At 42.8% G+C, this 60,948-nt stretch overlaps 3 protein-coding genes across 3 annotated transcripts; 2 read left to right on the forward strand and 1 right to left on the reverse strand.

Annotated features, from left to right (window-relative positions):
- Nucleotides 1-4,170: 4,170 nt before the first annotated feature.
- patl1 (PAT1 homolog 1, processing body mRNA decay factor) lies at nucleotides 4,171-21,117 on the reverse strand. Its single transcript, XM_079999268.1, has 20 exons — nucleotides 20,941-21,117; nucleotides 19,672-19,777; nucleotides 18,336-18,578; nucleotides 17,867-18,148; nucleotides 17,150-17,226; nucleotides 16,441-16,521; nucleotides 15,340-15,540; nucleotides 15,150-15,251; nucleotides 14,969-15,055; nucleotides 14,621-14,802; nucleotides 11,928-12,072; nucleotides 10,827-10,944; nucleotides 10,649-10,746; nucleotides 10,368-10,427; nucleotides 10,091-10,236; nucleotides 9,409-9,568; nucleotides 5,573-5,698; nucleotides 5,335-5,426; nucleotides 5,112-5,261; nucleotides 4,171-4,505 (listed from the first exon to the last, which is right to left on the reverse strand). The coding sequence occupies exons 1-20, from the start codon at nucleotides 20,953-20,955 to the stop codon at nucleotides 4,484-4,486; spliced, it is 2,493 nt and encodes an 830-aa protein (XP_079855394.1). The 5' UTR covers nucleotides 20,956-21,117; the 3' UTR covers nucleotides 4,171-4,483.
- A 5,404-nt stretch (nucleotides 21,118-26,521) lies between these two features.
- On the forward strand, nucleotides 26,522-36,091 carry LOC307229382 (equilibrative nucleoside transporter 2-like). The gene is made up of 12 exons (XM_079999376.1): nucleotides 26,522-26,570; nucleotides 26,714-26,795; nucleotides 27,026-27,174; nucleotides 28,180-28,319; nucleotides 28,996-29,130; nucleotides 29,346-29,443; nucleotides 31,244-31,319; nucleotides 31,523-31,638; nucleotides 31,870-31,978; nucleotides 32,261-32,346; nucleotides 34,452-34,648; nucleotides 35,384-36,091. The coding sequence occupies exons 1-12, from the start codon at nucleotides 26,539-26,541 to the stop codon at nucleotides 35,493-35,495; spliced, it is 1,332 nt and encodes a 443-aa protein (XP_079855502.1). The 5' UTR covers nucleotides 26,522-26,538; the 3' UTR covers nucleotides 35,496-36,091.
- A 3,875-nt stretch (nucleotides 36,092-39,966) lies between these two features.
- On the forward strand, nucleotides 39,967-45,548 carry LOC307229162 (galectin-related protein-like). The gene is made up of 5 exons (XM_079999078.1): nucleotides 39,967-40,158; nucleotides 42,754-42,852; nucleotides 42,978-43,066; nucleotides 43,527-43,710; nucleotides 44,624-45,548. The coding sequence occupies exons 1-5, from the start codon at nucleotides 40,126-40,128 to the stop codon at nucleotides 44,765-44,767; spliced, it is 549 nt and encodes a 182-aa protein (XP_079855204.1). The 5' UTR covers nucleotides 39,967-40,125; the 3' UTR covers nucleotides 44,768-45,548.
- The last annotated feature ends 15,400 nt before the right edge of the window (nucleotides 45,549-60,948 follow it).

Here is a 60,948-nt window from a genome sequence, read left to right on the forward strand (position 1 = left end):
CAACATATCTAAATCTATGTAATCACATTAATATAAGGTCTGCCTTCTTCCTCATGCTGTGAGGTTTGCTTTGTCTTCCTGTTGTAAAGTTTGCCTTATCTTGAGCACCTACCATTTGTCAGGTCAAACTGACCATATATTCTGACTCCCTGAAAATAAACGATTTGACTCAGAGCTGCTAGAGAGCACATCTCTGACCCGACCCTTGTACAAGTAAAACCAGCATCTGTCTGCCACCGACTGACAACCTGCAGATTAAAGCGACCCTTTAATTTCTGTACCAGCGGCTAGCTTCTCCGCCCTGCAGCCATCGTTGGGACCGTCCAGCAGCCAGGCTACCCCTCCAAGCAGCCCCCGCAGCAGCCAAGTCCGGCCATGGCGTTGCCAGCACAGCAGCCCGAGGCCCCACGCTGCGGAAGGGAGAAGTGGGCAGTCAATCAGCGACATGGTGGAAGGAGGCCGGTTGATCATGCTGCTCCGGGGAACGCAGATCCGCTGTAAGGGGACCTGTTAATCTTTTTTCTTTTGGACATTTGTTTGTATAAGGTATGGGAACCGTGTTTCAGAGTCCAGTGTGTTTTTATGATTTTAGCTATAGGAACCCTGTGTCAGTCTATTTCAAACTTTTTTTTCCCCCCATTTTTGTTCTCTGCTTGGTGGGTGGGGGAAGTAGGCTTCGGCCAGGAATTCTGATAGGAAGTTTGGTGTTGGGGGGTATGTGGTGGATGGCTTGAGCAGCCACCCTGACGCTCGTTGGTTGGGCTAAGGAGCGGCAGGTTTAAAACCCCATCCCCACACTGACTGAGGATAGAAGCCCTGTGTCATGACATGTTCAATCTACTCCTGGCTAATTCCACCTAGCCTCATCTCTACAATGAACTGGTGTTTGCAACCAAACTGGTGTTTGTCGTCTGATTGATTAAAACCTTTTTTCCTGATGTTGGATGTTAAAGAGCCTTGGAAAGGCAAAAATGGCAGTGTCTTGCTGTCCAGAATCGGATCACATAAAATGTACTATTGGCCGGACAACTCAAAATCAGGAATGTGAGAGCGAGGTGAGCTAAAGTACTCCCCCCCCCCGCCCCCTTTAGTTAACTCATTAACCCGGAAATACCATAAATGTAATATACATCTATGCATTCATACAGTGACAGACATATGCAAGGAAGATGACAAGACTAAGGGTAGGCAGGTCTTTTTGTTCTAATGTATGTTCAAGAAATTAGATTGTGCTTTGATTCGCTGTAAATTGGAGTTGTCGTCTTTACTGTAAGCCCACATTGTATGCAGTCAGTCTAGGTGCCGTCAATGAGCCAAATACTTTCTTTCCGTCAGAACGGAGGAGCCTTCTGCTTGTTTCAGCAGGCCACACCTCCAGAGTTAAGAAATGTATGTTCGATATGTTCGATATGTTCAATTATCAAGGCTGAAGTAAATCTTCTGTTAGTGTATTGCATAATCATTTGTAACTTTCTGTCTGCTTTTCAGGTCATTAATTAGAGTGCAGTGAAAGGTCTCTTATTGAAGCATTAAGATGTTAATGCTTCAATAAGAGACCATTGTCCATTGAAGTCAATGGACAATTGACACCCCATTTTGTGTGAAATAAATCATTAGGTATAATTAATAGCAAATGTTGACCAGATGACCTCAGTTAGCTGTGCCAGTATTGTGAAGAGGTGGAAGAAAAGACAATGCAGAAGCCTCAGAGAGAGCTGCCTAAATTCACATGGAATATATTTGGGTATAAATGTTCAACAGCAGCTGTACACGAGATGCGCCGTAGGATTCCTATGTAACCAGTCCTACAGTGATGCCATACACACATAAACCTCCCAGTGTCGTCGCATAACATGTAAAAATAGAAAGGTCAGGGTTTATATTAAGTAGATGAACAATGTATTAAATGGACAAGTCTCATAAACTATGTCCTATAAATACCATTGTTCTCTTTGTGCCAACCTGTCTGGTATTGGAGAATACAATATTTCACATAGATATGTACACAGAACTTTGTCCCATTCAACATTACCTTAGTTTAAGATCCAGTGTGACCACTGTGAAAGGTGGTACCACACAATGTGTTGGGAGACCAGACAGAGAGAAGCTCTGACTGTCCTGCATGCATACTTTCTTACGAGGGGCAGCCTTACTGCTAGGCAGTATTTATTGGCGTTCTTCTGTTTTCCTTGGCTCTTTTTGATGTTTGCCATTTGTTTGCTTTTCTTTGAGTTTTTGAAGATATCTTAAAATGAGAAACATTAAAATATATTAGTTGTTTTTTTTTTTTACCATTTAAGTTTTGTTTTCTGTCTCATATACAGTACTGTCACACACAGCATGTAACCCACCACTTGCAGACCCGGGGCATTTCAGGACAGCCTACTTTTGGCTAAACATGAAAAACATCGCAAAATTTACTTTTTCGTTCCAAAATGATATTAAACTGATTTTGATTTCTAAAATACAGCTACTTCTCACTTCACGACCTGCCTGTTTAACGACCCTTCGGACTTCAGAGTAGCTCTCCGACCGGTCAGTATCATACGCTGCGTACAATACCGCGGCGTGCGCGTAGCGTGCGCGGAGCCTCAGGGTCAAGCGTCCTATCGCGCATCACCCTTTCTATACTATATACACTACATACACTGTATACATCTCATCTCTGTTGTCAGTCTCAGTCTGTCAGTATTCACTACACTAGCGTTTGCAATGGCCACGCCCCCTTACCGTGAAATAACACGGGTCCTCGCTTATCCACCAAGTCGCTTAACGACCTGGTTGTAGGAATGGAACTCGGTCGTTAAGCGAGGAGTACAAGGATAGCTGCTCCACCAGCATTATACAAGGGAAAAGTCATTCACCAACTCACTGAACTCGCAAAACAGTTGCAAACGGCGATCTTACGGTTCCCTTTGTTGCAAACATGCAGATCAAGGGCCCGTAACGAGAAGAAATACCCACCCCTGTTATTGTTTCTTTGCCCGATAGAAGCAATAACAATCAGTGTTTAAATACATTGGATAGTGAGCGATGGCGAATTAGCGATACAATGTCAAAGTCAAAGTGTTTTATTTGTCAAATGCACAGTAAACTAGAGTCATTCTGAGCATTGAAAATCTTGAAACATGGCGAGTAACAACTATGTAGTAGGCATAAAAAAAAAAAAAGTAGAATGATTTAAAAACAAACAAAAAAACAAACAAAAAAAAAAAACACAAATGAGAATTGCAAAAATATACATTACAGTAAAACACTAGCAGCAGTTTCAGACACTGTAAAGATGGGGAAAATGAACAATAAGACAATAATAGACTATTATAAAATGACAAATAAAATATGAGATATATTTATCTCATATTATATTTAATAGTATTTATTATAACTTGTAGTTTGAGACTAATGATGGGGAATATGGTCAATAAGAACAGTATTATAAAATTATAAATATTAGATATAGTATGAGAATAGCAAAAATATACATAAAATACTCGCAGCAGTTGTTGCAATGTTTTAGTTGTTTACTAAGTCTACATTTTAAGCTTGTGCATGTTTCCACAAGTGAACGACTACATGCTTGTTCTCCACAACACACCTGCAGAAAATGTGCAATAGCAACTTCTGCGGTCACATTTCAATGGTCACAGATTACGGTGTAACAGTCGCCAGAGGGCCCATGCGGACCCCTGTCCACCGCTGAACACACCTACAATGGGCACATGAGCATCAGAACTGGACCATGGAGCAATGGAAGGTGTCCTGGTCCGATATATCATGTTTTCTTTCACATCATGTGGATGGCCAGGTGTGTGTGCGCGTCCTTTACCTGGGGAAGGGTTGGCACCAGGATGCACTGTGGGAAGATGGCAAGCCGGCGGAGGCAGTAGGATGCAGTGTGAAAACCTTGAGTCCTGGCATTCATGTGGATGTTACTTTGACACGTACCACCTACTTAAACATTGTTGTAGACCAAGTACACCCCTTTGTGGCAACCGTATTCCCCGATGGCAGTTTTGGCCCCTTTTGTACTATCGCTTTTGGTCACACACCTTATTTTCACAGAAATCTGATTTGAAATGTACATTATAAATTATATCAATCGTCGTATTGACGGTGTGAAGTAAGCAAATTAGCCTCGTGGAAACAAATGACAGCAACAACAAATTTATATACAATAGAAATACTTTTAATTTCTGGGTTTATCACAGGCATCAGAGTTTAACAAGATATTTAAAAACGCATTTCCTCAGATGCAAGCACTCTCCCAACACACCTCTCAGTCTAAACAAAGAAAAAAAAAAAAGACTAGAGATTCAGTTGGATTAAAATCATTATCCACTTTGCGTGCACGCGCACACACACACACACACACACACACACACACACACACACACACACACACACACACACACACACACACACACACACACACACACACACACACACACACACACACACTTTGTCTGGCTGTCTGGAGTAACTTCTACCTGGATACCGCAGAGATCCTAAAAGCAGCAGAGGAAGACAAAGTATTACTTGCTTACATTAATGTTTGCAGGAAGTAGGAAACAACATTTCAATATGCTTTGACGACAAGTGTTGCATTTATCTGGTGTGGAAGGGAATGTTCAACAACATTTTAAGGGCAATATTGAAGCTTGATAGTTACGCTTCAGCAGATGAATTATGTTAATCCTTTCTTTGAGGGGAATGAAAGGGTATTTTAAGTCAGAACTTAATGGAGTATTTTTCCCCACATGGTTTTTGTTTCACATGTCTATTTATTTTGCTATTTCTGTTCTGTATTCGGGGCTATTTAAGTATATCTGGCAATACATTTTTAATGTTTTTTATAATTATTTGCTTTTCAGACTGTTGAGCTTTTTTAACAGCAATTCTCTCACCAATCCACACCATGTATGAACCACTGTACAAGAAAATGTCATAAAAAAAGAAAATGTAAAAATGTAATAACATAATAAATTGATTTTCTGATTCTGAATGTATTTTTTTTGGTTTGCACCAAATGATCGAACGTTGAAAATATTCAGCCAAAAATGAACTTTTCACTTGATACTTTACATGAAATGTTGTTAGTGTGAGTATCGTACTGTAGCTTGTCCTGTAGCTGCTCCAGCCGCTGTCTGTCCACGTAGCGAGAGAACAGAGAGAAGAGGTTTGGGGGGGTGAAGAGAGGAGGAGAGAGGGAAGACGGAGGGACACTCAGCAGCTCTCTGGTCACTGAGAACACCAACTCAGTCCTGGAGGAGGGTGGCGCAGAGTTAGTGTCATGACGATAATAATAATAAATAGATTAATAACACACAGACTCACCATCTGTTGTCGTCCATGAGTGGACAGTTTGGGTCGGAGCTCTGCATCCTCTCTCCTTCGCTCAGAACCAGATAGAGCAGAGTCACGCCAAACTACACACACACACACACACACAGCATTTAGGATCTAGTTTTGCTGGTCATCATTTAAGTTTGCTCATCTGAGTGTGAAATGACGCACGTACGCACACGCACGCACGCGCATTTTTATATGCGTGTGTTGAGTATAGTACACGTACCTTGTTGTGTAATACAGCGGCCAGTTGCCCCTCGCTACCTTGGAGCTCCTGGAGTAAGTCTGTCAGGTCGGCGCTCGACAAGGACTGGATCACCACGGCAATGGGCTCCACCAACCAGCACAGCACCTGCATGGGGAAACAGGAAAGGCTGGGTTAAGCTTGCTTTATAGTCGCTGAAGCAGAGTGTTTGGTGCATGCGCCATAAATGACATCATTGCATGGTGATTTTTGGAACTGCTCGCCATGTGCTTAAGGGAATTCCAAGATGGAAGACTGTACGATCCATCCATGGATAACCCCAAAAATAACCAGATGCCATTGAATTCATGGAAGGAGAGGTCGCTGTCTCTGTCCAAAGATTTGCGCTTATATAATACCTTGGGACTTCTTCGTAATGTTTACAAATACAATTAGCATAAAATCATGACTATACATAAAAAACCCTGCACTGACTACAATAAATATATAAACATTTATCACTTTATTTGAATTTTACTGCTCTTTTCTAGTTAAGATTACGGATGCTAATTTAGAATTTTTTTTTTTCCCCTAACCGATAGCTGCCCCTTAACCAATCATTAAAAGTTATCCGACAATAGTAAAACATTAGGGTACTGTCCCCCGACGGTTAGAGTTGGTATTAGTCTTTTTCTTTGGACTTATGATTCCCCTTATTTATAAGTATAATTTCATATATATATATTTTTTTATACTCTAACACAGCTCTCGTGGAGCCGTTCCTCCAAATGAAACAACTAAAAGAATGTTTTTAGTTGTTTTATTTGGAGCACCCGTCTACCCCACTGCCCCATCGAATATCCATATTGAACTCCCGAATCTGATTCCACTAGCAAAAATCAAGCCAGGTACAGCCCTAGAAATAACTAATAATCGGACACAAAATAAAACAAAAACTCCCATATGTTTAATGGACTGTCCCTTCCTATTTGTCTTACCATTTAAACTTTATTACTTTTATTTTTTATAATCTTTAACGGTTTAACTGATAGTATTAGTCAGTCAAAATTATTATTATTAATTATTATTATTATTATTATTGGTAAACAGTAAAATGGGTCATTATTAACATCCCTAATTCTGATCCCTAATTCGGATCCTTCCTTCACAACTTCATAATGTTACAGCAGTTCTTTCAGTTTCTCCTGGTGGTTTGTACACAGCGCCCCCTGTCTTTTAGGAGAATATTGCCACAGCATCTACACGGTGACGTGCAACAATATACTGTATGTTAGTGATGTACAAGTTTGAACAAATCATTGAAACAAAGTCCACATCTCCACTAACTCGTTCACTGACTCGCCCTTCCTATCTGCTACTAACTAGGCAACGTGTCACTCCCACGACTGTGCAACTCTTATATAAACTGTATTTATGGAAATGTATGAAGTGAATTACTGCACTAACCTAGCCCTGTGAGAAAATAAACCACTTTGGCGCTTGTTTCAACTCCGTATTCGCTCCAGTCGCTCTCACAGCCCAGAGCCCGCCCCCTGCACTGAGCTGATTGACGTGGGCTGCACTAATCACTCACTCACTCACTCTCCCAGCCCGGCGCTGAAGTCAAGGACTCAAGAGTCTGAGTGAGTGAGTGAGTGAGTGAGTGAGTGAGTGATTCCCAACCTGAGTCCGTAGCCTCGTGTCAGCTCAGGGTCCAGCCCTGAGCTAAAGTTCTGACTCGGTCTGCCGCCGCATGGCGTTTCATAACCCACAACTTCCTTGCTACAGTGACCGTTCATGACTTTTAATTTGTCCCTTTTTAGTAGTTTACTACTACTACTCAGTTCTGATTCATAACATTTTATATGATTTAAATTAAAACAAATTAAAAAATAAACATTTTGATAACTATGATATGGATCATTTACCGGAAGCAAATGGGTGGTCTGATTGTGTGAATCAGTGGGGACAGGGAGTGTGCGGAACTCGTTGGTTCAGCAGATGCAACTGAGTGACTGGATGACTTGATACTCGACTGTCATCTCCAGTTGAGCAGCTCGTGAGTCAGGATTCAGTGAGAGCAGCAGATAGAGTGCTTCTTCTGAGCAAGCCCCCAGGAACAGTGCCAGGCTTTGAAGCCAATTTGATGAAGTAAAAAGCATTTTTCCTTGCACACAATCATGGGAAAAGGAGCGGCTGTAAAACATTGGTTTCTTTTTTGTGTCACACCCCCCACAAAATGACTCTTTTCACTATTAGAATTTGATCCATTCGGTCCAATAACATTTGGTAAGTCTAGAAGAGCGGTAGGATTAAATTATTTCAAATTATTTCAAATCCAAGCTCTGGATGACTGACTTGAGCTCCTTTCCCATATGCACTCTGGACAATGTCCAGACCTGACTATCCGGACATTGTCCAGAGTTACCCTTTCACACGTAGCAAAAAACATGTCAGACACGTTTACACCACCTGGGAATAATCTGTTTGGTTTAGACCAGTGGTGAAGTCTGGGTAGAGCAGGCAGGAGGCAGGACGTGACGCAATAACGCTGCAGAATTTTATAGGACAAGATAGCGGATGAGGCTACTGACTTATCAGTAGTTGGGCTTTTTTTTGCGTTGATACTCCATGTATTTTGACGTATGCATAATATAAATAAGTGGAAAGGAATAATAAAGAACGCAGAAAGAAGTACACAGGAGCTACACACCGTTCACCAACTTCTGCACAAAGGTAAATAATTGGCGCATAATAGAGAAGTCATCAACACTCAACCTGCCCACTAGCTCGCTGTAAATTCTCCGGACAATTACCTGCTCTGTTCATACATACCGCTCAATCGGACATTACACAGACTTTATACTAGGATGCTGGCTGGGTAACATCCGGGTCAAATGATTCGGACATTTAGGTTTACACACACACACACACACACACAGCGCAGTCGGGTAATGCCCGGATAATTTCAGGTTTACAGTGCATGTGTGAAAGCAGCTAAAGTGACTCTCTTTAGTGAGTGACTACAAACTAGAGTCAGTGCTCTCTGGTAGTGGCTGCGCCATGAGCCACCCGGCTCGCTTGCAGTGACAGGGACGTCCATCAAATAATGTGCTAGCGTACCATTTAGTACAGATAATTAGCGTTTAGTGTCAAGTGTCAAAGCATGTGGTCAAATAGCATGTGAAAAGTACCAGGGTGACATGCTACAATCGGTGAAATACTGTAGTATGCAAACACTGCACACTGGGCTGGCTAGCGTATTCCACAATGCATTGCGAGGGCAGGCGCCAGTACGAGCTTCTATGCAGGAACAGGCTAGGGCAGTGGATTTTAGTGAGTGACCCCCTTTCAGTATGAGGGGCAGAGCAGCGACTTACTGACCTATAGCGTTACATTGCATTCAAGGTCTCACTAGAGGGAGCGCTAGTCTATCATAACCTGATCCAATGATGGCAAGTCGGAATTTAGTTGGTTAAATTAAATCCTTAGACTCCATCATAGACCACGTATCCTGACATATTTGATGTTGAATCCTTATTAAGTCTTAGTTCACAATTGCCAAACACAATGTATAGTTCATAATGATACGATAGCCAGCCTTACTCAGAAGGATCAAGACCTTCATGAGTGGGTTTCCTCTGAGCCCTGACCCTTTTCGAGCACTCCTTGCATCTGTTTGGCTTAATTAAATATAAAATGTATTCAATTAAATCAATTTAACTTAATTAAAAACAACATTTTCTATCTGTGTGAGTTGCTTACTATAACTACTAATTTATGGATTAATTTCTCAGTAGTGTACGTCACAGTGGATAAATATGTAAGTTACAAAATGCTGCAACATCAATTTGTATTGTATGTGTTGTGCCAGTGACCTGGTCCTGCTTGTCCTTCTTGGCCAGCGCAGGGATGTTGCGGGCAATTGCCATGACGACAGCGGCGGCCTGGGCAGCAGGTAGGAAGGGGAGAAGCCGCGAGACGAGACGTTTGCCCTTCCTGACCGACATGATCATCACACACTGCTCATCACTCACTCTGAGAGAAAGAGAGAGAGAGAGAGAGAGAGAGAGAGGCTCAGGAGAAGTTCAGTGAACAGCTTTTTTTAACGGAGTGACTCGTCAAGAAGGGATTCTGAAAAGAGAGCTGAACCTTTCAATCACTACTTTTTCAGGTTCAACGGTCTGATTTTATCCATTTTTGAATTCAATTGTATCAAAAAAATTGATACACAAAATCCTTTTTACATGAAATAAAACATGACAGGTCATGAACGAATAATCGATTAATCGAATATTCAGATTCAGCCCTCATAGAGACACCTGGCCTATTATGCTTTTCTTTATCAGCCATGGCCAAAGTATCAAATAATGAGGTAAACTAATGACAAAGTAATGTTTTTAGAAACCAATAAAAAAAGTGGGTTTTTATTGTAGATTGTTATTTTCCAACTTTTACATGAAACGAAATTTTTTGGGGCAGTTGTTTGATCTTATTGTCAAAAGAAAAGTAGACAACACCAATCATTCAGCTGAGAAAGGTTCCCTTCCCCCCATCTACCTGTCTTCCCAGTCTTTATGCCGCAGGGCATTGCAGAGCTGCAGCGTGTTGTTGTTGTGCTGCTGCAGCAGCGTCGCCCGCTCCTCTTCTGCAGCGAGAACAAAGCGCTTCTCAAAGTCCTGGACCTCCAACAGCAAGGTGTACATCTGCAGCGGACAAGAGAGGGAAAAATGAGTCAGAGAGAAAGAATGAGCGATCGCGAGAACGAACGGGAGACGGGGAAGTTACTGAAACCGAGCGGGGGGGGGGGGGGGGGGGGGCCTCTCTTCCTCCTCACCTTCTCCACGGTGTAGAGGATCTGCCTCCTCTTGTTCCACACCTGCTTCTCTCGCTTCTCCTGAAGACAGACAGACACAGACACAGACACGTTATGATCTGAAAACCTGGTGAACGTACCGATTTCCTAGTCAAGGCTTTGCTCAAACAGGCAGATCAAAATCAGGTTTTCCTTTTACACATTTTGTGGTTTAAAATGAATAAATAAATACAAACACACAAAATACTGAATAATCCACAGTTTTGGAAGATTGGGAACAAAGGAGGGACACCGCGACAGACCTCGTCGTCCGAGCGGGTCGTCACCACGGCGTCGATCATCTTGCGAGGGTTGTTGACGCTAGAGACTGTCAGCTTTCCCAAAGAGCCTGCAAACTGAACTGTGGGGACACACACACATACACACCTCAACATGTGTGTGTTTTGTGCTGTGCGTGTTGCATTTAGGCGTGCCACCTACCTGGCCTGTAGGTGTGCTCCACCTTGGCCACCTGTGGCGTGATGAGTTTGGTGGTGTGCTCCTTCTTGCTGCTGTCTCTCTCCCGTTCCTGGCGCTTCTCCAGCTTCTCGTAGTAGTTCTACACACACGCACACACTAAAGTTATCTCCACCTAAACACTAAGTTGGTATTGGTATGTGCATTGGATTTATGAATATATATGACCTATAACTACTAATATGACATATATGACCCTGATTAAGAACTAGTGTTGAGTTAAAGAATATAAAAAAAAAAAAAAAACCCGCTGAAAGTGCCAAACTGGACACAGGACTCTGTTCAGCAGAACATTTAAACATGGAAGTTCCTCCAATGTAAATGTTTATACACAGTTTATTACAATGAAGCGATTTGGCACAGTTTCGGTGTCTTCAGCAGACACGCCCCCAGCATCTCAGAACAGAGGGAACTGGCTATCCCCCACCACAATTTTGAAACCAAATTTGATGTAGTTGGTGATTTTTATTTATTTTTAAATCATTCAAATATGGCTGGGTGGTTAATAATCCATTTTTCTGTGTTGTGAAACTCAAGACAATTTCATTTTCACAAGGTACTTTAATAGTTATGTTATAATTCAACCATCTTGTCTATATTAACAATGTTTTATTTTTTTTGTTAATTCTTGTTTACTATATTTTCCATGCATCTCAGCAGGTTCTGACGCGGCATTTTCCAGGGACAAAGTGGGCGTTGCTAGCCGTCAAAATAAATGGACCAGTCCACTCCTTCTCCAACGAAAAAACAGTTCACTACTGTATCTCTCAATTACAGTAGTGTTATATTTACTTAATGCCATCAATGCGGGGGGGGGTGTCTTTTTACCTTCAAAAGTCGGTCACACTTGCAAAAAGTTTAAGAACTGCTGAACTACTCAAATGTACGTTAAAGTTAATGTTCGTTAAAGTTACATTTTGGATATTTCCATATCCATCATACAAGCTGGGTTACGAAAAGAAAAGCTACAACGAAGTCACTAAAATATAAACAACCCTGGCCAACTAGACACCTACATTTTCACCATTTCTTTCACGTACGAGCGACGGTAGTAGTAGTACTGACCTGGTAGTAGTAATCGTCCAGGTAAGGGTCAGTACTCTGTAGCTGCATCATTTGTATCTTGGCGACCCACTCCTTCTCTCTCTGAGTCATCAGGTTACTGTAGGGATCCCTGCTACGCCTGTCCCCGCCTATCCTGCCGCCATCACTGAAAAAGAGACAAGGGTCAAAGAGCAGAATGTCAATTCTAAATTGTTTTACAAGGCCACTGGGGACCAATTCCTCCACAGCTGTTTATCAATTCCAACTGGACTTAAAAAGTGCACTCTTTGTTAAGATACAGTTTGTTTATCCTTAAAGTGTCTAATCGTATAAATCAGTGGCTCTCAAATGGTCTCCCCTCAGGATCCCTCAGCTCCTTAAGTCATGACCCACCCAAACATCATTTGAGATTTGAGCTTTTATCTTAGAACAGTGCTTAGAAATAAAAGCAGAGCGCAGGAAATTTGGTGCACTTCAAAATACATATTTGGATTTTTGTAGAGCCAGGACTGGATTTCAGTTATCCGGTAACGACCGGTTTTCGACCTGGGAAATCTGTTCAAGTCTGACATATTTAAATCTCTCTGGTCATAATGTCCGGTGAAAATAATTCCCTCTGAGCACAATTTCAATTATTGCTAGGCGATAAAACAAGGATAATTAACCTCAATATTTTTTCCCCCCTTGATGTCAAAATAAAACAGGCTTGATCATTTCGATGTTTTGCACAGATTTGTTCATTTATGGAATGGTCAGGTAAGTGGCAACCTCAACACCTCTAACCAATTGGGTTTGTTTGATATAAAAATAATTGCCCATTGACTATTAAATGTCTTTTATATTGTCGTCTCATCATTTTGTCCTTTATATGAGTGATGAATTCTTATTTTCTTATCATTTGGTCTCACTGGGTATATTTGCTGTACGTTGATGATAAATACATTGCGTCATCTGATCACACTCGTGATTGGATACAGACTACCACTGCAATTTTCAGTTACCACAATAGTGAGACTGTTGATTTTGACACGGTTTATTATTCACAATGGAACAATAATAAAACTGTCCCTGAGTTCCAATAAAATAGAGTCACAAAGTTTCAGTATAATTCAACCTTTAACTGTCACTGAGCTTTCATAGGACACAACATATAACTAACATGGAAATGTCCAGTTCAAACTTTAAATGAAGTTCTCACACTTCAAGTGCAAATTTACATTTCTATTATATTTATATGGTACTTGCCATTCCAAAATAAATTGCAATCATTGCAAAAAAAAAAAAAAGTAATAATAAATGAGTCGTTTTACTGAGTGGCTCGCCAAGAACCAAGTCTCAAAAAGGAGTTGAACCTTTCATCACGATTGGCGCTCGTGCACGCCAAGCCAGAGCAAACGCTCCGCGGTAATGACGGCGATAAGATATGCAGTCTGTACAATTTTGGAAATTTGTCAGGCAATAGATAAATAATTGATCTAATCTTGTTAGTTTACCTTACAGTAACTCCAAACACCCAAACATTTTTTTCTTTTGTGGGCAACATTACATTGGTATCGGGTTTGAGTATCGGACTGTTTTTACGAATACATGAGCGCAGTATCGGGAATGTGAATTAGACCGGCACAGAACAGGATATATCTAACACTGATCTGTTGGTCAAGCTGAAAAGCGGCTGATTCCAGGCACTGGCTGATCGATTGGTGCATTTATAGCTTAACACATGAGTCTATTGGCGGGACTTATTTTTTTGGAATATAATGTATAAGAAAAAGTAGCCTACTTTTCAGTAAAAAATATTATAAATCTACATGTCTTGATGATGTCATTCTTTATATAGACTGCCTATCAATTGCTTTACAGCTCAATAAACAGATTTGACCAGAATCTCTCCCACTTGTCTGGGACATTGGGGGGGGGTAAGAGAGTAACGGAGAAAGTGTTCCCATAACGGTTGCTCACACTGCTTTTTTGGTTGCTTGGAAAAACGGTGAACCTTCAAGCCAGATCACAGACCGCTTTATGCCACGCATGGGCGTGCCGAAAGGAAGACACACACAACCCCACACCCCCCCACCCCCCGTGTGAAATGGCTGATGCTGAGTCTCACCGTCAAAGCGTGAGACTTGGCAGCTCTGTATAACAATGATTAAAAAACATTTTTTAGAATATAATTGTAGTAAGGCAAGTAATGACCTGGAACTGCAACTTAATCACGAACCATTCGCTCCACCACGTACAAATCCTCCATTGGCTCCCTCGCTGTTTCGCACAAACATCCTCTTTATGTGCGCAAGGGAATGAGCTTTGTCAGTGAGGTCTGCTGCTCCTTCTGTCAGTCCCCATGGACGGACAGGAACGATATTTCGATATTGTGAAAATATCGCATATTGTGGAAAATATTGGCCCAAGCCTAGTTCTAATTCAGTCTGAAGGAATATTTCCCAAAGTGCCGCATTGGGTAGCAGTTTGTTTTGCATCGGCACACTTTCCATTCAAGAGCACAGAGGCAATAAATAAATAAATAAATAAAGAGATCAGACGGGCAGATCAAGAGCCCCCAAGTGTCTGGACAAAAGAATACCAGCAACGGACTCGTTAGGGTCAGGTTAGGAAGACTAAGGCTCCCTCTAGTGGCTGAAAATTAAACATTGCCTGTACTCTTGGAGGCCTTTAAGTGAGACTGTGGACAGACAAATACACAAAGCCTGCCTCACCCTCTACTCTGCATCCTCTGTGTGAGCAAGCGTCGATGCTGAGGGTGGAGGTGGGTGGTTTGGTGTCTGATAGGGGGGCCCATCCTGTGGCCGTGGGGAGGGGGAGGGCCCCCAAAGAACGGCCTGAAACCACCCCCGCTGGGCAACAAGGGAGGACCACCTCCACGTGGAAAACCGGCAACCTAGAGGGAAGAGGGGGACAGAAAAGGTTAATTGCAACAAATCACTGTAGACATTCATGTTCATGGTTCAAAAAAGCCAAACTGTAGAAGGCAGACAAACCTACACCATATTAAAATGTTTAGTATCTACCTGCGTGTACATTTCCACATCTCGTGAGGAACCGACCTGAGAGTTTAGCAGCTGAGCGCGCTGGATCTGGGACAGAACTGGAGCGACGCCTGGAGGAAACGGACTGCAACACAGCGGATTGTTCTAAACACACACGTGTAGAGGAGAGGGGTTTAGGAAGTGACCGGAACAAAATAACAATATGCGAACTCTTTAAAAAGGAGGAGAGGAGACTCACAGCTATATTAAGCAGAGTGTTAGGTGACAGACGTTCGGGGAAGGGAGGAGGGAATCTCTGCTGCAGAGAAGCTCTGACATGAACTGCTGTGGGGTGCTGCATCTAACACACACACACACACACAAATTTGGGATATACGCAAAAATCTCCAAAACAGTATAGATTCTCATAATAACATATCCCATATCACCTGGTGATTGAGGCTGTGGCTCATCGGCTGCTTGGGTGGAGTCCCGATAGGCACCGCCCTGACGGGAGGAGAGCCGATCACGGGTGAGGAAGAGCGAGGCGGTGGAACGCGCTCCGACAAATCCCGCCCCTCCTCGGCCCTCATTGGAGGAGGCTGCTTGGGAAGGCCTACCTCCTTGATGATGGACATCAAGGGGCTGTCCTGGGGAGAGGGAAGCGCGCAAGAGGAACAGACTAAGAAACAAACAAACAGAGGATAGGTTTGCTATTTGTTTTTTAACCCAGGCCTTACTCAAATGTTGGTTCCCATCATTCCCATAACTGCTGATAGCATAACTGTTAACATCCATTTGGAAACTTACTGCAGTAGATTGCCAGTAGAAAGCAGCACAACTTCCTGTTTCTAGTCTCTTACTTAGTAAATATCACAATCAGTTTATTGCGCAAGGTACATTTACATATACCAGGAATTTCTTCTGTTTAGGTTTGGTGCGTCACACTACAGAGAATTACTTTAATTAGAAATTACTTCAGTTTGGCTTCAGTTTAATGCTTTTTGGGGAATAGGCAAAATAATTGTTAACAAAGAGGAAAGCAAGGTTTCTTTGATTCATTTCTTGCACGCAACTATAACTTTAATGCATTCAACGTATTCTATTTTTTTACATTACGCATTCTATGTCCTTTTATAATGTGTTTCTTTGCACTTTGTCTTTATGCTTTTAAGGTTTTATGTAAAGCACTTTGAATTGCCTTGTTGAAATGTGCTATACAAATTCACTTGCCTTTGGATGCAGTCAAAGAAATCTAAGTTATGGAATTCCAAAAGTTGTTAATTGTTCTCCTGTTTGTTAAAAAGGAGATTTAAAGGCTTTTATTTTTGGACTTAAAGCCCAGTGAGTGGTACGTTTCTCAATAGTCAGGCTTTCCGCGAGATTGTGCTATGAGCATTTATAAAGGATTGGAAACAACATTTTAATAAGGCCTGGGTAAAAAAATAAAAAAAATAAAAAATAAAAAAAAGTAAAAGAAAATGGAGGACATATCATTTAATTTCTTAAGACATTGATGTTACCACTGGAGGAGAGCCAGAGTTCCTCACCTCCATGTGGGAAACTAGTCCAGGGGACACACTGACCGGTCCAAATCCCATACTATTCTCCCAGATACTGTGCGAGTTCATCTGAGAGAGAGAAAGAAAGAACAAGAGAGTGAAAGAGACATTAATGCTGATAAATAGTAGTAACTCATAAGTTACTCCTATATAGCAACGGAAAAAAATGTTTTTGCTCAGACTAAACACAGGATATTGGGTGTCATTAATTAACCCATTTGTATGTTTTATATATGCATGTGGAAAAATACTCACAGGGTGCATTTTCTGTGAGCGTTAATAAACTTGCAATGCCAATACACTTCTCAGTCTGCCAGTGTGAAATTCCAACCATTTATTTAACTTCCTGATTTCAACCCTCAACTTGTCTCCAAATGGAAAACCGACATCATTGAAAGTCAGATAGCAGCACGAAATATACTTGGGTTAAGGTTCGAGACTGAGAATGTTTCAAGTTCAACATGCTTGCAGAGAGTACAAACAGTTTAGTTTCAGAGTGAGTATGGGTGCCAGATGATAGTTTTTTAAAAAGAGCTTGACATTTTGGACCTTAATAGTAATAGTTATCATATAAAAGAAAAAAGAAATCAGTATGGCAATTACCATGGAATTGGTGTACAGCAAGACTAGCAAGGTTAAAATAGTATAGTAGGAAAAAAAAAAAATCAATTACAAACACAAAAAAAACAAAACCAACCTGGCCCATGGGAGCGGTCCCTCTGCGTAGTAAATTCTGCTGCTGCTGGTAACTCAACATGGACGGCAGGTGGAGGCCTAACAGGTTCAACCCAGCACAGTAAACACAGTAAGTAATAATGGACACTCAGATGTTTGTTTTGAGTTACACAGATAGCCAACTATTTAAATTTAGCGTGAAACAGAAATGAGAGGTATTGGCAACAAGAATGTTTGCAGAAATCACCATCACCCAAAGCTATTTCACGATATAAGAAAAATAAAATAAATTGTCCCATTTGAAGACTAAGTGCAAGGTGAATTCCGTACACCAGTTTGTCTCATAGCCTACCGCTTAAGAGCTAAGTGTGCTGAAATGAAGTTAAACACACCTTAACCATCAACATTTAGACTCCCAGTGATAGTATTTTCAGCTACCGCAACCGCATTGTGTAAAACAAGCAACAAATATCTATTTGGGTCAAAGCTTCCCAAGTGCCAACACCACAACAACACCAAACTACTAACGTGATGGTAATATGGGGACATCTGCTGGTGGTGCTCTCACACTTTACCAACAAATTGAGGAATAGTCATTGGTGGATATGACGCCCCAAGCTGCTAGCGCAGTCCCCGTTCATTTCAATCCAATGCTCCGATGTCAAAACATATCAGAGTTTTCCTTTATGACCATGATAAGACAATGTTTAAGCCACAATAACCAAAATATATTCCATACCGGAGGAAGAGGGGAGGGGCCCAGCGGGCAGCTGGTGCGGAGGGGGATGATGCGGAGGCTGATGGTGGTGATGATGAGGGTGGTGGGGAATCGACGAAGGAGGGGGCAGACCCCTGGGCCGCTCCAGACCCGGCAGGGTGGACACAGTGAGGGACCCGGGACCTCCTGGTGGCGGGACTGGGGTCTCGGCGGTGCCGAACCCAGCAATTGCCGGGTCAGCCCCAAGGATTAGCCTGGCAAGGGACTCGGCCAGGTCTCCCCCACCTCCACTCTCCTCTAGCCCTGTGAGACACAAACGCATTGGACAAAATTCAAGCACTTCACTCCTTAAGGACCTGGAAAGAACCCTGCTAAATAAAATTTCAGCAGGGGGCTAAAGTTGATGCATCTGAAATTAGCTGAAAAATAATAATCAAACAAAATAAAAATCAAACCATGCCACCGACTGATTACAGGATCTAGAACTCACCGGGCGGGGGCAGACCAGAGGAGGCACGCGGGGGGAGGAGGTGGAGAGGAGGCAGGGAGGACGGGAGGGGGAGCTGAGTGGCAGGCGGAGGGAGGTGAATGGAGGAGCATTCGCCTGCCCCTCCGCCCCCAACCCCTGCTACTCCTACCGCTCCTCCTCCCCCGCCGGCTCCCAGCTCCGGGCCCACGTGGTCACGGTTGTCAAGCCCCGCCAGGCGCTTGTGCTCCTCCTGCCAGTCATCATCTGGAGAAAGGAGAAAGAATATTCACACACACACACACACACACACACACACACACACACACACACACACACACACACACACACACACACACACACACACACACACACACACTTTAGCGTATATTGTCATTTTTATTGTGTACAGTCAACCGTTTATTTATTTATTTATTTATTTATTTATTTATTTATATATATATATCTATATATATATATCTATATATATATATATATATATATATATATATATATATATATATATATATCCACATTTTCCGTAAATTGCAATTTCCTTTTATTCCACTGCTTTATTATTATTGCTTATTTTGACACTGCAATTTCACTTTGGGGATGAATAAAGCATCAACAGTATTCGGGGAAAAAACAACTATGATTTTCCATTTTTCTGTTGCGTTTCTTTTCTGCCTTTCTTTATAAAATATAGAATCGCAGCAAAGAAACCAAAAAGGAAGCCACTCCCAAAGATCGAGAGGCCAGGCTCTGGCTACATACTATGCAAATTAGTCAAAGAGCAGTGGTACATCCGTTTTCCCCTTCTTCCTCACTCCTGGTCATCAACTCTTCCTCAATGGTTTAGTTATTTATTGAGGTCTTATCTGGGATTTTTTAGGGTCTATTCTACATATTTACGAATGAGATGAATGAAAATGAATACAAATATCCCATTCAAACTCAACCTAGAGGTTTTACTTTTAGAGGTTGTCTTTAAAGCAAATTGGTCAATATCATGTTGAAGCAAAAGTCACATATGTGATGGGCTTTCTTGAAGACAATGGAGAATTGGGTACAAAGGAGTCAATTTTAAGGTTTGCATATGGAAATTTGGAGGTTAGAGATTGATATTTTGATTCAGGTGATGTATGTATTCCCTCTTAAGTTGCGGGTGACAAGGACATCGATCAACTGATAATCAAATCTCCTTCTGTGAGAGACATCTAACAGGCTCCTATTAATCAAAGAACGCAGACAGCATGGAGCGCATTGTTTTTGTGTTAATAAAATACTACATTTGTCTATAGTTAGGATACAAGACATGTGAGAGGACCACATATACAGTAAAATGTGCACGGCTTACCGTTGGCTCCCGCTCCGAAGGTGTCATCGTTGAATTGATCAATGTCATCCTCCTCTTCTACCAGTCCCTCCTCTTCCTCCTCCAGTGTACAGTCTTCATCCAGGGACTGAGAGAAGAAAGAAAAGATAAAGGACAAAGCATCTCCAAAAGAGTGGAGCAAGTATCAGCCCAGTTGACCTAATGGTGCAAATCACTGTATTCCCACAGTTAAAAAATAAAATAAAATCCTGCTACCAGGTACTGTGTGGGCTTGCAGCCTTCACTGACATTACTTACATGTTTCGTCAATAATTCCCTTGTGCATATATTTGGCAGATGCAGTCATAAAATGATAGTAAAGTGAAATCTTCAAGCGCAAACTCTGAATACCAAGCAAATCAAAGTAAAAAAAAAATATATATATATATATATGTTTATAAATAAACATAATCTTAAATGAAAACATTTGAACATATTGACACCAAGAAAAGCAAAATAATATATAACAACAAAATGTATAGCCGATAAATAGCTAGATAAATCAATTGTATTTACACACACACAGACACACACACACACACACAGACAAAACATACAGTATATGTATGTATTACAGAGTATTAGTGTTAATCAGATGACAATATAAATATTATTCCAACAACAATGGGGAAAATATAGAGATAATCAATATAAATAGTTATTAATAATAATAAACACATTAAATGTAAAGGTAATATTACAATAAAACGGATAATATAATTATTAGAATTCTTATTATCTGGGTTGTTTGCAGCATTCTTACAATAATTGGACAAACGGTTATGGTTCTGTAAATGCCAATTAATGTTAAGCGCGGAGATTTCTTATTTGACCGCAAAACAACTAACTTAGCGTCAACTTTCACGCTACCGCTTCACGCTACAGCTTCACCAGCCTGCTAGCCAGCTAGCCACGATGCTAGCTAATGCTGACGTTACATCACACCGGGTCCACGTCGATAGCAAGGCTGTGTGTCGTTCAAGTAATAGAGGGTACAATACAGGTGAAACACGTTTAAGGTTTGGGTCCCGGTACCACAGAATCAGACGGGAAGACTAGCCCGGCCGCCGCCTGGAGTCGGTGCTCATTCCGCTGCCATGGGACTAGGAAAGCCCGGTGCTTGACAGGCCGCGAGGTGGAAGGATTTTGGGCAAAATCGCACATAAGATCACACGGAGCGTCCCGATTGATACCTTTATATCATCTTAAGCTCGGGAAATATCTCCGAAAGAATGGCTGAGTCGCTCTTACCTGAAATCGGAACATCTATCTTTGGGCTTTCGGGAAAGAGAGACTCCCCGACTGCGAAGGGAGCGAGGACGCGCGCAAATTACGCAGCAGCAGCAGGGAACGCGCAAAACGTGTGGAGCGCCAGAGGCGGCCCTAGGTTTTCGTGGGACCTTAGGTTTTTACGTGGGCCCCAGCAGATCGGAGTACCAATTGGAATTGCTCGACAATCCTGAGTCCTTCTTCTTCTTCTTTTGGGTTTAACGGCAGCTTGTATCCTTGGTGTTACATTACTGCCATCTTCTGGAGTTAGTTAACTCCTACAGTGTCCTTTTTGCTTGATTTTTGTTAACAATCCTGTTCTCTTAAGAAAGCTGACCACACACGTCCTGCCTTGTCCACCTCCACCACACTCCAGTATGCTCTTTGACCCTACTCCTGTTAGTCCCAATCTTCCCATTCCCACCACCATTTCCTTTCATTCTGAAGTATATTTCCTGCAATTCACAATCACATGTTCTACTGTTTTGGGTGCCTGACAAAGTTCACAGAGTCCAGTTGGATGCTTCCCCATAATGTGGAGAGTCCCGTTCAGGTTACTGTGTCCTATTCTTTGTCTGGTCATCACTACCTCCTATTTTCTATTAATTTGGCTTCTGTTTATATTACTCTGTTCCCATTCTAAAAAGGGTGTATCACTTTGACCATCACCCAAACAGAAATAGCCAGCTTTGGAAGATAATGTCAACCAAAACAATAGTTTGGGTTTTTTCCATGTGCTTTATCAAATCGAATCGATTTTATTCAAAAACAAGCTAACCAAAATACTTGACAGTGAGCAAGATTTAAAAAATCTTTGGCCTTCCTCTTTTCCTCTTGCCTGGCAGCCTCATCCTCAACGTCCTTCTCCCAATGTAACTCTCATCTCTCCTACACACCTGTCCAAACATCTCAATCTGGTCTCTCTCACTTTTCCACCAAACTGTCCAACCTGAGCTGTCCCTCTAATGTACTCATTCTTAATCCTGTCCATTCTTCTCACTCCCAATGAAAATCTTGATATCCTCAACTCTGCCACCTCCAGTTCAGCCACCTGTCTTTATGTCAGTGCTACCGCCTCTAAACCGTACAACATAGCGGGTCTCACTACCATCCTGTAGGCCTAACCCTTCTGTCACAGATCACTCTAGACACTCTCCTCCACCCACTCCACCCTGCCTTTACTCTCTTCTTCACCTCTCTCCCACACTCTCCGCTGCTTTGGATGGTCGACCCCAAGTACTTGAACTCATCCGCCTTCTCCACCTCCACTCTTGCATTCTCAGCTTTTCGCCACCCTCCCTCCCATTCAGGCACATGTATTCTGTCTTACTCCTGCTGTCTTTCATTCCTCTTCTCTCTAATGCGTGTCTCCACTTCTCCAGGCTCTGCTCAACCTGCTCCCTACTCTCTCTACACATCACAATGTCATCCACAAACATCATAGTCCACGGAGACTCCTGCCTGATTTCATCTTTTAACTTGTCCATTACCATTGCAAACAAGAAAGGGCTCAGAGCTGATCCTTGATGCAATCCCACCTCCACTTGGAATGCCTTCGTCACGCCTACTGCACACCTTACTACTGTCTGACTGCCCTCATACATATCCTGTACCACTCTTACGTACTTCTCTGCCACCCCCGACTTGCAATACCACACTTCCCCCCTCGGCACCCTGTCATATGCTTTCTCTAAATCCACAAAGACGCAGTGCAACTCCCTCTGGCCTTCCCTGTACTTTTCCATCAACATTCTTAAAGCAAACATTGCATCTGTAGTACTCTTTCCTGGCATGAAACCACACTGCTGCTCACTGATGCCCACCTCTCCTCTTAACCTAGCCTCCACTACCCTTTCCCACAGCTTCATGCTGTGGCTGATCAACTTTATACCCCTGTAGTTACTACAGCTCTGTACATCTCCCTTATTTTGAAGATGGGTACCAGTACACTTCTTCACTCCTCCAGCATCCTCTCCCTTTCCAGGATGGTGTTAAACAGTCTCGTTAGAAATGCCACTGACATCTCACCTAAACATTTCAATGCTTCCCCAGGTATGTCGTCTGGGCCAACTGCCTTTCCAATCTTCATCTTCTTTAATGCTGTTCTCACCTCATCCTCAGCTAATTTGTCGCTCTTGATCCGCTATCGCCACATCATCCACTCTTCTCTCCCTCTCATTTCCTTCATTGATCAACTCCTCAAAGTACTCCTTCCACCTTCTCAACACACTCTCCTCACTAGTCAGCACATTCCCATCATTATCCTTCATCACTCTAACCTCCTGTACATCCTTCCCAGCTTGGTCCCTTTGTCTTGCCAAGTCCTTTTCTCCTTTCTTACTATCCAACCTCTCATACAACTCGTCGTATGCCTTTTCCTTTGCCTTTGCCACTTCTCTCTTCACCTTGCGACGCATCAGCTTGTACCCCTGTCTACTTTCTTCATGTCTCTGACTATCACATTTCTTCCTCGCCAACCACTTCTGCTCTAAGGTCTCCTGTACTTCCTCATTCCCCCACAAAGAGTCCTTGTCTTCCTTCCTCTTACCACATGATACACCGAGTACCTTCTTGGCTGTCTCCCTCACCATTTCTGCAGTTGTTTTCCAGTCATCTGGTAACCGTTCATCCCCACCTATTGCCTGCCTTACCTCTTCCCTAAATTGCATGTAACACTCCTCCTTTTTCAACTTCCACCATTTTATCTTGGGCTCTTCTTTCACTCTCTTCCTCTTCTTGGCCTCCAGAGTCATCCTACAGACCACCATCCGATGCTGCCTAGCAACACACTGCCCGACTACCACTTTGCAGTCACTAATCTCTTTCAGATTGCACCTCCTGCATAAGATGTAGTCCACCTGTGTGCACCTTCCTCCACTCTTGTATGTCACCCTGTGTTCCTCCCTCTTCTTGAAATACGTATTCCCAACAGCCAATTCCATCCTTTTGGCGAAACCCACCACCACCTGTCCTTCCACATTCCTCTCCTTGACACCAAATGCCCATTACCTTCTTGTCACCTATGTCTCTGATCCCTTCCCATTGAGATCTGCTCCAATAACCGCTCTCTCTCCCTTGGGGATGCGCTCCACCACTACATCCAACTCACTAAAGAATTCTTCTTTCTCTTCCATCTCACACCCAACTTGGGGAGCATATGCACTGACCACATTCATTATCACCCCATCAATTTCCAGCTTCATGCTCATCACTCTGTCCGACACTCTTGTCACCTCCAAAACACTCTTGACATATTCTTCCTTCAAGACTATCCCTAGCCCATTTCTCCTGCCATCCACTCCATGGTAGAACAGTTTGTACCCGGCGCTGATACTCCTGGCCTTCCTCCCCTTCCACCTGGTCTCTCGTACACATTGTACATCTACCTTCCTTCTCTCCATCATGTCAGCCAGCTCGCACTCTTTACCCTTCATAGTGCCAACGTTCAAAGTTCTTCGTCTCAACTCTACTCTCCTAATCTTCTTCCTCTCCTGCTGTCTCCGGACACGTCTTCCCCGCCTTCTTCTTCTTCGGCCGACAGTAGCACAATTTCCACTGGCACCCTGTTGGCTAACAGCACCAGTGGCGGTCGTTGTTAATCCGGGCCTCAATCGGTCCGGTATGGAAATCAAATTCGTTGTCCGCATGGTTGATTTGGCCTGGCCCTTCCTGACGCAACCCTCTCTCTTCATCCGGGCTTCGGACTGGCACTGATGATACACTGGCTTGTGCACCCCCAGTGGCTAGATTGCAAAATGTAAGGCTATACAGTATATTATTTAATTGTTGTTCTATCTATCTATCTATCTATCTATCTATCTATCTATCTATCTGTCTGTCTGTCTGTCTGTCCGTCTGTCTATCTATCTATCTATCTATCTATCTATCTATCTATCTATCTATCTAGCTGTCTGTCTGTCTGTCTGTCTGTCTGTCTCTGTATCTATCGATCTATCAATCTATCTATCTATCTATCTGTCTGTCTGTCTGTCTGTGTATCTATCGATCTATCAATCTATCTATCTGTCTGTCTGTCTGTCTAAATTATAATAGAACGACATCTTATTGAAGTCTATTTTAAAAGCAGAGATGCTGATTTGCAAGAAAATAAATAAATACAAAATAAATTATATATATATATATATGTATATGTATATATATATATATATATATATATATTCTGAAAGGTTCAGCTTAGTACCGTTGCGTTAAGTATCATGCAAATATGAAAGTTTGAAAGTTTGACTCGTTAGTCCCTCCTTCTGATCATAAGCCCGTCCTCTTCCTGTAAGTCTAAAGAGGCGCCAGGATCAAACTGCAAAGCCGCACAGTTCCGTTCTCAGCGCGGGAATACATCAGAGGTGAGATTTTATTTATCTACCTTGTTGGGAATACTAGCCTTTACAAATTAAAATGTATTCATTTCATTTTCGAATCACACACACACACACACACACACACACACATATATATATATATATATATATATATATATATATATATATATATATATATATATATAATTCGAGATATATATATAAAGATGAAATTCTATTGATTGTGGGTTTTTGTCATCTCAGAATCCGGCCTAATTCAGACGTTTATAGGGGATTTTGTTCCTCTTTATTAAAGTGGTGTTAGTTAAATCGGGAAATTTAGCCTTATAGAACTCGCTTATAGTCATTTACGTTTTTAACAGCACAGGTTTAGAGTTCTCCGAAATGTGGTGTGTGGGCGCGTCTACTAATAATTCAGAAGTCTTGAGTCAGTATTAAGTATTTTTGAGAGAAGAGAGAGGCGAAATAAAAACATTTCCAGGCGTCCACAGTATGCATTCTTCTGCCTAAATAAATATATTTAATCATTGAGAGGTAAATGATTCGTGTGAGAAGTCTATTCACGACTTCGAGCCGACTGACTCTTCTGACTTGTTCAAGTGCTCCCTGGCTCGCCGTTAAAGTAGCTGAATCAAGTGAACCAACTCTTTTCATCGAGTGACTCTTCAAGAACCGAATCAAAAAAAAAAAGTTGACATTTCCTGTAAGACACAGCAGGTCCGGTCCTAGGTCTTTGGGGACCTTGAGCAAAAATGTCTTAGGAGCCCCCTTTGTTAAAGTTAAACCTAAATGAGCGTATCAAACATTTAAAATATTTAATTTAATTTAATTTTATTTTATTTAAGAACATGCACTGGGTAGTTTTGCTAAAGGGTCAGACACAGCAAGATGTAATTTTTTAACAGAATTGTGATATTGCTGATTCTATCTTCATATATTCTCCACAAGATTTACACATTGAGGCTTGAAAGGTGCCAGATTGGCGCCTTTTCAACAGTTAAGGGATTCCATAAGCGAAACAGCCGGCTGCTGTATCACTAATTCAATTTTCACATAGATACTTTCACTGACTAAAACCTCAACACATAAAGACCACGTCACAAGGCTATCATTGATCCAGAAATTGCTTGGGGCTTTGTTCAGAAGAAAACACTGTGAATGGGTTATAAATCACAAACATTAGTGGAATATTTTACCTGAGCGCTTCACTCAACATGTGCAGGAACTGGATAACTGTGGCGAGATGCTGAAGCAGAAGAATCCACCTGTCGATCGGTGAGTTTAAAGTTCTCGCTGTGTGTTTTTGTATAGGAGCTCCTCCCCTATTTCATTTACCTTTCATGATCTACACAGTATATGGACAACAGGGACTCATTGAAGCAGTGACCTATGACACGTTCTTCTCTCGTGTTTACCAGGGCCTACACCACGGCCGTAATCATCTTCATCTTGGGTCTGGGAACTCTGCTGCCGTGGAACTTCTTTGTGACGGCCTCACAGGTATACGCAGAATTCCCTTTTCTGTCTTTTCACTCATGTTAGAGCTTATGTGATTCAATTAAGTGGTTTTAAGTTTTACTCTTTTAAAAAAAACTCTACAAGGACTTACTAGAAGTTGATTAACAGTCAAGCCCTTGCAGGTCATTCTGGTCAACTAAACTATTGGCAATAGCACGCGGAGCTGTAATTAATTCCTGTAACCCGTCCCCTTCCTCTTTTTGCTCCTGAAGTATTTCAATGAGCGCCTGGCGGCGAACGACGCTACCAACAACACGCAGGTGGAAAAGGCCAAACACTACAACTTCGACAGCTGGATGACCTTTCTGTCCCAGCTGCCTCTGCTGCTCTTCACCCTTCTCAACTCCTTTCTGTACCAGTGGTATGTGTATATACATCTACAGTATATTCCTAGTTAACATTTTAAACAGCAGCCATTGTGGTTGTGTAATCCACGTATTGCAGACAGTTAGCATAAACAGTCTAAAAATCAAAGAAAAATAAACAAAAATATACAGAATATACAAAATGTAACTCTATGCACAGAATCAATGAAGTTAAACTGAAAGACTAGTGCAGGGCCAAAGTGTAAGTGGCATTATGGTTGCTAGTGGTGGTCAACTGATATTTAGAGAGCAGGGCAGCTGATGCCCTGTATATAATGTCCATATCATGTTGTTTTTTTTGCATCTGATTAAATTAAATAATTTAATAATAATTTCAAATGAGGCACAAAATTACTGAACTTAAATTAACATTTATTTCACACTAATGTTATTGTCTGCATTGTCTTTGCAGTCCACTTATTTTAAATAAGAAAAATGTGTAAACTAAATAGATGTCCACAGGTAAGTCTGGTTGGGAAATAGAGTCTCCCTGTTACAGAAGCGCAGGATTTATTATTTACAAATAAAGTATTTACATTAGAAAGATCCAGTTTTTACTGAATGAAGTCCCATAGCAACGGAAAGCAACAGGGATACGTGTGTGACATGGCACGGGACAGAAGGGACACAGGGTTTCTGATTTTAACGGGGCGGAACAGGACAGTCCCTTCACTCAGTTGTGTTTAAAAATGTTGTTTAATACAAGTAGGAAACACACAAACATTAATAGATCTAAAAGAAAAACACAGGATATAGGATATATATGTACATATTATATGCTGTCCATCAATTTATTATGTATTTATTTGTTAGTTTTATTTATTTTTATTTTGTTTGTTTGTTTATATTTTTTTATTTATTTATCTACTGATCTATTGATATATTTTACGTTTTATGTTTTTTGAGGTTATAAACAAGGCTATTGGCATTACAGTGTTAATATGTGTAATATCCACGTGAAAATACATTTTTGGCGCTCCACATGCTCAACAATCCCCCAGGGTAAGAGAGTGGCTTCGGGTGGCGTTCAGCATGGTCTCCATCCTGCTCCTCTTCTCCCTCACCGCCATGCTGGTCCAGGTTCCGCTGGAGCCCCAGACGTTCTTCTCTGTCACCATGGCAACCATCTGGTTCATCAGTAGTGAGTTCGCTTTTGTTTCACGTTCATATTTCCATCGTGTTTCATTAAACTTTTCAGTGTTTATGTAGTGTTTGTGTAGTATAGTCCCCTGTGGAAAGCTAATTCTTTGCATTACCTTTAGCCCAAAAGCATACCATGGCTATCCAATGTTTCCTGTTTGGATATTTCACCATTGAAACATTGAACCATAAAGTAGTATTTAGGCATTATTAGGGCATATATTTGATATGCCCTAATAATTGCATTCCCCTGCAGCAGTAACCTAACTTTAACAAAGAAATACAGACAATCATCATTGGACTGCCAGTACCTACATTTTATTGAGGCAATACTGAAATGAGTGGAAGCCAGTGGCTGCCTTGAAATTAAGGAAAATAAATGGTTTGCTTTCAATACTTAGTAAAAAAGTAACTGGGATAAAACATGGTTATAACACCTGTATAGTCCTTCAACGGCCCAAACTCTTTGTTCCTTCCTTGGTTGTTGTCGTGAAAAAGATCCCTTCAAATCATCATATTATTACTGATCCCTAATAAGGGATCATCCACAGAAATATGTGACAGCTCAAGTGTTGAAGCGGTAAATGCTACTGCTCCTACTGATGATGATGATAACTCGAGTGACATGTACTTAAATGTGTGTATTAATGGATGGCGTGGACTGTGTCTGTGTGCAGCCTTCAGTGCTGTGCTCCAAGGCAGCATGTTTGGCGTGGTCGGGAGGCTTCCCCCTGGATACAGCTCCGTGTTTATGAGCGGCCAGGCCCTGGCTGGGATCTTTGCTGCCCTGGCGATGCTGTTTTCTGTCCTGAGTGAGTATTCAGTAGGGATGGGAAGTGGGAGAAAGATTTGTAAAAATATACTTGGCAGTGGTTATTGTATTTTGAACCTTCCCGTTTACAGAAAAAATACATCTATTGAAAAAATAAATAAATATGATCCCTGGTGGAAAATGGGCATCTTCACTTTTCACCCTTAAACACATGAACACGTATTGACTGACTGATCTCTCACTCTCGTCTTGCAGGCAATACAAATGGCAGCACTGCCGCTCTGGGGTACTTCATTACACCGTGCGTGGCCACGGTGGGCACTCTGCTCTGCTACCTACTGCTGCCCCACCTGGTGAGAAGACGGGTTCTTTCTTATTTTTTTTTCTCATTTATTATTATTATTTTTTTAACCTGTGCTGTCAGCATGCTGGGCATACAACACAAAGTACAATACAAAGAGTAGTTGTATGCCATTGCATCTAAGACAGAGTTCATCTGCAAGTGGAGTTCAAGTTTTCAACCTGCAATGCAACTCTTTATTAATTCTTAAATCATCAAGAACTGCTGCAATAACTCTGTCCTGTGGAAGACCTGTAGATGACAGAGCACAGTTTTTTGTTCTTTGGAGAATTATTTATCATGTTTGGGTCTATAAACAACTGATCACTACTTCAAGAGGGGGAGAATCACACAAAAACATAAACATTGGATGACAACATGTATTGAAAAACAGTTAATTTGGTCCAGGAAAACTGGAACTACAACTGTTCACGTGGCCTCCTCCTGTCAAAGTTATGGCAGTAAATGAAGGGTACTGCGGTGCACTCGAACCGTGTGTGTGTGTTCGTGCGTGCGTGCGTGCCTGCCTGCCTGCGTGCGTGCCTGCGTGCGTGCGTGCGTGCCTGCCTGCGTGCGTGCCTGCCTGCGTGCGTGCCTGCCTGCGTGCGTGCCTGCCTGCGTGCCTGCCTGCGTGCGTGCCTGCATGTGTGCGTGCGTGCCTGCCTGCGTGCGTGCCTGCCTGCGTGCGTGCGTGCCTGCCTGCGTGCGTGCCTGCCTGCGTGCGTGCCTGCCTGCGTGCATGCCTGCCTGCGTGCGTGCCTGCCTGCGTGCGTGCCTGCCTGCGTGCGTGCCTGCCTGCGTGCGTGCGTGCGTAAGATATCCACCGGTGAGTGTACATGACTTATCCCCATTGGTACTGGTGTAGAAGATTGGTATTATGTCGTGGCGCCTTCAAGCAGCGGAAAGGGCCCCGAAGCCCCCCCGAACTCCGCGGGCTTGTAGACACCCTACGGCTGCAGGAAAGCCCTGAGCACCCTGCCCTGCCGCCACAGAGGACCCCTGGGTTCCTAGAGAAGCCAGAGGGCCATTGAGTAACCCCCAAGCCCAGCCCCGAGGAGCATTACCCAGTCCCAGGGAGCATGAGGAGACCCCGCACCCCAGGGGCGCACACATACAACCAACCCCCAGGTGCAGGCATAGAACGCAGCCGCAGGCACAGAACCCAGGCCGCAAGCACCAGGAACATACCGCAGGCCCGGATCCCGGCCCCACGGCGGCAGACCGACACCTCGCTCGAACCGCCAGCCCGGCAGACGAGCCGGCAGGACTCCCATGCCCACCCACGCCCCGCGCAAGGGGGAGGCCCGCCCCACCACAGCCGACCAGATGCCCCACCCGGTGTGAGAGCCAAGTGAAGAAGTGTGAGAAGACGGCTTCTTCCAATCATGTATTCACTATCACTGTTACTTTCTGTAGGAGACTGCAAATTAACTGTAAAATAGCCAAATCATTTTTGTTTACGGAGTCATTTGAGCTGACCTGCCATTTTGTTGAGACGCTTGATTCCACAGTGGCATGTTGCCATCCAAATGTCAGTGGAATTTGGAGCTGATGTTAACAAATGTCACAATGTATAAAATGTCAATTAGATGAGTTTCCCATCAACTGTCCACCGGAATTTGTATGTTCCAATGGTCAGTGTCAATGGAAAGCTTTTCCGCAACAGGTAGATATGTCTTATTGTAGGCTGCACATCTATACTGCGATAGTGGCATTAAATGAACAAAGAATTGTTAATTGTGATTATTTGTATGGCAATTAATCGTCAACTAAAATGTCATGATTGTGCCTTTGTTTTTGTTCTCGTCATCAGGAATTTGCTCGTTTTTATCTAAACGGAGGTCGCAATGATAAACTGGACACCGAAAAGGATCTCTTTGAGTGTCCAGGTTGGTGTTTTTTTTTTTTTTTTTTAATAAAAAAATCAGGATAACGCACAATGTGAATTCTTAAACCATCTGACTGAAATTTTTTATTATTCATTTTCTTGAATTTTTTAATATATATTTATTTATATACTTATTTATTTGTTTGTTTGTTTATAAATTAGTATTATTTATTATTACTGATTGACATTTTTTTTCCTTTTCAGACAAAAAGCCTTTGAATGGTCACAACCCAGAGGCTACCGCGCTGCAGGAAAGCATGTTCTTTGCGGAGCTGAACCAGAACAAGGATCGATCTTCTGTCTTTGCCGTCTTCAAAAAGGTGAATTTTTCTTTTTCTTTCTCTTCTTTTGTGATCTGAAAGAGAAATGACTGCCAACCCACATGATTGGGGATAAATAAACCATCGCCATACCATTTAGCAGGCACCTTAATTTAGCTCCAACTTTGGCTAATTTGATGGTGGCTACATCCAGCCAGATAAGTAACCATGTCATAAGCCATGGGACCATGGTCATATTAGATATGTCTTTTGTTTTGTTTGTTACAACAGATCTGGGTGATGGCTCTCTGTGTGACGTGCGTCTTTGCTGTGACCCTCGCGGTTTTCCCCGTGATCACAGTCAGAGTGAAAACCGTCTACACAGAAAATATTGCATGGGGTGAGACACCTAATCCACCTACTCCATAATGTGATGTAGATGTCATCACGACTTTGAGGTATTATTGGCTTAAAGAAAACACACACAAAAAAACCCATTTGAGCTATTTTCATGTCAAAGAATACATTTGACTAGAGTGTTAAATGGGAGCCTGCAATGCCAAGCAAAAGTAATCCTTCAAATTTTAAGAATTATTTTTTTTTTTGTTTTGTTTTGAACTTGTTAACTGAAAAAAAAGCGATGCTGAGATTGTGAAGCGCTGTGCTTTCTTTGCCTTTGCAGAAAAGGTCTTCACCTGCGTTTGCTGCTTCATCATGTTCAACGGCATGGACTTCCTTGGTCGCATCGCCCCTTCTCTCGTCCAATGGGTGAGTGTCTCTTTGTCCTTCAGTCTGGACCAGTGGCTTCCAACTAGCAGTCTGTGGCCCTGCTTAGAGGGCCGCAGTTTGGGATGAATCTCCCATTTTTGTGGACAATGATTTCCCTCATAAGATTAGATAAGATAAGATAGTACTTTAAAGTGGTACAGCAGCTCAATGGGGAAACATAAAGTACAGAGTAACTGTGAGAGAATGTATATTAAATTACAATACATACATACATACATACATACATACATACATACATACATACATACATACATACATCAGATGCAAGAGAACACTCATGATGGGAGGACTCTTTTTACTGACTTAAGTTTATATGAGTCACTCACTAAAGAGAGTCGGTTTTTGAGTCACTCGAGTCACTTATTCAGTCATCCAGAGCTTGGGGAGTCACCCACCGGCCCCCGGGCCCATAGAGCATGCGCACCGGAGACTACCATTGGCCCAGCCGGGTAACTTCCAGTTTCGCCCTCCGCTAACTTGAATAGGTAAAATAATTTAACGGTTCGGCTCTTCTAGAGTTTCCAAATAGAAATTCCGAACGGATCTAATTGGAATATTGAGATGAGTAATTTCTCAGGGGTTGTGACGCTCTCCGTTTTGAAGCCACTCCTTTTCCCATGATTGTGTGTGGGGAAAAATGCTTTTTGGGCCCCTGTCAAACTCAGTTGTAATCACACGGTTTGACCACCATGTGAAATTGGCTTCAAAGCCCGGGACTGTTCCTGTAGGCTTGCTCGGAAAAAGCACCAACCAGTCAGAGCTGCTCTCTCTGACTCACAAGCTCACGAGTCAGAGCTGCTCAACTGGAGTTGACAGGCGAGTATCAAGTTCCACACACTCCCAGTCCCCACTGATTCACACCGTCAGGCCACCGATTTGCTTCCGGAAAATGATCCATAACATTGTGATAAAAGACTGAAAGACCAAGAGCTCTCAAAGGCAAACCGTTTATTTTTACATTTGTTTTATTTAATTCAAGTGTAATGATCAATCAGAATCAAGTAGTAAAACGGACAAATTACAATTTTTGGACAGTTACTGTCACTGTAGCGTGGAACTTGTGGGAGAGTGAGTGATTGGTGCAGCCCGCGTCAGAGTCAATCAGCTCAGGGCAGGGGACGGGCTGGGAGAGCAGGTACTGAGCAAGTACTGAGTTGAAACAAGCGCCAAAGTGGTTTATTTTCTCACAGGGCTAGGTTAATACAGTTATTAACTTGATACATTTCCACAAACACAGTTTCCATAAGAGTTGCATAGAAGTGTGAGTGAGACGTTGTCTAGCTATTAGCTTACTGACTCGTCACTCCTGAGTCAGTAAAAATAATTGTTCGTTTTGAAACGATTTCTTTCAAACTCACACTAGAGAACTGTCGTATGTGCTTGTGCAAAGTAGCAGCATGGAAGTATTAATAATAGCAATAATAAGATAAGACTTTATTAATCCCTGGAGGGAAATTCAGGTGTTACAGCAGGGGAAAAAACAGTGCAATCAAGGAAGAGATACAAATTAAAATGAGATAAAAAAGAACACATGTACTCCATGAAGTATGAAATAGCACTATGCTATTTAGTTGCACTATGCTAACCAGTGAGCCCGATATGGACAAGTGGCAGTTAGTTTGCAGTCAGTGCAAGTTACAGTATCGTGGCAATACTATTAAGTGGTCAAATAAAAGTAAAATATTCTCAAATTATAACTTTTGTGTGAAATGGCTGAATACCAACAATAAAAAAATAAGTTCAGGGTTATTATTTATAGCTATAGTTATTTAATCGCTTCACATACCCCCCTCTACCAATTTTAGATTCTATCTGTTGTTTTGTTGAAATAAAGTACAGATCCCCGTAAAAGCTAAAGTGAAAAACTACCATATAACATAATCTAGGGTCCCCTTCCAAAAGCTTCATCAACATCATTTTGCATGTAGAATTTCAGTAATTTCAGGAAATTAAATAGACTTTTCCCACTTCTTTTTTTTTTTTTTTACTCCTTTTTTAAAATCAATTTCTTAGCACGTGCCATCAAAATTAAAAAGTGTCCCAGCTGAATACACTTCGCCCTGTTCACCGTTCACTGTTCACAGCCGTCAAAGGAAAGCTGCCTGTTCCCCGTAGCCGTGATTTCCCGGGTGATCTTCATCCCCCTCTTCATGGTGTGCAACATCCCCGACTCCCGACTGAACGTCCTCTTCTCCCACGACCTCGCCTTTGTCACCATCATGGCGCTGTTCGCCTTCTCCAGCGGATACTACGCCAGCCTCTGCATGGCCTACGCTCCCCAGTAAGCACTGCTGGAAATGATTAACAGGCTCTGTAAATACATTCCATAGATCAGAATGAGAAGGATCAGACTCATAATTACTTTATTTTGCCAGGTGCATTTACATGTACGAGGAATTTGTCCTTGTGATTATTGCGGTGACTACAGACCATTAGCATTACAAAAGCTTAACAGTCTAAAAAAAAAAAAAAAGAAATAAAATAGAATAAGGTGTAAAAAATTATTACAATTTGTCAAATATACACAAATAGCCAGAAAAAAAAATCCCAAAACAAGAATAGTCATACTGTGCAATGTGATCCTATGCACAGGATAAGTTATTGGTATGTTATAAATTATGATTATAAATAACTATGTATTTATAGATAGATAGATAGATAGATGCGGTATCACAACAGCTCACATAAAAATGATCCAATTAACCTAAGAATTAGCTGAAAAATGCCAAAATACATATGATCCTGATAATTAACCAAAAGATAGAAAAAAATGCAAATATATAACAAACCTCAAAAATTAACAATAAACAATAAAAATATTTCAATATACAATAAACCGAATCATAAACAAGAAATAAACCTAGAAATCAACTAAACTATAAAAAACGAACAAGAAAAATGTGGCAATGAACAATTACAGTAAACCTAAAAAATGTTATCTCTCTCTCTCTCTCTCGCTCTCGCTCTCGCTCTCTCTCTCTCTCGCTCTCTCTCTCGCTCTCTCTCTCTCTCTCAGGCTGGTGCAGTGTAAGGACTGTGAGACGGCCGGGGCCCTGATGACCTTTTTCCTGGCCCTGGGCCTCTCGCTGGGTGCCTCTATCTCCTTCCTCCTGGGGAAGCTGGTATAGCAAAGGAAACGGAAACATTTCATACTAACGCTTTGTTTTCTTGACTTAATGTACAAAGTATAGTTACTTTAAATGGATTGGTTCAAAATAAAGCCTAAAAATTAACAATAGCACCTTATAGTGCCTAGTCTAAGGGAATTAACAAGCCTTGGGTATGAAGGTGTGCGTAGGGGCATTTCCTTTTTCTTTTAACTTAAACACATTTATTTTACACATTAGAGTGTGTATTTGAGATGAAATCTTTTGTATCTGAAAGTTTTTTTTACTTTTTGTATGAAGTCTTTTGTGGAAAGATAACTTAATTACTATTAATAGTTGGTCATTTGGGTAGTCATTTACCTTAATTGAACTACTGATGTTGTATTTCTTTGTCAAATAAGGGTCTGAATTTGAAAGACAGGTAGAATCTATTTTATTATTTAAATATAGTTTTTTATGTTTTTTTAGGACTTTTTATATACATTTTTTACGTTTTTTTTTTTACATGTATTTTTAAAATATATTTTAACCCTGCTTCCATTTACAATAAAATGCTGAAAAAGTGTTTTTAAGTGGAAAAACTGGATTTAAAAACAAATCTTAATCAGAAAAACACCCCTCCCAATAAATCTACAGTGAAGAATTATGTTTCTAGGATTTATTTGTGTGTGTGCATTTGGGGGGGGGGGGGGGGTCAGATAATTTTTTTTAGAGCTCGTTTTTGTTTGATACAATAAATAAAAATATAGAACATTTGCAGAGGGAGGAACATTTACAAAAATGTCCATACTTGACTGCTTCTTCTTCAGTGCAGTAGCCTTAGGTAGGTAGGTTTTCAGCTTGCGTTGATTCTCACCTCATCAACAGGATCCAAATCACCAGATCCCCTCCTTCAGGCGTGAGGGAGTGGATTTGGTGATTTGGATCCTGTTGATGTTTGGACAGGATGTCTTGTCCTCTGGCACATTGTTGACTTGCTGATTTTTGCCTGTGCTGCCAGAGGCCCTGTTTAAAGCCTAGTGAAATAGAAGACCCCAATTAACTTAAAATGAAACAAAAGCCCATCTTGAGGTTCTGGATTGGAGATTGTTTTCACATTTTTAACATGTTAAGTCACAACATTCATTATATGGATGCCAAAATTGGACTTTATGTAAATAAATAAATACATAAATGTGGTAATATGTATACATAAATGAATAAATAAATAACTAAATAAATAATTGGGAGAATGTATACATGAATACATAAATGAATGTATAAATAAATACACAAATAAAAACAAATGGTCAAATGCACAGGACAAATTTTGTTGTATCCTACTTGTACAATGACAAAGAGATTATATTCTACTTATTAATTAATAAATAATAATAAATTTAAAAATAACTAAACGTGACAAGAAATTCTTTGTTTTTCATGCGGGTGGTATGTTAATGAGCCATGTCAACCAAAGTTGGGTGGGCGTGGAAACCTATTGCAGACAAGTGCAATCAAACTTAGAAAAGATAAGCTAGGAGCTGCCAGCGGAAGAAGTTTGCCCGACGCATAAGAGGGCGTCTCTTAACTTCCGTGTTATGCATGGTATGCCATAGATATCGAAAATAACAAAATAAACTAACTTGGAGCCCCATGAAGCAGCAATCAGCCGAATATGGCACATTTTATATTATAGGCTATGACCAGTGGGAAGGAACATAAGTGCGCACACGTATGTACACGCAATACAATTATTTGCGACAATTTCTCCTCTTAAAAAAGGGCATGATTTAAAAAAAACAAAAACGTTGAAATTGCAAGTTGGCGTAAGCTGGTGTGTGTATGTTTTTTTTTAACCAACGTAATGAGAGAGACGCCACCCGCATGGCATTTTCAGGGCCCTCCGACACAGACAATGGAGTAGAAACATCACCAGTTTATTGTAGAGAGTGGGCGGTGTAACCCACCCAGGAGCAGATGGACAAAATGTCATGACAAGGGCTCCTCTCTCCGTGTGTGTGTGTGTGTGTGTGTGTGTGTGTGTGTGTGTGTGGATGACAATGTTACTTGTTGCTCGTTAAACCAATCAAAGAGGTATGCAGCCACACTGATCCTGGGCCCCAATTACGTAGACCCAGGACAGATGAGGCTGCTCAAACCCGACCACATACACCCAACCCCCCAACCAACAGAGCAAATAAATAAATAAATAAATGCCTGGACTCTGAAACAGGGTTCCCATACCTAAGAATATAGACTCTAACACAGGGTTCCTATACCTTAAAGAAATAAAACACTGGACTCTGCAACAGGGTTCCCATACCTCAAACCAACAAAAAATAACTGGTCTTCTTCCAGGGGCCTGGTTCCCCGGAACAGCACAGTCCACTGGCAACCCTCCCGCAGGGCGATGATGTGGACTACCCCTCCTCCCTCCCCTACTTGGAGGGGTGGCCTGGCTGCTTGGCTGCTGGATGGTCCCGGCCGTGGCTCCTGGGCAGAGAAATTAGCTGCAAGCGATTACCAGTGGTGGTTGCTGCGGCTGCTTCTCTGCTGGTCCTCCGCCAGCTGCTACTGCTAGTCGGGAGAGGGCTGGTGCTGGGGCTGCCTGTTGACCCGCTGGTGGCTTCATCACAGCAAGAAGGTCCTGGGTTCGATTCCCGCCTGGGGCGCTGTTGGCACTGTGCTCCGGGCGGGTTATCTCCCAAATAGGAGCCTTTCTGCGTGGAGTTTGCATGTTCTCCCCAGCGATGGACACTTGGTACCAGGTCCTCGGGCGCGTCCGCAAATGCTGCCCACTGCTCCTGGCTGCCCCCCCGGAGGAAGGACAAGCCAAGGATGGGTTAAAGGCAGAGGCCTCATTTCACCGGCCACCATCCAAAGCGTGTGGTGTGCTGTGTTACAATTAAAGATTCTTCTTCTCTTCTCACTTCAGCCTCCATATCGTTGTGTCAGCATATGTTTGCTATTTTAAACATACAATATAATAAGAATCACTTGTGGATACTGATACTAGAGGAATGAATACAATGTAAATGAAACGTGACGGGTTGAGAACATACCTTGCTATACAGTATGTATACACATTTAAAGTGCTTTACATGAGACATTAAATGCATTATATTAAAACAAAGAATAAAAGCATATAAAAAGCTAAACACAGATTCAACAAAAGACAATAAAAACACAGAGAAAAAAAGATCATAAAGTTTAAATCAGTCAGGACTTATCATACAGATTTGTTGGGAGCAGCCCACATTCAGATTAAGGGACAAATACTGACCCAAAATATTGGCACAAAGAATGTAATCTCCCACCCCATCACTAGGTACTATTTATAATATTGTAGAAAACTGGATATATTGTTTTAAAGGCACAATATATGTTTTTTTTCTGATTACCATATCATAGATAAACATAGGTACATTTTAGTGCTTTTTTTGCATAGGAAAAAGAACAAAATAAATTAAAGATAATAGCCCAAAAAATAAATAAATAAATAAATATATATATATATATATATATATATATATATATATATACACACACACATATATACACACACACACATATATATATATATATACACATACACACACATATATATATATATATATATATATATATATATATATATATATATATACATACACACATATATATACATACATACATACATACATACATACACACACACACACACACACACATATATACAGTATATACATACATACATACATACATACATACAGCTACAAGTACCTACTGGAAGCCACAAATCTGCAATTTAAATGAAAAAATCATTGTATAAAAAAGAAAAAAGAAATAAAGAAACGAAAATCCTCAATCAAGTGTTTCATAACGGGAGAAGCTGCCAATTGGAGCAATTATGTGTCGTAATTGAAATTTACTTCTGATAAAATAAATAAGAATATAAACGGAAAACTGTGAATAAATACTAAAAATCTGTATTTCGAAATAAATATTTTTAAACAAAAAAATAAAATAAAAAATAAATATATGCACATCCATACATACACACACAAAGCCACAAGTACATCGACCTACTGCAAGCCACAAAAATGCAATTTAAATTGATGGATGAAAAAATAATAAAAAAAAAATAATAATAATAATAATAATCCTCAATTGGGTGTTTCATAACTGGAGAAGCTGCCAATTGGAGCAATTATGTGTCGTAATTGACTTTTACTTAAGATAAAATAAATACGAATATAAGCGGAAAACTGTGAATAAATACTAAATGAATATTATTAAAATACTGTATTTTGAACTAAATATTTTCAAACAAACACACACACACACACACTAATAGATACCACAAGTCACAAAAGTGTATTTAATTGTTAAATTGAATAATAATAATTTAATTTAAACACATTTATTGGTGGTCTTTCGAGGGGAAGAGGAGGAAGGCAACACGGTGAATAATGTTCTGGGTGTTTTTTATACATCTAAACTGCGTCAGCACTTACGCAAGAAACCCAGCAGGACAAACAGGACCTGCGTGTCTGTGCTCACGGGGCAAACCTGTGGTGTCGGAAACACAGGCACGTTCACCGTTTCACCGCCGGAGCACAGCGGCCTCCTCCGCGGCTGGAGGAGAAACGTGCACCCGGCGGTGGGAGCACTCTTCTACAGGTTAACAGACATGGCGGACCCGGCTCCGGTAGACGAGAGAAGGGTAGGCGCCGACCAAACAGCTGCACATTCACTATAAACTATCGATGACAATGACTTGACATGAAAACGCGGTTGAATTAAAGCTGCCAGGGTGTATGGTTACCGGGAGGATGGACATGTTCGAATGTTTTGTTCCCGGCAAACGGGTTTTGTTGGTGGGGAAGGAAAGTTCGAGTGGGGCCGTGTAGAAGTTTACAGGCTCAGTCGTCGTCATCACGCCGCGGTGAGGTACCATGGTGAAGTTCGTTTCGTATTGATGGATCCCGTAATGTTTGACGTTCCAATCAGTTGAGGCTCGAGCTAACCTGCGTGACGGTACAATCTTTATGAAAAGATAAAATGTTTGCCTGGGCGCAATTTCTTTATTTATTTTTCTTTCTTTTATTTAAAAAATCAACACATCTCCTGAACGTTTGCACGGTTTTGCTAATCGACCATCATAACCAAAGACCTACTTGCACAACAGTTATTTTCCCCATAAATGATTGTGATGATTTGGTGGAAATCAATATAAATACATTAAGAATTTAAACACATTTGTGTGTGTGTGGGGGGTAGAAAACAATATTTAGTTTCAAAACATACACTACTCAGAAAAAGTTAGGGATATTTGGCTTTCGGATGAAATTCATGGAAAATATGAAAAGTTCACGCTACAGTGATATTATATTATGAAAGTAGGGCATTTAAGTAGAAGCAGGCAATGGTGTTTTCCTCATCTCAAACAATTTATTGAAACAAAAGCCAACAACAGTGGTGGGTACACCACAACAAAAAATGTCAATGTCTCAGTAACTTGTCATGTGGCCTTGAGCATCAATTACAGCTTGACAACGACGTCTCATGCTGTTCACAAGTCGACTTATTGTCTGCTGAGGCCTGGCCCCCCACTCTTCTTGAAGGGCGGCCCTCAGGTCATTGAGGTTCTGGGGTACAGAGTGACGAGCCTCTACACGGCCACTCAGCTGATCCTATAGGTTTTCTATGGGATTCAGGTCTGGAGAAAGTGCAGGCCACTCCATTTGAGGTGCCCCAGTCTCCAGCAGCCGTTCCCTAATGATGCGACCTCCATGAGCTGGAGCATTGTCGTCCATGAAGATGAAATGAGGCCTGTGTTGTTCATGCAGGGGCACAATGACTGGATTAATAATGTTATTCGGGTATTATGGGCTTGTCACTGTACCATTCACAAAGTGAAGGGCAGTTCTGTATTGACTAGACACACCTGCCCACACTGTAACACCACCACCACCACCACCCAAGGCTTGTCCGGTGACAACAGTGGCTGATGCGTAGCGCTCTCCTTGATGTCTCCAACATCGTTGGCGGCCATCATTTCTGCTCAACGTGAATCGACTTTCATCAGAGAACAGCACTGAGGCCACTGGTCCCTCGTCCAGCGTAAATGCTCCCTGGCCCGTGCAAGACGGTGGTTTGGTCGGGTACCCTTGCAGGTCGTCTAGCTGACGTGACACTTGGGTGCCTCTCACCTCCCTTAAATGTGCCTGGAGTTGACTGGCATTTATCATCCGGTTCCGCAGGGCACTGTTCACAATGAAGCGGTCATCAGTGTGGGATGTGGCCAAAGGACGTCCACTTCTATGCCTTTCTGTGACTCCTCCAGTCTCTCTGTATCTCTGTTGCAACCTGCTGATGACACTCTGTGACACTCTAAGCTCAATGGCCACTTCCCTCTGAGAACATCCTGTTTGAAGCCTCACAATGGCGCGGTACTGTTGATCAGTTGTTAGTGTCGTCTTGGTCTCATGATGTCAAAATGTGAACAGGATGATGAAGAGGACTGTTTAAATACCAATTCTAATTGAACCAGGAAATGTATTGGTCGATTCATGGATCAAACATCTGTTGTGAATTTTGCCGTTCAGCTCCTTGTGAGAGAACAGCAAGTTGTGCAAAAAGTACTGAAACATTGAACAGTTGGACATGTGCATTCAAAAGTTTAGAGAGGGTCAAATTAAGTTCACCTGTAAAGGTTATAGTGCATTTAAGCTTCATCCTGAAATTTCACCCGAAAGCCGAATATCCCTAACTTTTTGTGAGTAGCGTATATAGAAGAAGAAGAAGAAGAAGAAGAAGAAGAAGAAGAAGAATCTTTATTTGTCACACAGCACACCACACTACAACACATGCACGCACACACGCACATGCTTTGGATGGTGGCCGGTGAAATGAGGCCTCTGCGTTTAACCCATCCTGGCTTGTCCTTCCTCCGGGGGCACAGCCAGGAGCAGTGGGCAGCATACGTGGATGCGCCCAGGGACCAGGTGATGAGTGTCCATCGCTGGTCAGACGATGATGTATGATATATGATATATATGTATGATATGATATATAGATATAGGGTGTGTGCATGCGTGCGTGCAATATTCAATATAGACACATAAAGCAAAAGTATTCTAATAATGACTGGCCTACTTTCAAAACCTTTGTTTTCCCCCTCTAAGATTGGAGATTATTTTGTTGAAATCAATGAAAATATGTTGTTCTTAAAATCACAATAACCTTTGGAATATTCATAACATTTTTGAAATATCCATCACAATAAAAAAAACTATTTGTTTCTGTCAACTTTCAGAAATGGAATGTACGGGGAAGTGAGTGGGACCACCAGGCTACAATGGTTGCCAGTACACAAAGACCATCCTCACCCAATGAAGACTATCCGAGAAATCTGGTAAAGCCATCTTATAAAAGACTACGCGCTGGCCCCGTCACTATCTTCCAGTTGATTATGAACAGGCTACATATGCTTAATATTTTTTTCTGAATAGGACTTAATGTGTTTGTATTTCTGTGTAGGCGGTTCCCTTCAAGGGACACATCGAAGGTGGAATGCGGACAGGCAAGAAATTAATAGTGGTGGGTGTTGTGAATTCTCGGCCTGACAGGTAAATCATTTTAAAAGTATATATTTTTTTTAAACTTAGAATAAATATATTCATTCTTTTAATGTTTATGGTTGGATTACTTTAGTAATGTACTCGGTTAAGAAATACAAACCACGTGACACTATCTGTAATTAGTTCCACAACCCAATGGATTACTAAAAATGAGCAATTTTATTCAGAAAACTTTTAGGAAAATTCAGATAAGAGTAAACCAAAAGTGTTATTTTAATTGAAATAAAAACATTTGCTGTATGTGTATCTTTAAGATTTGTCAAGTCTTTCAACAAGGTTGTTGTCTATTTTTTTTTTTACCTCAGCTTACCTAACCTGAATTTATTACAGTTGTTTATCTGATATTTGATTAAATGTCATCAGTTTCTACCCTACTATGTGTGTGAGGATAGATAGATGGATAGATAGATATCGATTTCTCCAACTCCTTTTTGTCCTCCATCCCTAGGTTCTACATTGGCTTGACATGTGGATATGGTGCATCACAGGAGCCCCCAGCTGATGTTGCCCTGGAGCTGGCTGTTCGTTTCAAAGAACGCCAAGTCTTCCGCAGGGCCTGTGTGTCTGGCACTTGGGGTGAAACAGAGAAAGCCATCCAGTATTTTCCCTTCATCAGGGATCAGCCCTTTAAGGTAGCGATGGATTTGAGCTATAGCAGAAAGAGTCCATTTCAGTACATCAGTCTTGAGTAGATACAGACATGGACATGATTCGCTGCATTTGGCATTGATAGCGTGGGGTAGATATTTTTAGATGGCACTGGGAAACTTTGCAAAGCTTTATGTGGTTATCAAAAGTCAGGTGAGAGCTGATCCTAACACTCAGATTAGTGTAGATTACTGTAGGTGGCAAGGGAGATGATTGGACCTTTTGCATCATCTCAACAAAGAGAGCTTCTGTTTTGCTGCTGTTCAGCAGTCTGAAAATCTGATTCATGCAGGCCTTTATCTGCTCAAGGCAGGCAGTGAAGTGCACTCCAGCTGCAGAGGTTTTTTTTTCATATGCAGCACAGTGTGTTGCCAAGATAACAATGAAATGAGAGACCATGTCTACTGAAGGTGGCCAAGGAGCACCATGTTCAGGGTAAACAAGGGCCGACCCTTGTTTGACACCATAGGTGACAGGGTGACTTACCCAGTCTTGTAAGCAGGTGTTGGGAATGTCAAGGCTGTTGAGAGAACTTCACCAGCTGATTCCTTCAGTTGGAAAGAAGACCCTTTTCTCTCTTTCTAATACCATGGTACCCATAAAGCATACAAGAGATGTCACCAATGTATGTTACCAATGGCTATGTGGTAACATGGTGGAGATTTACGATTTTTACCTATTTTACATGTTTCTCAACAGGGTTTGGTGTCGCAAACCAGCAACGCAGAGATCTAGAGAATTACATTTTGTTTTAATTCTGATCCCCTCAAGAAATAATGACCTGGTTTAAAGATAACTGCTATTGCTCTTTTGACTGGCATGAAAGACTCATCACAGAATAATGATGATTAATGATTGAACCTGATACACCTTCTCATCCCTTCCTCTTCCCTTCAGATAGAGATTTCATGTGAACAGAGCCGCTTTCGCGTTTTCGTGGATGGACAGCAGCTCTTCGATTTTCGCCACAGAGTCTTGGCTCTCGAAGACATCAACACGTTATGGATTACCGGCAGTCTGAGGATTACAAAACTGGGTTGATATGAAAGGATTGCATGATCAACAGATCAGAGGCAAAGATAATCATCTCACCCTGCCTGAAAAAGAAAAGCTCTTGTTGTGTTTTCAGATTTAAAGACAGAACACAAACAGCTGGGGTTTGTAACACTGAAGGCTGTTTGGATTAATGCAGGCTGTTTTTATAGTCACCAAACAACACAATCATCAATTATTAGCTGCATTATAATGACAAAATCACAGTGGGGTTTACTGTAATGGAAAGCATTGAATTACTTTCAAATGTCTAATTGACAATCATGGCGTTGTGTGTTTTGAAAACATTTAATTACTACCTCTAGCCTCGAAGCCTACTTTACACCTAATCCGACAAATGACAAGAACAAACTCTCATTCATGGGACATGGTATATGTTCAACTGATCAAATTACTTGTTGTCCTGGAAAAAACGAGATCTCCCATTTTCCCTGCTATATTTTGTGACGCAAAACTCACACAATTCAGTTAATCCGACGGCCACTAGGGGGGAGGGTCACACTGTCTGATCATATTACGACTTCAGTGTGAAGTGGGCTTCAAAGTATGCTGTCCTGTCTATCAGGATTACTTTTTTGTGAAAAGGAAATAGTTACTAGTTCAGCCATTTTTATTGATGATGTAATGATGTCAACAAATACTTCACAAAATAATATTAATTATTATGATAATTACTATGATCAGATTATTATTTACTTGCCAGAACATATTGCTTGCTGTTTTTGTTTCTGTAATCCCATTAAACTGAAAGTTTTTGTTGATGATTTTACTGATTTTAAAATATTTATTTTATTTTATTTATTTTTTAGTATGGAGAAAATGGGTAAACATTTGTGAAAAGACAACAAAAACGAGGTGCTATAATGATTTTATTTTTTCAAATAAAAGTTCTCAACCTGCAATGCAATTCTTTTAATTCTTTAATCACCAAGAACTGCTGCAATAACTCTGTCCTGTGGATGACAAGAACACAGTTTTTTTTGTTACCTAGAACCACCATCCCCCTCTTTGGAGAACTATCTTACCATGTTTTGATCTATTAACAACCAATCCAAGAGGGAATCCAAGAATCACCACGCTTAAAATAAATAAACATAGAACCAAACAACAACATGTACAGGGAAAAACATCAACATCAGACGACAACATGTATCGAAAAAACAGTTAATTATGTCCAGATTGCTGTTCCAAAAAATGGAACAGCAATTGGGCACATGGCCTTCCTGTCATAGTTATGGCAATAAATGAAGGAGAAAATGAGAGGGATGTAACAAGGAGGGTGTTGGGAGTGTGTTCAATCAAAGCAGGTGGTGTGTGTGTGTGTGTGTGTGTACGGGACTTGTCCCAATTTGTTCTGGAGTATAAGGTCGGTATTATATTGTACCGCCTCCAAGCAGTGGAAAAGGCCCCGAAGCCACCCCTTATAGACACCCCACAACTGCTGGAAAGGCCCGAGCACTCTGCCCTGCAGTCACAGAAGAGTCACTCCCAGCCCCAAGAGTAGCCAGAAGCCCCCGAAACAACACCCTCGACAGGCCCCGAGGAGCTTAACGAAGTGCCGGAGCGTGCGAGGAGACCCTGCAGCCCTGAGGCACACATACACAACTCACTCCCATGTGCAGGCACAAGATGCAGGCACAGGTGTAGAATCCCGGCCGCGGGCGCCATTTATGGACCCCAGGCCCGGAGCCAGATCCCACGCCGACCGACCGGCACCCCACCTGCACTGCAGGCGAGCCCCCACCCGCCCGCGCCCTGCACAAGGGCAAGGCCCGCCCCACCACAACTGACCAGAAGCCCCATCCAGTTACGAGCCGAGTGCCCATCCATGTAGCCAAGTGTGCTCAGCGCAGGGCACCGGGATGTCAGCCCCCCTGCCCCCCGCCGCTGGCGGCGCTAGCTGGCCCCCAGACACTGTATATGGACACTCCACCACCCGCGGCAGAGAAGCCACGCAGCGAGAGCAAAGGCCGACAGCTGCCCCCCACACTTTGCACTCCACACCCCCAACCACACCCACAACAGCAAGTGCCCCCTCAGGGGCCCAGGAAGGCACCCGGCAAAACCTCTCCGCAACCCCGCCAGCATGCCTCGCAGCATGCCAGAAACCACCAGGCCCAAGCTGCCAGGACTCGAACCCAGCCGGCAGGGGGCCCACCCAGCCACCCCTTGGCCAACCACACCCCCACACCAACCCACCAGCGCCCCGCCACCCCGGAAAACCCCAGTTCTCAATGTGTGCTGTTGGCAATTGCAGTTAAAATTGCGGGGTGTAGGGGTGCGAGTCCTTTAAGCAAGACGAACCCGAATCACTTGCACCCCTCCTGCCCGACAGACCCTAGTCTGAGGGAGTGTTGTTCTGAGTAAGATTTGTGTGCAAATGTTCTAAGCTAATATGAGTGGCAATTTCAGAACAGACAAGAGGCACGTTGGGGCAGGAGCGTGATGGGCAAGATCACAGCCACCCGCCACATTCCTACCCACGTAGCTCGCACCCCATCGGTCCCGCAAACCCTAGGACTATTGTGTGGGGTATGTATTGAGTACGAGTTTTGGCACTGGAAGAGATGCAGGGGTGCAGCAGGCCGGGTACTGGCCACTTGGACGCCCCCAGGTCCGATCGTTCCCCAGCACGCCCACCCCCCGTACCCAGAGGCACTCAACCAACCACAGCCACGGGCGCAGAACGACCCGCCATGCTGTGCAGCTCTGTGCCCCCACCAGGTAACAGGACCAGACGGAACATCTAACCTGCCCTGATTATTGAGTCTAGAGTATTAAACCAATTTACTGTTGATTGGACTGAGGTCATTGAAAATATATAGTTTATTTTTGGTATTATATTAATTTTCACGGCTGCTATCCTACCAATTAGTGAGATGGGTAGGTTGTTCCATCGAGTGAGGTCTTTTAGAATGGATCTGAGCAATGGAATAGAGTTAAGGGTAAACAAATCTGACAGATTTGTGGAGATATCAATACCAAGGTATCTCATGTTGCCCATTGTGATGGTTCAGGAGAGTTTCTGGGTTACAGCATTCCAGTCTTCCCCACTGAGTGGTAAGACCAATGTTTTAGTCCAATTTATTGAATAGTCTGAAATAGCTGAAAATTCAGATAAGATTTAACACTCCCAGTAGGGATGATATTGGGTTCCGTAACTACAACAAAATATCGTCTGTATACAAACTGATTTTGTGAACAGAGTTTCCTGTTTGTATGCCAGTGATATTATTGTTTTGATGGATGGCCGCCGCAAGGGGTTCAGTAAAGATGGCGGATATTAAAGGGGAGAGCGGACATTCTTGTCTTGTGCCACGTTGTAGAGTGAAACTCTGTAAAGTGTAACCATTGATGATGACATAAGCAGATGGTGTGTAGTACAGAATTCTAATCCATTGAATGAGTGACTCTCAAAAGCCAAATTTGTTGGGGGTGGAAAAGAGATATGTCCAATTAACTGTCAAATGCATTTTCGGCATCTAAAAAAGCAACAACAGTATTTAAGTTGTTCCTTTGAGATATGCCGATTAGACTGAATAAACAGCACATATTGCAGGATGAGTGTTTGCCCTTTACAAAGCCTGTTTGGTCTGGGTGAATTATAAATGGAATTACTTAATTAATTCTGGTGGTTAATGTTTTACTAATAATCTTTAAATCACAATTAATTAGGCATATGGGTCTATAACTAGAGGTAAGGGTGGGGTCCTTACTGGGTTTGAGCAAAAAACCCAGTAAGTCTCAAAAAAGATGAGAGTGGTATTCATGTGCGGAGGCATGATCGAGGTTGACTTAATCTCTGTTACCATTCTGAAGAATAATGAGAATATACTGTAAGTGACCAGAAGTGTTTATAGAATTGCTATGGATCTCATCGGGCCATTAGACTGCAGTGCTCGGGGCTATCGATTCGTGTTAGTCCTAGTGGACTACGCGACCTGATACCCAGGTCATCAAGGACACTTTGTTTATGTCATGCATACTGTGCAAACTGTATGGGTTACTGGGCCTCCGCTCAATTCAGACTAGCATTTACCACCCGCAGACGGATGGACTGGTCGAGCGCTTCAACAAAATGTTGAAAAACCTGATCCGGAAAATCATCCATGATGACAGCCAAAATTGAGACACATGGCTGAATCCCCTGTTGTTCATTACATTACATTACATTACATGTTCGCAGTGTGGGAGGTTCCCCAGTCCTCCACGGGGTTTTCCCCCTTTGAGCTACTGTTCGGCAAGAGACCTCGTGGTATGCTCGACCAGATTAAGGAAAACTGACAGGAAGGTCCCAGCACCAGTAAAAATGAGGTCCGGTACGTACCTGAGAGCAAAGCTACACACGTTAGGGCAGGAATCACGGGAGAACTTGCTACAGGCCCAGGAACATCAGTGCCGTCTGTACGACAGCGGGGCTCGTTAAGACAATTGTCTCGAAATTCATGGAGAAGTGGGAAGGGCCCTTGTGGTCACACAACGCGTGGGGGAGGTCGATTATGAGGTCAAATGCACAGACGGGGGGGGGGGGGGGTCTCCCCAAATTTACCACCTAAACCTCCTAAATCAATGGAGGGAAGGCGTGCCCGTAGCACTGGCCACAGCAACGATTGAGAGGGACGGGTTGGGGTCGGAGGTTCCAAAGTTGGCAGATCACACCGTGGCCCTTTTAAGTGACCATTTCTCTCCCGGCCATAGCACGGACGTCGCGGCGCGGATGTCGCGATACTGCAGCAGTGCTTTGCTGACGTGTTCTCTCCCCTGCCCGGCCGTACTACCCTTATACTCCACCATGTGGAGGTGACCCCCGGGGGTGAAAGTGCGCTCCGGGCTGTATTGCCTGCCAGAAAACAAATGGAAAATAGTGCAGGCGGAATAAGAGGCCATGCTGGACATGGGGGTAATAGAGGAATCTATAAGCGAATGGTCCAGCCCCATCGTGCTAGTGGGTAAGCCCGATGGGTCGGTGCGGTTTTGCGTAAAATACCGGAAGGTGAACGCGTCAAAGTTCGAAGCCTACCCGATGCCCCGCATCAACGAGCTTTCGACCGGTTAGGTACGGCTTAACCAAGGGCTACTGGCAGATTGCGTTGTCCCAGCAGTCCAAGGAAAAATCAGACTTCTCCACTCCACAAGGACTCTACCTGTTCCGAATGCTTCCGTTCGGGTTGTTTGGTACCAGACCTTTCAGAGACTCATGGACCGGGTCCTGTGTCCGCTTGCAGCATTTCCCGCTGCATATTTAGATGATGTAATTATTCATAGCGATACGTGGGAGCAGAATCTGCAGCATGTGGACGCAGTGCTAGCGTCCCGGAGGTGCGCAGGGCTCACCGTCAAGCCAAAGAAGTGCGTGGTTGGGCGGAGGGAGGTACGGTATCTGGGGTACCACTTTGGAGAGGGCCTGCCCCGACCACAGGTAGATAAGATGCCGCGGTTGCGACCAGGCCAAGACCTAAGACTAAGTAGGAGGTAAAGCAGTTTTTGGGGCTGGCCAGATACTATAGGAGGTTTGTGCCGGAATTTGCAGCACTATCCTGCCCCTTGACCGACTTAACTTGAAAAGGTGCACCAGATCTGGCCAGTGGTCAGAGCCATGCAAGCAGACATTTATCAGATTAAAGGCAGCTCTCTGTGGGGAACCTGTACTGCATACCCCAAACTTTGCTCTTCCCTTCTGTCTGCAGACGGACGCGTCGAACAGGGGGCTTGAAGCTGCTCTGTCCCAGGAGGCTGTGGACCGGCCGGTGCTGTACCTCAGCCGCAAACTGGTAGAGCGGGAGATGAGGTACAGCACCGTAGAAAAGGAATGTTTATCGATAAAGTGGGCGGTCACCACACTCTGCTGTTACCTCGTGGTCAAGCCGCTGCTGGTGGCTCCCATCATGGGGCCGCTCAGCTGCCGTGGATCAGGCAAATCAACGGAGGGACTGCTGATTCATCCCATCCCAAACAGGAAGGAATAATTGTTTGGTTGTCCCTGCAGTGAGGATCGGCGTGCCTGAGAGACTGATCACACTGGGCGAGTTCAGCCCAACAGGTAAGCTGCCAGACAGACAGTGGGAGATCAGAAAGTGGTGATCTGCATGGAGTATTTACATATTGGCCTATGAGCCTCTGAGCTTTTCCTTTTGGCCCACGAGCCACCGTTTGATTTTAAAAGACTACGCAATAAACACACCAACCGGCGCTGTTTCGCCTCCTCCTGCCTCCTCTTCCTCATTCCCTGGCCCTTCGCCAGTACGCACCTCTTCACACACCTTATAAGTTATGATTACTTATTACTACTACTCACTAAATACTTATTTGAAATATATTATTAGAGTCTATCAATCCCTGTTGCTTTTCAGAATGACAATTAATGCACTTGCACACACACAAGTGTAATTGACCATCTGTGCATTGGCTTTTGATTTTATGACATAGATTTTATCTGTATTGCTGCTGGGGTTTTTTTTATAATCATTTGTATCGGAGCCTCCCAGTCTACAATTTTTAAACAAGGATACAGTACTTGTCTCAAAGTGCCACAGTCCAAATGTTTTGAGTGACTACAAAGTAGACTGCAGGTAAAGCCTTGGGCCTAATTGTCAAATCTTTGTTTACACATAATGTAAATAATGTACTTGTCAATCATTGTGTCACCCAACAGGACTGGAAGCCCTAACACCTAATCATACATATGCAAACCCAGACCCATTGACGAAAATCTCCATGTCTCAATGGAGCAATCCACCCCTTTCTCACTGAGGTGAAAATTTCTCTCTGTAGAGGGGGAATCAAATATCCAGTTTGCTATCATATGGAGATTAATTTAATTGCTGGCAACTTATCGGTAAAGTAAACCATGGAGTTTAAACTGTATCAACAGCAGCACAATCTTGAGTGTTCAGAAGGAACCATATACTGTTTAGTCTCTGTACTGTGTGTACAAATTATTATTATATCCCTGGTGTTGATTTTATTCTATCAACTTTTATTGATTTATTGATTTACATTTTATTGTGCCATTGTAGTTTTTTGGAATTTCGAAAATCAATCTATTAGCCTAATGACACTGTTTACCATCCTGGAAAGGGAGAGGATGCTGGAGGAGTGGAGAAGAAGTGTACTGGTACCCATCTTCAAGAATAAGAGAGACGTACAGAACTGTAGTAACTACAGGGGTATAAAGTTGATCAGCCACAGCATGAAGCTATGGGAAAGGGTAGTGGAGGCTAGGTTAAAAGGAGAGGTGGGGATCAGCGAGCAGCAGTATGGTTTCATGCCAGGAAAGAGTCCTACAGATGCAATGTTTGCTTTAAGAATGCTGATGGAAAAGTACAGGGAAGGCCAGAGGGAGTTGCACTGCGTCTTTGTGGATTTAGAGAACGCATACAATAAGGTGCAGAGAGAGGAATTGTGGTATTGCATGAGGAAGTCGGGGGTGGCGGAGAAGTATGTAAGAGTGGTACAGGATATGTATGAGGGCAGTCAGACAGTAGTAAGGTGTGCAGTAGGCGTGACGAAGGCATTCAAAGTGGAGGTGGGATTGCATCAAGGATCATCTCTGAGCCCTCTCTTGTTTGCAGTGGTAATGGACAGGTTAACAGATGAAATCAGGCAGGAGTCTCCAGGGACTATAATATTCGTGGATGACATTGTGAACTGTAGCGAGAGTAGGGAGCAGTTTGAGGAGAGCCTGGAGAAGTGGAGGCATGCATTAGAGAGAAGAGGAATGAAAGTCAGCAGGAGTAAGACAGAACACATTTGCCTGAATGGGAGGGAGGGCGGTGCAAAGCTGAGAATGCAAGAGTGGAGGTGGAGAAGGCGGATGAGTTCAAGTACTTGGGGTCGACCATCCAAAGCAGCGGAGAGTGTGGGAGAGAGGTGAAGAAGAGAGTACAGGCAGGGTGGAGTGGGTGAGAAGAGTGTCCGGAGTGATCTGTGACAGAAGGGTTCCAGCAAGAGTGACGGGGAAGGTCTACAGGACGGTAGCAAGACCAGCTATGTTGTGCAGTTTAGAGGCTGGTACTGACAAAAAGGCAGATGGCTGAACTGGAGGTGAGGATGTTGAGATTTTCATAGGGGGTGAGAAGGATGGATAGGATTAAGAATGAGTACATTAGAGGGACAGTTCAGGTTGGTCAGTTTGGTGGAAAAGTGAGAGAGGCGAGATTGAGATGGGTTGGACAACATGTGTAGGAGAGATCAGCGTTACATTGGGAGAAGGATGCCAGGCAAGAGGAAAAGAGGAAGGCCAAAGAGAAGGTTTATGGATGTGGTGAGGGAGGACATGCAGGCGGTTGGTGTAAGGGAGGAAGATGCGCAGAACAGAAGGTATTGGAGGCAGATGATCCGCTGTGGCAACCCCTAACAGGAGCAGCCGAAAGAAGAATTTGTTAGATGGGGACTGTTTCTCTGGCAGAGAGACTCAATTGCAGAAATTGTACAAATTATTCATCGCATGCATATATATATATATATATATATACACATGCACACACACATGCTTTCTGGGTGGTGGCCAGTGAAATGTGGCCTCTGCATTTCTCCCATTCTGGCTTGTCCTTCCTTTGGGGGGGGCAGCCAGGAGCAGTGGGCAGCATTGGTCGACATGCCTGGGGACCTGGTACCAGGTATCCATAGCTGGTGATGTGTGCATGTTTTTGGTGGGGGTCTTTACTGATGTTAGATGGAGGAAACCCCATGTGAGCACAAGCAATCTCCACACAGAAAGGCTCCTATTTGGGATATAACCCGCCAGAGCACGGTGCCAACAGCGCTGCAGGCGGGAATCAACCCAGGACCTTCTTGCTGTGAGGCAGCAGTGCAATGTAATGCGCCACTGTGATATTTCATAATTATTTTAAGTAAAATAAAAAAATTAGATTTCAAAAACCCTCATTTTGAAATCAAAAGGCAGAAGACTAGAACCTATAAATCCACACACTTGTCCACTATAAAAAGAGGCTAGTAAAACTTTAAAACTAGTCACTTTAATTTATCAAGTATTGCATACCTGTTTTGTCTTACCTCTTAGTAGTATATTGCAGTGTTTTATTACACTGTGTCTATCTTACCATTCAGTATGACACTGCATTGTTGTGGCCCATGGCATTTAAGGTCTACTAACAAGTTGACTCACTGTCATTATTGTCTGCATTTTATTTTGTCTTTCTTTTAGGTAAATTAATTTATATTACTTAAACTAAACTACTTCTTTCCATTTTAGATTTTTAAATTTTGTTTAAAAATGAACTGTCTAAATAATCCTTAAATTCTATTTTTAAATACTGTTTTATTTTAATCATCCCTTATTTGAAGTAAAGCTGAGTTAGCTCTGAGACTAAGAATCTCATTACTGGTAATGATGCTTGCATTGTTATCAAGTATTTAAATAAATTTGAAAGTATAATTACATAGACCTAGCTTGAGTGCTCTCATTACAAAGCTATTGAACTTTGTAATATAAAAAATGTAAATTAAAAAACAGTCCTAATTTTGAAATTAAACAGCCGTGCAACATGTAGGTTAAAGCAAATCATTAAGACCTGTTTTCATTCATATGACAAAAAAACAATTGAGCTTTGAAAGATTTACATTACATTTAGCAGACGCTTTTATCCAAAGCGACTTACAATTGTTCAATCACCGACGGACGCAGCCATTAGGAGCAATTAGGGGTTAAGTGTCTTGCTCAAGGACACTACAGCATGCAGGAGGAGCCTGACATCGAACCAGCAACCTTTAGATCACTAGACCACCAGCTCTACCGCCTGAGCTACCATCCCACAGAAAGATGACCTCTGGTCAGGGTTCAAAGTACAATATCTCAGGTAACGAGTCAGGGTTAGGGGTGAAAATCTGAAATCTCTCTCTGGAATGTGATTGTGTTTTGTCAAGTTAACGCCATCTCATGGTGACACACTGCAATTGAATAAATGGGCGTGTTTACAGTTAAAATGAAACACGCCCTGTCAGGACACATGAGAAGGAGGGGGGATTCCAGCGGAATGGCAACCGGCTGTGAAGCGCCTGGTGGTCGACTGGAAGTTTACTGAAAGCTGGTTGCAATTCGGCTGTCAGCCAGCTGGGAGAGCCCTCTTCAAGTGTCTCTTCTACTGTATGTCAAACAAGCAAAGCAATGAAAAACTAGCGGGGGAGATAAGGCTCCCCCTGTGAATCATACAGTACCAAGTGGCTCTGCCACTACAAACTGTGGCTTGCCACAACAATATTTCAGCGCAGAATGCCTGTGTGTAGAGGAAAAACAAGATTAGTGAGGAATCCTGTGTCCTCATCTGAGGAGGAAACAACCATTATTAGACAAGAGTAATATCAGATATGGTGGCTTTGTTGACTGCGTTGGCTGCAACGTTTCCTATACAGATGGGGTCAAGTACATTAATGTAAATAACACAATTAGGAAGATCAGAATGGGAGGGTTATGACATCAAAACATTAAACAGATGTTCTGTGTATCTCATTAATCAGCTACACCGTACCGTATCACATTGGCCGATACACATTCATGGCATCAAAATTAAACAAAAGACAGTTTACAACACATAGAAACACAAACACAACCGGTTTTACAAAATAGACAAACACTGTTTTATACTAAAAAATAGATAACGAACAGACAGACAAAACAAAAACCCTCCTAATAGTTGTACTCATGAGTCTGAATCATTGTAGTTGAACTTTTCAAGAGCTTCAGTAGCAAGATCTGGGCGGGGCGAGGCCACAACGGCTATCGCTGCCAAGCAGTCATGTGAATCTCCATAAGAGGGAAGAAAAGTAGCTGCAGTAGGAGTGATGCACCACCTCGAAGTGACATGAGCGAAGTGAAAGTTGCACATGTTGATGATGGAGAGATGGTGCCGGACAGAAATGAGCTGAATTGCTCAGACTCATGTAATCAGCATGCTGCAGCATGTTATCAACCCAATAACCCCAGCACCAAGTTTCCGAGCATAGTACGCAACAAGACGTAATTCATCTCTATACGATTGCAACAACACAGCTAATCATAAACCCATCTCCCTCACCCACAGTTTTGCAATCCAGCCAACCCAACATGGAACAGCTTGTTTGAAAGCAACAAAAACGTTCTCCCAAATGACTGGTCCAACGTAGCCTCATTCCACAACATTAACCACAACAGCCCAGAAAGGCCAGGCCCGGGTGTGACTCCTGAGGAGAAAATAAATAATTTTGTAAATGTCATGACTCAAATAGTGAACGTTCTTTTGTGCGGAGTATAGTTATAAGGAAAAAATAAACTATGTAACCATCTTGTTCTAAGTATTTTAGGAAGTCCTGTCGATCCATGACACAAATAGATCAACAAACTATCAACATTCGAATTAATGTGCTGCCACTAATTAACTCAAAATCAGCCAAAATAAATTTCCGTAATGTGGCAGAAAAAACATTGCCGGAGGCTCCGACATAACTTCAACAATAAGTTAAGCAACTCGAGTGGGTAAGGAAAAATAATGTGATTCACATACTAAAACATTTTAAAATGTAGCATTCAATACTATATTCCTAACTTATTTATAAAATTTGTACTTACTGTATACCCTTAAAGGTACAACTAATAACTGCAAACAATATGCCTGAGATCTCAGCAGTCATCAAGCTAATAGAAGCCTGATTGGCATTATCTCATGGTCAATTTGTGTCACCTAACTTCTAAGAAATCACATGAATTATGCGTTAACCTTTGAACTGCTAGTCTTACTCTACCTCTTGGCCAGGGAGTATTCAACTATAAGTCACATCATCCTGCAGTCCGATTAGAGAAAAATTGATAGGTTATTTGGCATTTCCAATGAAGTTAACACCTTTACTTAAAAAAAAATATATAGACCATCTAAAACCCTAGAAGGGCTATTATTGACATAGTAAACACAATCAATGAAGCAATCACTTTTGTCTTTAATCTGTGCTTAATCTGGTATCTACTTGATGATTTAATTTGCTTACTATTCAAACCATTTCCTAGAATTTTGAAAATTATTTAATTTAAATTTGCCATTAGTCAAACTACAATGCCGTTTTTTAGAGAACATTTAATAATCTGTACAATCAGGACAGTCAGATTGATTAAAAAAAGGGGTGCGAACACACACACACACACACACACACACACACACACACACACACACACACACACACACACACACACACACAAAAGGGGGATCACAAAGATATAATTTCCAGCAGGACTTGAGGCAATCCCAAAGCTCTCAGTTGGAGTAGAAAAATATTCCGATTGCAGTCATTCAGTTTGATATTTTGTCTGATGCAGTGACATCACCGAACGCAGGTCCAGAGAAGCATAGTTGTCTAGGGTCCCCAACTGTGCACAACACCCTTTTCAAGTTGTACGTGTTACAGAAATTGAATGGTTGCTTTAATCTACTGTTCGTCAGTCAGTGATTTTAAATAAAGAGGCAGACAGACGTTGGTTTTGCTTGTACAAGGGTTGGATCAGAGATGTGCTCGAAAGCCGTGCTCTGAGACGAACAGTTTATTTGAGGGCAACAGAAAACGTATATAGTCAGTTTGACGTCACAGTTTTGTGCGTGCTCAAGATTAGGCAAAACTGTGAGACACGGATAACAATAGGGTGTTGTTCCCGCTCTGCAGCTGCAGCTGGGGCGCACCGGAAACAGCGCAACGACAACTACTGGCAGGAGCCCAAGGCTGATCGTAAGCACCTGCACGTGTGTGTTAGAGTTACTTCTTTTGTACATCGTGTGCTGGAACACTGTATGCTGAAATAAAGACATGTGACTGGGGCTATAAGAGGTTGTGTCCTTCATTATGTGTGCGTGCATTTGTATGTTTTTGTGATTGCATAGATGTATTGATATATTCCACCCTTTTAATCCTATAAACATATGAAGACAATAAAAATCACACAGAAATAAACACAGTAAAAGAAATCACTCCTGTAATAAACTACCACACAACAAACATCGGTGGTATAAATTCACAGAGATTCAATACACTGCGTCACAACTTGTGTGAGATAAAATACAAGCAAATGGCAAAATACATGAGAGTATCAGCTATGGCGAGGTGATGGTTGGGAGTGGAGTTGTCATCAGAGGTGTCAGCATCAGAGGGTTGGTATGGAGGAACCCAGTTGGGGATGGGGGAAAGGTCAGGGATGAAAGAGTAAGAGGGGGAAGGGGGGGCGGGGTCAGGGTCAGAGGAGTGTACAAGGGTGGAGGTGAATGACAGATCTATGGTGCGAACAATAAGAGCGTGGACACACGGGATGAGACAGCAACCACAGAATGTGAGTAAAGCAACGGAACCTATGAGACTACATAGCACAGCAATTATAAGAATGTGCCAACTACCGAAAATTCCGCTGAGGAAACCCCAGAGGCCCCAGCAGCAATCAGATTAGGCTTTGAACTCACTGGGGACCCCGAGAGGAACCCTAATGGCGTCAATGTGGACCGAGTCGTCGAAGGCGCCGGGGACATCGCGTTCGACATGGGAAGTAAAGTGCGAGGTGTGGATAAAAGCTGGTGTAGGAAGGGGACAACCAGCATTACCACAGTACAACGGCCTGTCCAGCCGGCGGGCAGTGGTGATCGGAGGTAGGGACCCCTGCAGGCCCAGAACACGTCAGGGGTAGGGAGAGCCTGATTAGTGAGGACCATGGCTGAGAACGGACAACCCATGCCAGAGAAGGGGGATAAGTAGGGGTTGATATGTAGCGCAACCATGCGGGCAGCGTTGCCGTCAGTGCCAGCAGTTTCCTGTGAATACACCCATGTCGGGACCATTACCGCCGTGGTCTTGGAAGCAATTGGGATGAATAATCTCGGGATCAACCGTAAACTGGCAGCGGAGAGTCCAGACGATGGTAGGTTGAACAGAAGACACCGGAAGAGAGACAATTGGGTACCGTTGTGGAAAGAGTAGTTCTTAAACCGGCTGTGGCCAGACTGTTGGGCTGCGGTCTGGTTGGAATAAGACACCAAAAAGGGCAGAGGCACGCACCATTATGGGTGCGACAGGAGTCAAGTGTATAAGGCAGGGGGAAAATGGTGGTTTGCTGGCATCCTTTAGCACAAACAACACAACTGTCTGGAGTGAGGTAACGAGCAGTACAGTGAACAAATTGAAGCCACAAATTATTGTCATAGTGTGTCACATCCACGTCGGAAGTGATAGAGCGTCTGTCACGGTGGGGGGGAAGAGAGGAGGGGGAAGGGGAAGGGGAGAGAAAGGTAGATGAGGTGGGGTGGGCTAGGTTGTAGGTGGGGAACGATCATGAACAATAATTATGGGGATGCCAACCAACATTGAAATTGTGAGTAAAAAACACAAGGTGGCTCTTAGGCCTCAGAAGCCTGGATGGGCGGAAGGGGTGCCATGGGCGGGGGTGTAGTCGACATGGTTCCATCGCAGTTGCAGGGTGAGCAGTGTTCGGCGTACACTCACGTTGTCTCCTCAATGAGTACCTAAAGGGGAGTAGGAGCTTTCTTACAGTGGGAGGCGTGAACCCAGGAAGTATGACCTTTGACCTTGGTGGTGTTGGTGACAAGCAGGACTTGGAACAGTACCAGAAAGCGGGATTGTACCAAGTTGACCGTCGTAGGTTCTTTACAAGGACCCAGTCCCCAGGTTAGGACTGATGGAGGGGTTTGTGCTCAGGCGGCTGCTGAGCTGCTTTCACCTGGGAGGACAGAGTTGACATGGCAAGTGAGAGAGTTTTGCAGTAATCCACAATGCCATTATCGACTCCCGTCAGTGTGGCTTTTTTTGTAGCGGTCATGAGAGCGAGTGCGCATGTGGAACAAAACGAGGGGGAGACTGTGGTCGCATATTTTAGCCAGTTTGCTTTTGATGGTGCCGTTTTCGCGTTCTATGGCGCCACCACAAGCCGGGTGATATGCACAGGGGTGCATGTTAATGTCCAGAGCTTTGGTGAGTTGAGCGAAGATATCAGCGATGAAGGCAGGGCTATTGTCACTAGATATTTTCCGTGGCATGCCCCAGCGGGGTATGATTTCACAGAGGAGAATTTTTGTGACGGTAAGAGTCGACTGGTTTTTGGTCAGAAAGGCTTCAACCCATTTGGAGAACATACAGACGATGGTTAGACAGTACTTTTTCCCATGGCAGGGCATGAGTTCTATGAAATTGAGCATCAGGGTTTGAAATGGTTGTGACGGAGTCGGTTGAGCCAGCACAGGCAGTTGGGAAGTACCCTGTGGGGTGTGACGTGCACACATCATGCAGTTCGACAACCACAACTGGACGATCTTTTGGAGTCCCGGAGCATATCAAACCTCATGTATCACTCTCACCATCGCATCGTGTCCGGCGGGATCAAGGCTGTGTGCTGTTTTGATGAATGGGAGGTACAGGCAGTAGGCAGAAAGCGGAGACCATTGGGTCGTACCAGATTTGGTTGGGGAACGTGGAACCCTTAGTTTTCCATTTCTGTCGTTCTGCATTTGTGGTGCGCGTTTGGATCTCGGTAATGGTAGCCATTTCAGTGGGATCATTGTCAGTGTCCGTCGCCACAAACAAATGCACCAGGCCTGTGACTGCGGCTTCTTTTGCGCAGACACCATCCAGAGCATTTCCCTTTGTGACAGGGTCGGTGTTCTTGGTGTGTGCAACACATTTCATGATGGAAATTTCCCTGGGGAGCTGAATTGATGAAGTCATGCACCACACCAAAGACATAGCGACTGTCCGAGTAGACGTTCACCGTTTGTCCCTCAGCCAGCTTATATGCCTCGGTTAGCGCAACGAGTTTGGTGGCCTGCACAGACAGATGATTAGGGAGTTTGCATGTCTTTCATTGAGACAACGGCAAAACCCACATTTGATCAACCCTAAGCTTGCATGCTATTTCAATGGTTCGTAAGCAGTTGTGTGGTGCTTCGTGTTCTGTAGCGTCTGTGGGGGCGAGTAACGTGGCTGGTTTGAGTGGCAAATAGTGTTGGATTTTAATGTTTGGCATGTCAAGCAGACGCACATGGTAACGCAAAAATCTTTGTGGTGTCATTTGTGCTGGTTTACCAGTTTGTAGGATCAGTTCCACAGCATGGGGCACCATCAGCGTACACTGCAAGTAGCCCACATACAGGCAGCTGTTACTGCCTTTTCCGCTGCGGCCACTGCACGTAAGCACGCCG

This window comes from Zeus faber (genome assembly GCF_960531495.2).
Source record: "Zeus faber genome assembly, chromosome: 4".
NCBI classification, from domain to species: Eukaryota; Metazoa; Chordata; class Actinopteri; order Zeiformes; family Zeidae; genus Zeus; species Zeus faber.

Excerpts from the sequence above, each read along its gene's own strand:
- LOC307229382 (XM_079999376.1), top strand. The coding sequence starts at position 26,539 with ATGCTGAAGCAGAAGAATCCACCTGTCGATCG. Across the intron at positions 26,571-26,713 it reads AAGAATCCACCTGTCGATCG|GGCCTACACCACGGCCGTAA; the intron begins GTGAGTTTAAAG and ends CGTGTTTACCAG. Across the intron at positions 29,131-29,345 it reads GATGCTGTTTTCTGTCCTGA|GCAATACAAATGGCAGCACT; the intron begins GTGAGTATTCAG and ends CTCGTCTTGCAG.
- patl1 (XM_079999268.1), bottom strand. Across the intron at positions 15,541-16,440 it reads GACTAGTTTCCCACATGGAG|GACAGCCCCTTGATGTCCAT; the intron begins GTGAGGAACTCT and ends CCCTCTCCCCAG. Across the intron at positions 4,506-5,111 it reads CAGCTACAGGACAAGCTACA|GATCTCTGCGGTATCCAGGT; the intron begins GTACGATACTCA and ends TGCTGCTTTTAG.
- LOC307229162 (XM_079999078.1), top strand. The coding sequence starts at position 40,126 with ATGGCGGACCCGGCTCCGGTAGACGAGAGAAGG. Across the intron at positions 40,159-42,753 it reads CTCCGGTAGACGAGAGAAGG|AAATGGAATGTACGGGGAAG; the intron begins GTAGGCGCCGAC and ends GTCAACTTTCAG. Across the intron at positions 43,067-43,526 it reads GTGAATTCTCGGCCTGACAG|GTTCTACATTGGCTTGACAT; the intron begins GTAAATCATTTT and ends CTCCATCCCTAG.